Source organism: Eleutherodactylus coqui, chromosome 4 (assembly GCF_035609145.1).
Source record: "Eleutherodactylus coqui strain aEleCoq1 chromosome 4, aEleCoq1.hap1, whole genome shotgun sequence".
Lineage (NCBI taxonomy): Eukaryota > Metazoa > Chordata > Amphibia > Anura > Eleutherodactylidae > Eleutherodactylus > Eleutherodactylus coqui.
Window position 1 is genome coordinate 49,136,362 of NC_089840.1, and position 61,812 is coordinate 49,198,173.

Here is a 61,812-nt window from a genome sequence, read left to right on the forward strand (position 1 = left end):
CTCGCGCTATATGCCCTGGAGGTGCTTGCTTGTCCTGCGGCTAGTGTCTTGTCAGAGAGGGTGTTTAGTGCGGCTGGGGGTATCATCACGGATAAGCGTACCCGCCTGTTAACCGACAGTGCCAACAGGCTTACACTCATCAAGATGAACAAAGCCTAGATTTCACCGGACTTCTATTCTCCACCAGCGGACAGCAGCGATACCTAAACAATAGGTAGGCTGCACCCGCGGATGGAAGCATCGTTCTCTATCACCATCAAAAACGTGGACCTTTTAGCTTCATCAATCTGTGTATAATATTCATCCTCCTCCTCCTGCTCCTCCTCCTGAAACCTCACGTAATCACACCGAACGGGCAATTTTTCTTAGGCCCGCAAGGCTCAGTCATATAACTTTTGTAAACAATGTTTATACGTTTCAATGCTCATTAAAGCGTTGAAACTTGCACCTGAACCAATTTTTATTTTAACTGGGCTGCCTACAGGCCTAGTTACAAATTAAGCCACATTAACCAAAGCGATTAATGGGTTTCACCTGCCCTCTTGGTTGGGCATGGGCAATTTTTCTGAGGTACATTAGTACTGTTGGTACACCAATTTTTTGGGGCCCTCGCCTACAGTGTAATCCTAGTAATTTTTAGCCCACCTGCATTAAACCTGACATTACCTCAGCTGTGCTGGGCACTGCAATGGGATATATTTATGTACCGCTGGTGGCTTCCTGGGACCCACCCATGCTGTCGGTCCACACGGAATTGTAACTGCATGTGTCCACTTCTAAAGAACCCCAGTCTGACTGGGGCATGCAGTGTGGGCCGAAGCCCACCTGCATTTAATCTGACGTTAGCTCTGCTGTCCAGGGCACTGCAATGGGATACATTTATGTATAGCTGGTGGGTTCCAGGGAGCCACCCATGCTGTGGGTGCACACGGAATTCCCATTGCGGAGTTGTACCTGCCTGTGACTATTTATAAAAAACCGCGGTCTGACTGGGGCATGCAGACACCTTGACAGAATGAATAGTGTGTGGCACAATGGTTCCCCATTGCTATGCCCACGTGTGCAGCTCCTGATGGCGGTGGCACAGGATTATATTTCTCATTGCTTCTGTTCAGCATTGTGGGCTATCGCCCCGCCCCTTTTAAAGAGGGTCGCTGCCTAGCCGTGCCAACCCTCTGCAGTGTGTGCCTGTGGTTCCTCCTCATGAGGGTGGCGTGGCATGAGGGCAGCTGAAGGCTGCGCAGGGACACTTTGGTGTGCGCTGTGGACACTGGGTCGTGCGGGGGGGTTGGGCAGCATGTAACCCAGGAGAAGTGGCAGCGGAGTGTCATGCAGGCAGTGATTGTGCTTTGTTGGAGGTAGTGTGGTGCTTAGCTAAGGTATGCATTGCTAATGAGGGCTTTTCAGAAGTATAAACTGTTGGGAGGGGGGGGGCACTCTTGCCGCTATTGTGGCTTAATAGTGGGACCTGGGAACTTGAGATGCAGCCCAACATGTAGCCCCTCGCCTGCCCTATCCGTTGCTGTGTCGTTCCCATCACTTTCTTGAATTGCCCAGATTTTCACAAATGGAAACTTTAGCGAGCATCGGCGATATACAAAAATGCTCGGGTCGCCCATTGACTTCAATGGGGTTCGTTACTCGAAACGAACCCTCGAGCATCGCGAAAATTTCGTCTCGAGTAACGAACACCCGAGCATTTTGGTGCTTTCTCATCTCTATTTGTTACTGTTTTTGTCTTGTGTGTGTTGGGGAGGAAGATTTTGGACACTGTTGTTCTTCTTTCATATCCTCTTCACAATCCAGTAATGATTGCAACACCACTTTCTTTGCTTGTAATTTAATAATAGGTTCTACAGATACAAAGCACAAGATTCTCCATGGTAATGAAACTTAGTAATATGCCATACATTTCGGACTATAAGATGCACCTGACTATAAGGGATCATTCAAACGAGCGTGTTTATGTGTGTACAATCGTGTGCACATAACCACGCGTCTATTAGAACCATTGGTTCTCTATGGTGTGTTCACATGTCCGTGTTTTACAGACGTACAAAACGCACATACCTGCAAAACATAGGACATGCGTGCACCATAGGTCCGTGGTGCGCATCAATATTGCCTGCAGGGAGTCCCCTTGTCACTGAACACTGTAACAGCACTATCACAGTGTTCAGTGACAAGGGGACTCCCTGCAAGGAGTAAAGAATCCCCTGCCACAGTTGTCAGCTGTGGCAGAGGATCGCAAAGCTTTCCCATTGATTTCAATGAGGCCGCTGCTGCCAGCGTCCCCATTGAAAGCAATAGAATGCCGGAACCCCCGCAGTGATTTTCAAAGAAGAGCTTTAAATATAAGCCCTTCCCTGAAAATCATCCCTAGCTGTAGTAAATAACAAAAAAAATATTTACTCACCTGACCGCCGCTTTTTTTTTTTTTTTTACCATTTTGGGCTACATACGCCTTTTTCATGATCACTTTTATTGCGTGTTTTGTGAGGCAAAACGAACAAAATAAGCATTTTGCCTCCGTTTCTTTATGTGTTTTTTGCTGCGCAGGATCAATAGTGTGCTTAATTTATTCTACAGGTCATTATAGATAGGATGATACCAAATATGTGGGAATTTTAAATTTTTTTATATACATATAGGGGAAAATGTACAATAAAAGGGGTTTTTTTGTAATTTTTTTACACTATTTTTATTTTTTCTTTACATTTCTTATGTACCTATAAACTACTTGAACCACAACAGCTATGATCGCTATGATAATGCATTGCAGGACCTCTGTTCTGCAATGCCCTATTGCTAACAATAGCGATCATAGGCAATGGCAAGCCGGGACACCAGTATCTGGCATCCTGTTGCCATGACAACTTATCGTCCCTCTGTAAGTACATTGTGAGAGTGGGATGATGTCATGTGCTCCCTCTGTAAACCCTTTACATGCCGAGATCTACATGGATGGCGACATGTAGGGGGTTAACAGTGGGGATCGCTGTTATTATGTATCCCTGCTGTTACAAAGGGAGGCAGGCTTTTCCACCTTTGTTTCTGCGCTTTCAATTTTGTGTCATTCACTGTGCAGCATAATTAATATGCAGAAGATGGAACAATGCCACCACAGCACCACCTATTGGAAGGCATCATTCCTGCAAGTCAATGTCAGACCTTTTAAAAAGCCTTGTGAACAATGACTGGGAACACAAGCCGGAAGGAGAAGATAGCCGTGTCCAGACATTGTTACAAGGCCAGTTAAAAAGTCTCACATTGACTTGCCTGAGTCTTGCCTTCTAATAGGTGGCGCTGTAGAGGCATTTTTCCATCTTTCAATTTGCATAAATTTCCCAGAAGAGCATGGTCGGCCTTATAGGTCTCCCCACACTGACTAGGTGCTCTCCCTAAGCAGAAACTATACCCCTTCTGACCCACATAAATAATGTTACCTTTATTTTGTAGGTCAGTACAAATATCACAATGCATGATCTATTAGGCTGCACACATGCACATCTATATAGTGTATCCGTGGATGAGATTATATATATATATATATATATATATATATATATATATACAGATACAAGTACATAAGAGAACAATGGCTTCAAGACCGCACTGTAAGACAAGTTGCATTACGATGCTATATTTAATTGCTATTATAGTGTGAGACTTCAAACAGGAAGTGAAAGGCTGCGTGTTAAAATAGGAACCGTGACACGAATGTAGCTTCTCCAAGGCTGACAGATAATAGCACTGTCGACCCTGCAGTCAGAATATGCAGCTTGTACCATGAACATGTTTCTCTTACTGCTAGTATCCTGTGTTCTCAGTGATATGGCCGCCAGAGCAGGTAGGATACTATTATATTGGTTTATATACTAGATTGTATAGAGATATAGCAGGGCTGAGTGTTTTGGTGCATCATGATATCACACTTAATTACCAATATCTGTAAGTATGCAAAATTTACATACATGCGAATGTACTGACTTTAGGTCATCAATGTGGCAGAGAAAGTTGAACTTTTAGCAGTTTATGTGCGGTTGTATTTAGGGATTACAGGGGTTTTCCAGAATAAAAAAAAATATTCATTTGACCTCAAAATGGAAAAACAGCCAATTTGCAGCTTATTTTCTTAGTCCCCTTTGGTCCATTACCATTGATATCATGCATCGATGGTCACTCCATTTATCTCTCTGTGCGTGCTAATGTGGCCACCTATAGGGATAGCACAAAGACGTCAGGTGACCACAGTCACCACTTAGTGCCCGCACTTGTAACATAGCTATTGTGCTGACTACATTCATTTTTTCTTACTTTGTTGATAAGTCTGATAACTTTTTTATTTTTCCATGGATGGAGATCTCTGAAGGCTTGTTTTTTGCATGATGAGCTGTAGTTTTTATTGGTACCATTTTGGGGCACATGCGGCTTTTTTGATCACTATTTTTGTATTCTTTTGGGTGGCAAAATGAACAAAATAAGCATATTGCCTCCGTTTTTTCATTTTTTTTCACGTTTTGTGCAGTGCAGGATAAATAGTGTGTTCAATTTATAGTACAGGTTATTATGGATACAATGATACCAAATATGTAATACAGTAGAACCTCAACTAACGTCATTAATCCGTCCGAAAGCAATGGACTTTAGTAGAAATCAATGTTAGTTGAGGACCTTATTTCCATAGGAATTAATGTAAATCCAATTAATTGGTTCTAGACGTTCCAAAATACACACCAACCCCCATTTAAGAGAGAATAACTCTGGTCTTTAACCCCTTCCCGCTCCAGGATGTACCGGTACGTCCTGGCAGCCTGGTACTTCCCGCAACAGGGCGTACCGGTACGTCCTGGAGATAGCGCGGGATCACATAAGATCCAGCGCTATCCCGCAGCGGGAGCCGGCTGTCAGTCACAGCCGGCGTCCCGCTGCAACAGCGGGGGGGCATCGGAGATGCGCCGCCCGCTGTTAACCCCTTCCCTGCCGCGATCTAAGTAGATCGCGGCAGGGAAAGAGTTCACAGAGGGATCGCGCTCCCTCTGTGTCTCCGGCCAGAACTCGCGATGTCATCGCGAGAGCCTGGCTTGTCGCCATGGCAACAGGACGCCAGACACTGGCGTCCTGTATTGCCTGTGCCTATAATCGCTGTATAAGCGATAAGGCATGGCAGAGCAGTAGCTCTGCCATGCCTTATAACAGCGATCATAGGCACAGTGTTGTAAGTCCCTCAGAGGGACTCAAATAGTATAAAAAAAAGAAAAGAAAAGTAAAAAAAGAAAAATGTAAAAAAAAATGTAAAAAAACCCCTTTTTTATGCTTTTTCTAATATTAGCATAAAAAAAGGGAAAAAAAATTAAAACCCCACATATTTGGTATTGACGCGTTCGTAACAAAGTGTACAAAAAGGTGAACACACTTTTTATTTTGTACGATAAAAAGCGTAAAAAACAACGCTAAAAAAACAGAGGCAAAATCCTAATTTTTAGCATTTTGCCTCCCAAAAAATGCAATAAAAGTGATAAAAAAAGCCGTACATTCCCCAAAATGGTACCAATAAAAACTATAGCTTGCCTCGTAAAAAATAAGCCCTCATGGAGCTCCGTGAATAAAAAAGTTACAGGACTTTGAATGCAGCTATAGAGGAAAAAAAAATTTCCAAAAAAAAGGGGGTTTTATTGCAAAAAAGTGTAAAAACTAGAGATGAGCGAACGTACTCGGATAAGCACTACTCGTCCGAGTAATGTGCTTTATCCGAGTATCGCTGTGCTCGTCTTGAAAGATTCGGGGAGCGCCGCTGCTGACAGGTGAGTTGCGGCGGGGAGCAGGGGAGAGCGAGCGGGAGAGAAGGAGAGAAAGATCTCCCCTCCGTTCCTCCCCGCTCTCCCCTGCAGCTCCCCGCTCCGTGCCGGCACCCGAATCTTTCAAGACGAGCACAGCGATACTCGGATAAAGCACATTACTCGGACGAGTAGTGCTTATCCGAGTACGTTCGCTCATCTCTAGTAAAAACCTAAAAAAAAAACATAACAATTTTGGTATCGCTGTAACCGTACCGACCCGCAGAAAAAATTTAGTGTGTCATTTATGCTGCATGATTAACGCTGTAAAAAAAAGAAAAAGAAATCTATGGCAGAATTGATGCGTTTTCTCTCCCTGTTATAAAAAAAAAAAAAAAAAATTTACGATATTGTCTATGTACCCAAAAGTGGCACCGATAAAAACTACAGCTCGCCACGCAAAAAACAAGCCCTTATACGGCCGCGTCCACGGAAAAATAAAAAAGTTATGGCTTTTGAAAAATGGAGATGGAAAAATACCAAAAAATCGCTTGGTCCTCAACGCCAAAATAGGCCATGTCATTAAGGGGTTAATATCAAAAACAATAACAATACTGAATGAATATAAAACACAATTGTAAATAATAAATTAACATTTAACAGGTTTTTGGACATTTAGCATACAGTGCTTTGACATAGGACTACAGGGACATCATTATAGCAGTACGTATCACTGTGTTATCTGTGGTTTGACATAGGACTGCAGGGACATCATTATAGCAGTACGTATCACTGTGTTATCTGTGCTTTAACATAGGACTGCAGTATTTATTTGCAAACATTTCTTTACTGTACTGTACTTATCTGTACAGTACATATATTTTGCAGTACGGTGGGGATTCAGGAGGCAGGCAGCGTTCAGCCGGTACTTTGGGATTCAGCTGCTGTACTGTGTCAGGAGGCAGGCAGACACAGCAACGTTCAGCCGGCACTGTGCACTGTGGAGAGGAGAGTAGGCGTGCGCTAATGCAGGAGAAGCAGGAAGTGACCGGCATCAGTTGCGGGCCGGCTCACTGAGCGGCGCCCTTATCTGAGGAATGCAACTGTATTTGAGGGACCGCCGCTGCCATGACGCATCGACTTAAATTAAAAACAGCTTTACTTAAGAGCAATGCTACTCAAGGGTTTACTATATATATATATATATATATATATATATATATATATATATATATATATATATATACACATATATATATACACATATATATACACATATATATATATATATATATATATATATACACACACACATACATATATATATACACACACACATATACATACATACATACAAACACACACACACACATATATATATATATATACATACATATATGCATACACATGCTATTATGAGTGATGTGCTGCTATACATTATCATAGTGATCAGAGCTTTTCTGGTTCAACTCCCATACATGGGCCTGTCAGGCTGTTCACATCTCTATCCGTTTGAGACTAGCTAATCTTACTGCACAGTCTTATATCCATGACTGTTGCAGTATCGAGCTGATATATATATGCAATCTTTCCATCTGGATTGCTATTAGGTCTACCATCCCTAACATTAGCTAAGTTAGCTGTGCGGTCATATATCTATGATTGCACAGCATTTGGCAATCTTTGATGCAATTTCTCTATCATTGCTTGCATCAATTAACACCATCCTGATGATACAGCTTTATTACTGAGCTGTTGAAACGCGTAGATGGTTCCATGTTGATGCTAATTGAGATGGTCTCATTTGATTGAGAATCAGTAGTAAGTCTTTGTATAGACTATCTACTGTTAGCTCATCACTGTGCTACCGAGTGATTTAATAGACTTAGCATCGGGCAATCAATTGCGCCCTTGATGCTGGTTCTATTTGAGCTATCTAAACGGATCTTAATAAGATCAGGTGTTAGGCGATCAATGGACTACTTATAAGTCCTGCCTTTCATACCAGATCTTTCAGTACGGTATAACTTATGAACAGCTATATGGTTGTATCTTTCTGCTGTCATAGTTATAAGTACTTAGTGCTCATTCAATATAATTGTAATAAGAACGAGCACGTTCAAGCAGCCTGGTGTATTGCTGTTGACAGTATATCTGGTTAACAGTTATACGCCATATTTATTGATACTTGGGACAGTGGTTACATATCCTCTTACATATCCTTGTACCACCCAATGGGTTCAATATATACCATTTAATGGTGTAACTCTTGCATGTCATAACCATCATATGATTATGCATAATGTCATTACCACTCTAACATCAGGGGTGTAGCTCTTGTGTCTATATTAATATCACCTACTGTCATAGGTTGACAGTGACAGGAGTTTAATATCTGTAAAAACATCTCTGTTGTAGCGTATATATGACAATCTGTGGGTTTTTTGATCATCCAGCACTCGAATACCCCGTGATCATATCATTGATATCAGAGATATACTAGATCAACCTTTGATTATTGGATGAGACCCAACAGACTAGGGGATATATAGTGCATGTTGGTCAATACAACCTTGCATGATAACCACAACATCACATAGATCCTAGCTATCTAACGTATGGTACGGTGCCATTTGGTCGTGACAGGCACGATATATATCTTAGAATTATCACGCCCTTTTGTATAAAACATTTTAATTTTCTAAATAAAGGTTATATTTTATATTATATTATTTAGTGGTTCCCTCGGTGATCTACAAGTAGAGGACAAGTCTGGCAGATGGGCACAGAGTAATGTAGAAGGAGGAGGACAAGTCTAAAAGGTAGAGCAGAGAGAAATGTAGAAGGTGGAAGACATGTTTAGATGGAAGAGCCGAGAGCATTGTAGAAGGAAGATAACGGGTCTAAAAGGAGCACAGAGTTATGTAAAAGGAAGAGGACTGCCCTAGAGGAGGACAGGTTTAGGAAGAGGAGCACAGTGTAAAATAGAAGGAAGAGGAAATGTCTTGTAGATGGGCACAGAGTATTGTAGAAGGCAGAGGACCAGTTTAAAATGAGTAGCACAGAGTAAAGTAGAAGGAGGAGGACAGGTCTGGAAGGAGGAGCAGAGAGTATTATAAAAGGTGGAAGACAATTATAGAAAGAACGGCATGGTGTAATGTTGTGAGGTTTGCTATAAGTAGTTGAAGAGGACCAAATGTAGCATGTCTGTTTTTGGAAGTACTTGGATTCCCAGCAAATAACAATTCTGGAGCATCTTTTCTTTGAACTCTGCTTTATGCTGTTCCAGTTTTATTCCTAGAATTTTATGAATAAATAGCCAACTGGGTGTTACCATTTCGCTTTTCAAAGAGGTGTTCGCCCTACACAGTTTGCCACTGCCAAACTAATTGGTCAATGTGAGAGTATACAGGTAGATCTGCCAACTGGTAACACCCAGCTGTCAATTTATTCATAAATTTAAGTCTATGAGAAAATGCTCCAGAATTGTTCTAGTTTGGGGAATATAATTATTCACTGAATCTGACATGTTAGAAGAGTGAGCAACTAAATATAGAGTGTGTACCATACAGATGCAGCAAACTTTAACATTAGTTTTATCGTGCTATGAAAACTTTTTGTGCAACAGTTTGTTTACCCTTTCAGTTATTTTAGCCCCTTGACGACCGCCCATATGCCTTTTGACAGTAGCCTTTAAGAGGCTTTATTGTGATCTACCGTCTCTTAACACCGGCTGCATCAGAAGCCTGGTGCGACCGTGGCATATAAAATACTGACAGAGGGAGGGGGCTCGCCCTCTCACCCATAGGACCCCTACAATGGGATCCAGACAATTTCTTATGGCATCCGGAGGCTTGAATATGGCCTCCAGATCTGCCAGCTATGGCGACCTAGATGAGCTTCCTAGTCTTCGTAATACAATACTATACTGAAGGGATATTCAAGTGCCCTAGTGGGACAAAAATAAAAAGTTTAAAAAAGTTAAAAAAAAATAGTAAAAAAAAAAAAATAAATAACAAAAACGTCACCCCCCCCCCCCCCCACTTTACTATGTAAAAGAAAAAAAAACAAAAACACGTGGTATAACTGCGTCTGTAATGACGCTGAGAAAAATGTTATTAGATTATTTAACCCGCACGGCGCACATTATGAAAAAAAAAAATACAAAAAACATTTAGTAAATAGCTAAATTTTGTCTATCCTGCCTTACAAAAAAACGGAATAGAAAGGGATTAAAATGTCGCATATATCAACAAATGGTACCATTAAAAGGTACAATTCATCACACACAAAAGAACTCCTTTCACAGCACCGTTGACAAAAAGAGAAAAATTTTAGGGATCTTTGAATTCAGTGATAAAAAAAATACAAGTGTGAAAAAATATATATATCAATTTGGTATTGACGTAACCGTACTGGCCTAAGAAAATAATTTGACATATTATTTCTGCTGCATGGTGAACACCGTTAAAAATAAGGAAACATGCCAGAATTGCGGATTTTGTTAGTCTTGTGTCTAGAAAAAAATGGAATAAAAAGCAATCAAAATGTTATATGTTCCCAAAAATTAGATAAATGAAGACTAGAATTCAACCTGCAAAAAACAAGCCTTTATAGAGCTCCGTGTTGGAAAAATAACAATTCTTTGGCTCTTTGAATGCAGTGAAACAAAAGCAAATCTTAAGGAAAAAAAGTTTTTTTTCTATAAAAAAATAACAAAGCATACAAAACCTGTATGAACTTGGCATCACTGTAATCATACTGACCCAGAGAATAATGTTATCACATTCTTTATTTTGCACACTGAACGCTATAAAAAATGCAATCCAAAAAACAAAGTAATAAAAGTCATAAATACATTATATGCACCCAAAAATTATGCCATTAGAAAATACAACTTTTCCCGCAAAAAAACAAGCATATGGCTATGTAAACGGAAAAATAAATAAGTTGTGGCTCCTGAAAGGCAACCATGAAAAAAAACTGAAAATTTACTTTCCTTTAAGGGCGCCCACCCACTGGCGTTTTTTTACCTGCGTTTTGCGTTTTGCGTTTTTCCTGCACAGGCATAGAGATAACATGTGTTCCTGTCCACTGGCGTTTTTTTTGCGTTGCGTTTGCGTTTTTAACATAGGAACTGTCAGTTGCATATGTGTCCTTATTTTTCTCCTAATGCACCCATGAAAGTCAATGGAAATTAATGGAAAAGCCGCGAAAACGCCGCGAAAAACGCCGCGAAAAACGCGCGGAAAAATCGCGGGAAACGCGGCGAAAACGCTGCGTTTTTTCCCCGTGGAAAACGCAAACGCCAGTGGGTGGGCGCCCTTAGGCCCATTTAGACAATGATTATCGCTCAAAATTTGATCAAAAGTAGCGATGAGCGAACGTACTCGTCCGAGCTTGATATTCATGCGAATATTAGGGTGTTCGGGATGCTCGTTACTCGTAACGAGTACCACGCGGTGTTCTGGTTACTTTCAGTTTCCTCTCTGAGACGTTAGCGCGCTTTTCTGGCCAATTGAAAGACAAGGAAGGCATTACAACTTCCCCCTGTGACGTTCAAGCCCTATACCACCCCCCTGCTGTGAGTGGCTGGGAAGATCAGATGTCACCCGAGTATAAAAGTCGGCCCCTCCCGCGGCTCGCCACACATGCCTTGTGAGTTAGCTGAGGGAAACTGCTGTTCTATTGGAGTTGCTGTAGGGAGAGTGTTTGTAGTGTGTGTAGGCTTCAAGAACCCCAACGGTCCTTCTTAGGGCCACATCTACCTGTGTGCAGGCTGCTGTTAGCAGTGGAGAAATTTATTTTTTTTCTCAAAATCGGCAGTGCAGAGCATTGCACCCGGCATTAGGGACAGAAGTGGTGCTTAGGCAGGGAGAGTGTTAGGAGTGAGTGTAGCCTTCAAGAACCTCAACGGTCCTTTCTAGGGCCACATTTAACTGTGTGGAGTACTGTGCAGGCTGCTGTTAGCTGTGTTGCTTTTTTTTTTTTTTCTCAAAATTGGCAGTGCAGAGCATTGCACCCTGCATTGATACTACAGGCACAGAATTGTGTAGGCAAGGCCACAACACAGTTATTAGTCATTGAATAGGCACAGTGGGCCTTTCCTTTTAAACAAAAGGGAAAAAATTATATTTGCCCTGCCTCTGTCAGTCCTAAGGGCTCTGGGTACGTGTGTGCTGCATGGAGAACGTAGAAAAATCAGACGCAACCAGCTACGGTTGAGTGCAGCCTTGCGCCAATTTCTTTCCTGCCTGGGAAATACCTGCTCTGCCACAGTTAATAACTCTGCAACAGTAAAGTTCTGTGACACTTTTGCAGGGCCGCCACACAGTTATTAAACTTAGTAGTATTCATTGAATACACGCAGTGTGGCTTGTCCTTTGAAAAACAAGGGAAAAAATTGTATTTTGGCTGCAGGCTTGCGCCACTTTCTTTCCTGCCTGGGAAATCAAATCACTGGTAATACACCATGCTGAGGGGTAGGGGTAGGCCTATAGGACGTGGACACGGGCGAGGACGCGGAGGCCCAAGTCAGGGTGTGGGCACAGGCCGAGCCAGTGTGGTGGCCAGGGGTAGAGGCAGGGCCAGACCGAATAATCCACCAACTGTTTCCCAAAGCGCCCCCTCGCGCCATGCCACCCTGCACAGGTCAAGGTGCTCTACGGTGTGGCAGTTTTTCACAGAGACGCCTGACGACCGACGAACAGTGGTGTGCAACCTTTGTCGCGCCAAGATCAGCTGGGGAGGCACCACCAACAGCATGCGCAGGCATATGATGGCCAAGCACCCCACAAGGTGGGACGATGCCCGTTCACCGCCTCCGGTTTGCACCACTGCCTCTCCCCCTGTGCCCCAACCTGCCACTGAGATCCAACCCCCCTCTGAGGACACAGGCACTACCGTCTCCTGGCCTGCACCCACACCCTCACCTCCGCTGTCCTCGGCCCCATCCAGCAATGTCTCTCAGCGTAGCGTCCAGACGTCGCTAGCGCCACAGTTTGAGCGCAAGCGCAAGTACGACGCCACGCACCCGCACGCTCAAGCGTTAAACGTGCACATTGCAAAATTGATCAGCCTAGAGATGCTGCCGTATAGGCTTGTGGAAACGGAGGCTTTCAAAAGCATGATGGCGGCGGCGGCCCCGCGCTACTCAGTTCCCAGTCGCCACTACTTTTCCCGATGTGCCGTCCCAGGCCTGCACGACCACGTCTCCCGCAACATTGTACGCGCCCTCACCAACGCGGTTACTGCCAAGGTCCACTTAACAACGGACACATGGACAAGCACAGGCGGGCAGGGCCACTATATCTCCCTGACGGCACATTGGGTGAATTTAGTGGAGGCTGGGACAGAGTCAGAGCCTGGGACCGCTCACGTCCTACCCACCTGCGGCGGTGTATGCTTCCTCCACTAAAGCACCTTCCTCCTCCAACGCAACCTCTGTCTCGCAATCAAGATGTGTCAGCAGCAGCAGCACGTCGCCAGCAGTCGGTGTAACGCGGCGTGGCAGCACAGCGGTGGGCAAGCGTCAGCAGGCCGTGCTGAAACTACTCAGCTTAGGAGAGAAGAGGCACACGGCCCACGAACTGCTGCAGGGTCTGACAGAGCAGACCGACCGCTGGCTTGCGCCGCTGAGCCTCCAACCGGGCATGGTCGTGTGTGACAACGGCCGTAAGCTGGTGGCGGCTCTGCAGTTCGGCAGCCTCACGCACGTGCCATGCCTGGCCCATGTCTTTAATTTGGTGGTTCAGCGCTTTCTGAAAAGCTACCCCCACTTGTCATACCTGCTCGGAAAGGTGCGCCAGCTCTGCGCACATTTCCGCAAATCCCACACACACGCTGCCACCCTGCGGACACTGCAACATCGGTTTAATCTGCCAGTGCACCGACTGCTGTGCGACGTGCCCACACAGTGGAACTCTACGCTCCACATGTTGGCCAGACTCTCTGAGCAGCGTACAGCTATAGTGGAATACCAACTCCAACTTGCGCGGCGCAGTGTGAGTCAGCCTCCTCAATTATTTACAAAAGAGTAGCCCTGGTTGGCAGCCATCTGCCAGGTCCTTGGAAAATTTGAGGAGTCTACCCAGGTGGTGAGCGGCGATGTTGCAATCATTAGCGTCACCATTCCTCTGCTATGCATCTTGAGAAGTTCCCTGCAAAGCATAAAGGCAGACGCTTTGCGCTCGGAAACAGAGCCGGGGGAAGACAGTATGTCGCTGGATAGTCAGAGCACCCTCCTGTCTATATCTCAGCGCATTCAGGAGGAGGAGGAGGAGCATGAGGAGGATGAGGAGGAGGGGGAAGAGACAGCTTGGCCCACTGCTGACGGTACCCATGCTGCTTGCCTGTCATCCTTTCAGCGTGTATGGGCTGAGGAGGAGGAAAAGGAGGAGGAGGAGGATCCTGAAAGTGATCTTCCTAGTGAAGACAGCCATGTGTTGCGTACAGGTACCCTGGCACACATGGCTGACTTCATGTTAGGATGCCTTTCTCGTGACCCTCGCGTTACACGCATTCTGGCTACTACGGATTACTGGGTGTACACACTGCTCGACCCACGGTATAAGGAGAGCCTTTGCACTCTCATTCCCGAAGAGGAAAGGGGTTCGAGAATGATGCAATACCACAGGGCGCTGGTGGACAAACTGATGGTAAACTTCCCATCCGACAGCGCTAGTGGCAGAAGGCGCAGTTCCGAGGGCCAGGTAGCAGGGGAGGCGCAGAGATCATGCAGCATGTACAGCGCAGGCAGGGGAACATTCTCCAAGGCCTTTGCCAGCTTTATGGCTCCCCAGCAAGACTGTGTCACCGCTCCCCAGTCACGGCTGAGTCGGCGGGAGCACTGTAAAAGGATGGTGAGGGAGTACGTAGCCGATCGCACGACCGTCCTCCGTGACGCCTCTGCCCCCTACAACTACTGGGTGTCGAAGCTGGACACGTGGCCTGAACTCGCGCTGTATGCCCTGGAGGTGCTTGCTTGTCCTGCGGCTAGCGTCTTGTCAGAGAGTGTGTTTAGTGTGGCTGGGGGAATCATCATGGATAAGTGTACCCACCTGTCAACCGACAGTGCCGACAGGCTTACACTCATCAAGATGAACAAAGCCTGGATTTCCCCAGACTTCTCTTCTGCACCAGCAGACAGCAGCGATACCTAAGCAATACGTATTATGCACCCGCGGATGGAAGCATCGTTCTCTCTCACCATCCAAAACGGGGACATTTCTGCTTCATCAATCTGTGTATTATATTCCTCCTCCTCCTCCTGCTCCTCCTCCTGAAACCTCACGTAATCACGCCGAACGGGCAATTTTTCTTAGGGCCACAAGGCTCACTCATATAATTTTTCTAAACAATTTTTATACGTTTCAATGCTCTTAAAAGCGTTGAAACTTTAACTTGAACCAATTTTTCGTTTAACTGGGCTGCCTCCAGGCCTAGTTACCACTTAAGCCACATTAACCAAAGCGATTAATAGGTTTCACCTGCCCTCTTGGTTGGGCATGGGCAATTTTTCTGAGGTACATTAGTACTGTTGGTACACCAATTTTTGTGGGCCCTCGCCTACAGTGTAATCCAATTAATTTTTTGCCCACCTGCATTACAGCTGACGTTACATCAGCTGTGTTGGGCACTGCAATGGGATATATTTATGTACCGCCGGTGGGTTCCAGGGAGCCACCCATGCCGTGGGTCCACACGGAGTTGTAACTACATGTGTCCACTTCTAAAGAGCCCCAGTCAGACTGGGGCATGCAGTGTGGGCCGAAGCCCACTTGCATTAAACATGACATTACCTCAGCTGTGATGGGCAATGCAATGGGATATATTTATGTACCGCCGGTGGCTTTCTGGCACCCACCCATGCTGTGGGTCCACATGAAGTTGTAACTGCATGTGTCCACTTGTAAAGAACCCCAGTCTGACTGGGGCATGCAGTGTGGGCCGAAGCCCACCTGCATTAAGCACGACATTACTACCTCAGCTGTGTTGGGCAATGCAATGGGATATTTCTATGTACCGCCGGTGGCTTCCTGGCACCCACCCATGCTGTGGGTCCACAGGGAATTATAAATGCATCTGTTTCCACTTGTAAAGAACCCCAGTCTGACTGGGGCATGCAGTGTGGGCCGAAGCCCACCTGCATTAAGCACGACATTACTACCTCAGCTGTGTTGGGCAATGCAATGGGATATTTTTGTGTATCGCCGGTGGGTTCCAGGGAGCCACCCATGCTGTCGGTCGACAGGGACTTCACAATAGGGAGTTGTACCTGCCTGTGTCTATGAATTAAAAAGCCCGGTCTGACTGGGGCATGCAGAGACACGTTGACCGAATGAATAGTGTGTGGCACATAGGTTCCCCATTGCTATGCCCACGTGTGCAGCTCCTGATGGCGGTGGCACAGGATTCTATTTCTCATTGCTTCTGTACAGCATTGTGGGCTATCGCCCCGCCCCTTTTAAAGAGGGTCGCTGCCTAGCCGTGCCAACCCTCTGCAGTGTGTGCCTGCGGTTCCTCCTCATGGCAGACGCACTTCTAAATAGACATGAGGGCGGTGTGGCATGAGGGCAGCTGAAGGCTGCGCAGGGACACTTTGGTGTGCGCTGTGGGGGGGAGCGGGGGCGGTTGGGCAGCATGTAACCCAGGAGAAGTGGCAGTGGAGTGTCATGCAGGCAGTGATTGTGCTTTGTTGGAGGTAGTGTGGTGCTTAGCTAAGGTATGCCATGCTAATGAGGGCTTTTCAGAAGTAAAAGTTGTTGGGAGGGGGGGGGGGCCCACTCTTGCCGCTATTGTGGCTTAATAGTGGGACCTGTGAACTTGAGATGCAGCCCAACATGTAGCCCCTCGCCTGCCCTATCCGTTGCTGTGTCGTTCCCATCACTTTCTTGAATTGCTCAGATTTTCACACAAGGAAACCTTAGCGAGCATCGGCGAAATACAAAAATGCTCGGGTCGCCCATTGACTTCAATGGGGTTCGTTACTCGAAACGAACCCTCGAGCATCGCGAAAAGTTCGTCCCGAGTAACGAGCACCCGAGCATTTTGGTGCTCGCTCATCTCTAATCAAAAGCCATCTTTTGAGCGATAATCGCTGCATCTAAATGTGTGCCCATCTTGCACATTTCATGCACTATTCATTCATTGCTGACTTCAAGCCAGCTTAAAGTCAGCGATGTGTCTTATCAGACCGCACACTGAGTTCTCAGCGGGATATCGCTGATAGTATTCTTTCAGCTGCAGTCCCGCTTGAGAACAAAGGGGCTGAATGCAGATAAGAGACCTCCAGCTGTTATCTGCATTCAGCGAAAGGCTATATTTGCACACTAATAAACTCTTAAGAAGCTGAGTAACTACTTAAGAGTTTATACAAAATGATCGATCAAAACTGTCACGCAAACTGACGTTTGAGGGAATTTTGAGCAATCATTGTTGCGTCTCAATGCGCCTTTAGGGGTTAAATAAGTTGTGTTGGATAAGAGAACAATTGCTTTTCAATGGTTTAAGGCAAGTTAACTCATCGTAGAAAGTTATTACAGACAAGTTAAATCGGTATAGTAAAGGGGAAGGTGGTGGAGGCCTCAGATTAGCAGAGACCCAGAGCTCCGCTACAGTTATAGTACTACACACATAGAAGCTGGAGGGCGTAAATGTCACCTCTTTGGCGGAGGTTTATCCCACTGCATAATTCCACTATATAAAAGTGATAATGATGCAAACAATATCACAGCTCAATCATACAGAAAGCTCAATATTCCCATAACTGCAGCGATTACATGGCAAGTAAATGCACACAGCCTGTGAAGAGCGTGTCACATATATGTGCACCGCAACCATCCTGTACTATGAAAAGCTGCAATTCTTGTAAACCGTAGGTTCAGCCTGAACCTGCGTTGGTGGGAGGTTACCAGCCTGGATATCAAAAAGGATTTCTCTAGTATCTAGTTGACTCTATAGCAAAACTATACTTTGCCAATTCATCTAAAGTTCATGTGTGGGCATGTGTAACCCAACCACAGAGGAGAAGAATCAAGTGCAGGTCTAGTTTGGGGAGTTTCCCTTACCACAGTTTTCTATGTTGATGCATCCTTAGTGGAAAAAGCTTCAGTCTTATTCACATAGTGCAGGTGAGATGTGGTTTTTAACTTTTTATTCCAAAATGGGATTAAATTCATCAACTCTGGAATTACAATTCGTATTTAGGATGCATTGTGTGAGCAAATATTTAATGGAAACTCTAAGCACAATGGATAACTGTGTTCTGCATTGTGCAGGGTCTTAAAGACGCAGTGCATGATTTAAGAGTGTTTCTCTCTTGTTCTTTCACTAATCAACATATATAATGGCAAAGAGCACAAGTTGTACAAACATGTACTGCTCAAACCATACTGCCATATACTCTACACAGAATGGTCACTTTATTAGAGACACCAGCCCTTTCACGATTGGAGCTTCGCTATATACAATCAGGCATGTGATCCCGGAGTACAGCAGAAAATGACACGCTTTCTGTAAATCAGTTTCAGTGTAAATCCACATTAGATCGGAAAAATCGAGTGATCTGGACGACTTCCAACAAGGCGTGGTCATCAGTGCTAGACTATCCAGGGGCCGGGATTTCATACACTGACAACCTTGTTGGGTTATCTCATGAAACTGTATTGAGAGTATTCTGAGAATTGTGTGATTGAGGAAGAACATTCAGCAAAAAATTACCTTGTGGAAACAAACAACTCGTCAACAAAAGGCATCAGCTGAAAAGGGCTCTTGCATAGTGATGGGGCCCTCAGAAAAGACCAAGCCTAGAGAGTACGTCTTACTTTGAGTCCTGGGATAGCATTGACAGGTACTACTAAGGGTGGTGTTGGATTCCTCTCGACCCAAGGGGTCGTCATTAGCGGTGCAGGGCAGTCATTAACCTCCAATCAGTAGCAGACGAAGGGTTAGTCACATGGCTGGAAGATGGCAGCCATGGGCTTTCAGCAATAAGATGGTAAAGATTTAACCATGGTGCTTGACAACTTTTAACAGCAAATAACAGAATTGCATAACCGTGCAGAGAGGCCTCAATGTTTAGCAGTCTCTGCAAGTATATTACAGTGAATTATAGGCCAGCCAAATATTGACAACTTGGGTGCTTTCGGTGGAAGGACGCTTTGACAATTCTCAGGAAGCCTTAGGACCACATGAAAGCCAGGGCTGCCTACTACATGTTCAGCAACAGCGTCATCTAGTTTGTCTCGTGACGTAATCGCGATACAGGAGCAGCACTGCTCTCTTGTCTCATGCAGATCCAGTCCTGAAAACCGAGAGTTGAAGCAGGCCAGTGAGCAGTGAAGTTGGTACATTGAACCTCCTGTAGCTCTCAGCAGGCGGGCTCACTCTGACACTTAAGGGTGCTTTTACATGGAACGATTATCATGTTGCCCCATGCTGATGGGAGGGTCAGAACTTGACACAAGCAGCATGAATCGATGACCCCTTCCTGTCATGTATCAACAGTTCAGGCTGGCGGAGGTGGAGTAATGGTGTGGGAAATGTTTTCTTGGTATACCCTGCATACTCTGATACCTGAGGATTGACGCTGTGATGAGCTGCTGTGGTTCTAAGGTCATAGAAGTTCCAATGTGCTACCAGATGGGTGTCTACTAGAGATGAGCGAACGTGCTCGGCCCCGCCCCTTTTTCGCCCGAGTACCGCGATTTTCGAGTACTTCCGTACTCGGGCGAAAAAATTCGGGGGGCGCCGTGGTGGCGCGGGGGGTTGCAGCGGGGAGTGGGGGAGAGAGGGAGAGAGAGAGGGCTCCCCCCTGTTCCCCGCTGCTACCCCCCGCACCGCCGCGCCTCTCCCCGCCCCCCGGCGCCCCCCGAATCTTTACACGCGAGTACTGAAGTACTCGAAAATGGCGGTACTCGGGTGCGTAAGTACTCATTACGAGTACGTTCGCTCATCTCTAGTGTCTACTATAGTGCCCATTCAGTGTAGGTCTCAAATTATACTGACATAGAATGATTACATACAGCAAAACTAAAATAATTTCAGAAATCATACCATGCAAATAATATAAAGGAAGTGTCCTATACTGCTTAGAAAGGTAACACACAGACAATACGTAGATAGTATTCAGATAACTAGTGCACACACTGCCCAGATGGTGCCATCCAGTGTAGACGTAGCATCATACAATGCACACTGAGAGCTGTTGTACAAGTAACAATTAGCTTAGTTCTGTCGGAAACTGAATAATGTATACTATTTTGTTTGCTTATCGTTAGAGATGAGCAAGCATACTCGCTAAGGGCAATTACTCGATGAGCATTGCCCTTAGCGAGTACCTGCCCACTCGGAAGAAAAGGTTCGGCTGCCGGCATGGGTGAGAGGTGAGTTGCAGCAGTGAGCAGGGGGGAGCAGGGGGGAAAGACGGAGAGAGAGATCTCCCCTCTGTTCCTCCCCGCTCTCCCCCGCCACTCCCCGCCCGCCACCGGCAGCCGAACCTTTTCTTCCGAGCGGGCAGCTACTCGCTAAGGGCAATGCTCGATCGAGTAATTGCCCTTAGCGAGTATGCTCGCTCATCTCTACTTATGCCATTGCGTTAATGCCATATGCCATTGCGTTAATGAATTTTGAGTAATAATCGTTACATTTAAATAGGCCTTTAGCTTCAAAGTTATCAAAGTTACATCCATGAGGTACACTAAAATGCCACACCTCAGCACAGATGCACGTAATAAACTAATAAACTGCAACACTCATACAGCATTTGCAAGGACCAATTACACCTCTCCAGGTAAGATGGAAGGACACCTGTCCCTTGCTAATCTAGGAAAGTGGGGAACCCCTGCCTAAAAGCGGGGTGATTGTCCCGATAAAGACAGCCTGTCTTCATCTGAGACCTGGCTATCCCAGGAACCTGGAGATATCTACAAAACACAGGACACAATACTGTTCACGCATACTGAACTCAGAACACAACTGTTCACACCTTATATCTGGCCACTTGCACAGACGTACCATATGAAACAAGTGGCTGTTCACACCAACACACAAGGTCATGCATACCACACAGAACAGGACTGCACATACACCACATGTCTGGCCACTTGCACAGACATACAAGACAAGTCACTGTTCCCACTTACACACACTGTAATGCAGACCACATAGAACAGGAACCCCACCCAGAACTCACATAAATACAGATAGTAAACCATAGCTAGTCCAAGTGTCCTCACACAAAGGGGATAGAGAGTCAGCCACCATGCTGACATACAGGGAACAGTGTCAGGCATCACCCATCTGACACACATAGAAGACATCAGATGTCTGGAGGCCGCACCTCCCAAGGGATAAAGCAAAACCTGCAGGTGCATGCACCTGCACGGTCACCATACCACACACTACTTGATGCACGAACCCCAGAATGCAAGAAGGGGAGGGACAACAGATTTCTAGACCATCCTCAGGGAAGGTGAGGGAGACACTTCAGACAAGCATACATAACACCAGCTCGGTATTACTGTATCTTGATGCCACCGGAAGCTAGGAGTTTGACAGGAGGAATGCCCCTCTCACACCCCTAGCTCCCGATAGGGTCAAGGCTGTATGGTCCTAGCCACACAGTGTGCATTGATGTGTGGCAGCGGTGCAGCCTTAGGCTGAGGGTTTGTGGTCTTCTTAGGCGTACATTGTGAGCTTTAAATGCTGCCATGTTACCGCTGTAACATGGCATCATTAACATCTAATAATGTACGCTTAAGAAGACCACAAACCCTCAGCCCAAGGCTGCACCGATGCCACACATCAATGCACACGCTGCAGCGATTTGTGTTATCGGAGGAGTCGGCCTCAGCAGCCGTCTGTCAACGTTGTGCGGCCCGCTGCAACTCCCTGACGCGTACTCCCCCGCTTACCAATTGCAATGCTGCTGTAGGCAGCACTTGTGCTGTGGCAGCTGGAAGAGCCTGCCGGCCACCGCTTGAGTCCTGTCTCCCAGCACCCGCCTAACAGCTCCGTGCCGGCCGACCCTGCCGCCTCTCTGCTCCCCCAGCAGTGCTCCCTCGCTCACCGCTGCCTGTGTGCTCCCATGCTCACCGCTGCCCGTCCGCTCCGCCGCTCACCGCTCCCAATGCGATCCCACGCTCATAGCTGTCAGCTGGGATTCGGTAGTGGTCTTGCAGGACCTACAGGGCTAACAGATGTGCAGCCAATGAGGGACAGGGGGCGTCACCCCCCTGTCAATCTTGACTCCACCAGGAGTTCCTGGTGGCGTTGATACAATAATACTCACCAGATCTGAGTGGGATTAACACAGAGTGCATCAACAGAGTAAAATGGGTAAAATGACCAGCATCTTCTACCAAGAGATGCTGGTATTTACGTGTAGCAAACCAGAGGGGATTGGCTGCCTCAATTAACCCTCATCTGTAAAGCTGTGCTCATGGAAACGTATAGAACCACAGGTCCCAGACGCACAACCTAACAATCAATATCTGGACATACACATCTGGGGCAGAATCAGGATGGTTAGAAGTCTGTAACCTTTAAGTAGAGGATGCTCACAGTGTAGTTTTCCAGGGGTTCTCTGTCTTTGGCAGCTGCTTCTCTAGCTGATGGTAAATTGGACAGAAGATGACCAAAGACTCCAAAGGTGATGAGACTCTGTCCAGCATCAGTGTTCATTCAGCTGAACAGATGTAGTTTATGTGCTGTAAGTATATTCATGTGTAATATGAATGAGTTCATGTATCTTCCTTGGTGGTATCAGTATTTAACCTTTGCTGAAGCAATATTATAAAAGTATGCAATATCACCTGTTTCATGTAAATTAGTTTAAGTATCACCAATTTTTTAGAATAAATTGTGTTGTATGAACCCACTTGTCCTTCTTTAAAGCTGTATCCAAACTTATTACCTTTCAACTTAGCAATACAAGTATTAACAAAGTTGCTTTGTATGTTAATTATTCAATAAAGAGACTTTGTAGACATAAATTTTTCCAAGGTCACACAATGTCATGTGGTTTTATTTAGTGAATTGAGGGAGTGAGAAAAATTGTAGTTGGGCTTGGTAAGCCCAAGACATCAACAATCCCCTAGTTGTGCATTATATAATGAACAGCACTCTGCATTGCTATCTCTATTAGAGATGAGCGAACGTGTTCTTAACGAACACTTACGCACCCGGACACCGGCTTTGCCGAGGACTTCAGTGTCCGCGCGTAAAGCTTCGGCGGGCGCCGGGGGGCGGGGAGAGGCGCGGCGGCGCGGGCGGCAGCAGCGGGGGAACAGGGGGGAGCCCTCTCTCTCTCCCTCTCCCCCCCACTCCCTGCCGCACCCCCCCCCCCCCCCGCGCTGCCACGGCGACCCCCGAACTTTTTTCGCCCGAGCACGGAATTGCTCGCAAAGTTCGGTGTTCGGGCGAAAAGGGGCGGAGCCGAACACGTTCGCTCATCTCTAATCTCTATGCTACTGCTTATATATTGAAGTCAAGAACAATCTCATTAAAATGTTATTAGTAATCACCTTCTTCTTTTACTTTCAGATGTGGTGACGGTGAGAAGAGGCTGGCCTGTTGTACTACTTTGTGCGGCTGATCCTGGAAACACATTACTAGGAGTTACATGGAAGCTTCGTCTGTATAATTCATGCTGTTTAGTATCATATAAAATAGATGCAGACAATAATAAGATATCATACAGCAACTGCAGTACGAGGGTGAGAAGCGACAATTTATCACTGAGTATCAGCGATACGGCGATATCTGATGAAGGGACGTACACTTGTGAGGTTGTATATGATGCAGGCACGGTATTCAGATACATTGTACTACAAGTATTAGGTGAGTTTTAATGTTTATCTTTTATACTGCCTCATCTATTTCCTGCATAATATACTTGGTTTAATTAGGTCATGGGAATATTCACAGCAGCAGGGGAGGTATACTTCCCAACTTTTGGACAATGAAGTACACTGTGACAATTTTTTAATTTTTACATTAAGCCATGCCCCTTTTTTAGTTAAGCCACACCCTTTATAACCCCTCTGTAATAGTGCTAATTAGTGACACCTCCCTCACAGTAATAGTTAACCTAAGTGACTCCCTCACTGTACTGATGCCATTGATGCCTCCCATGTGTGGTGCCTCACTGAACTCCACACCTACCTTCCTAGCCAGGCTGAACAGTAGAGGACAAAGTTGAGGCTCAGCACATTTTTGTCCTCCTTCCTGTATCATGCCCAACTTGATCTCCTGTGATCACATGTGACATCTTTTCTGATTTGAGTCATCTGTTTTTCTTCTTTATCTAGGTCCAGACTGCCACAATGAGTTTTTACATCCATAACTCATCTCTGCACACTCTACATCCTTCTGATACCTCTAATACCCTTCTCAACTTCCCTCCTATAGTACTAATGTGCCCAATGTGATCCCACGAAGTAATAATGCACCTTCTATGGCCTCACTTAAGAGCAGTGCCCGCTCTGTGGTCCCATTTATTTTTTTATAAAAAACTTTTTTATTGTAATACAAAGAACAGATGCAATACGAATCATCTCACAATACATATGCTTATATATAACATCCTGTAAATACAATGCAAGTGTGAGAGAACAAAACTTCTTATTTATCCAAAGGTGGGGGGAATAAGTAAGAGATTGGAGGGGATAAGCTAGAAGAAAAGGAAGAGGGAGGGGGAAATTGGGGAAGGGAGAGCAAAGTTTTTGAGTGAAAAGTTGTTTCGGAATTCTAGCTCTAGAAGAGAAGAGAGAAGGTCACATTCGGGGTGTGTACACCTGCAAAAGAGCAGCATACAGCAGATATAAAAGTATACAGAAATTAGTAATCTCTACAATCTTGCTGTTTCATATATGACACCATATCCAGTATTAAGAAAATCATGACATCAACTTCCAGGGCTTCCAAAAAACTCTAAATTTATCATGAGATCTGGTGGCCCAACTTGTTAACTCCTCAAACCTGCGGATTTCATTTACCTTAGTGACCCAAAAGTGGGTGCTGTAGGTTGGAGTCACAGGAGCTTGATAAAAGATTTGTAGTCATGATAAGAGGCATAATGAGGTTAGACTTAGAAGACTTATATTCGGTGGTGGGCTTGGACAAAATGACTTCCTCAGGAGAGAATTTAAAGGTTCTGACAGTTATATCACATATTGTTTTTTCCACCTGTTTCCAATAGAAGTCTAAAACCGGGCATGGCCACCATAAATGAGTCAAGGAGCCCACATAATCATTATATTACCAGTAAAGATTGGAATTGGTTAGTTTATAGGCAAATGGGCATTCTGGAGAGTTATACCATCTTGTTAGCAGTTCATAAAGGTTTTCCTGTAGGCTTATGCATTTAGAATGGTCATATGAGCTTCCTAAGATACATTTCACCTCGCTATCTGACAGTTTTATATTGAGTTCCTTTTCCCAAGATGTAATAAATGTTGGTCTGAAGTCAGCTTGTGCGGTGATAAATTTCCTTTTAAGGAGAGATATTTTCCTACTGGAGCAGCATTGTGCCGAAGAGATATGCTCTAATTCGGTAAGGGGTAAATAGGATGGGAAATTTTTGTTGAATGTATCCAAAGTTTTGGAAAGGTGAATCATCTGTAAGGGATTGATAGGAGGGTTTGTTTCGTGTGAACATCTTGTTTTAATCCTCTGTGGTCCCATTTATAATACCCCTTCAGTTGCCTCACTTATAGTGCCTCTTCTGTGATCTGTGCACATCTGTGATTTTATCTCATGCAGCGGTTGAAAAGTGTTGTACTATATCGATAGTTTTCATATCCTCCATAGACTTTAATGAAGAATACCTGAGAATGCTTTAAGGCCCTTTTACATGAAAAGATAATCACTCAAACTGCCAAAAGATTGAAAGATTTAGCGATGGTTTTGCATACAATTAGAGGCACAGAAATCACTCCATTAGCTAATTAATCATCTGTGTTTTCCTCCAGGAGCTGTTTGTTTAGTTGGGCATGCATTTTGGGAATTGTTATTGCATAAACACTTTGTCCAGCTGAGCAAACATCTGGTGGACACATTCCAAGGTTTTCCTCCCTGAGTAAACATTGCACTAATTGTATATACAAAGCAAAACAAAACCATCACTGGCTCCTGGAAACACTGAAAGTACTGCATTCAAACTGAAAGAATTTTTAGCGATCAAACAATGGATTTTATGTCAGCCTAAAATCCTTGACTTATGATATCTGAACGAATAGTGCAGGACTGTCCGCGCTTATATGTAACAATTATTGCTCATTTTGTCTATTTGAACGAATATTAAGTGATAACCGTTGCATGTAAAAGGGCCTTTATTTGAAAGTGACTTCCAGTAACAGGAACCGAGAACCACTATACTTGGAATCTTTGAGGGTCCCAATTATCAAATCCTGATCACTGGATGTTCCTTTAAATAGGTTATCCAGTCCAAAAAATTTTAGAAATAGTGACAAAAAGTTTAAAAAATGCCATACTAACCTCACCCGATTCCCCACCACTCCCATTCTACTGATGTACAGTCCTCTGCTGCCCTCCACTTTTTGCTGCAGTGATAACATCACCAACACTATGAACATGTGACCTCTGTAGCCAATCACCAATCAACATTGACCAGTGATTAACTGCAGTACTTAAATGTCCCTATGGTGGAATATCATCGCTGCTATGGTGGAAAGTGGAGAGCAGAGGGGCATTGGTAGAATAGGAGCAGGGGGAAATTGGTTGAGGTGAGTATGACTTTTTTCAATGTTTTGCCACAATTCTGAGGTGATTTCTAGAAAAAAAAATATTGGCCTGGATATCATGATGCTTCTGATATGATAGAGTATAAAAACTCTAAACATTGTACTAACAACCAAACATGATTCTCCTTCCCAGCTCAGCCGTCTACATTCCTTAAATTAAACAGTGATGGAACTCCAGAATGTGGCGCCATTGGTGGGAATCCACCTGCAAATATCTCCTGGATCCCACATTCAGATGATATAAACACTACAATAGTGGAAGAGCCGGACCAGACGTGGTCAGTGATCAGCACATTGAGTAGAGAGAGAATGAACGGGAATTTAGTGACCTGTGTTGTTTCTCATCCAACACTCATAAATCCATGGAAAGAAGTTATCGAATTAAACGGTAAGTGCTCATATCATTTTATGCACATTTGTATATTCTACCTATAATCAGCCACCACAAGGGGGACCTCACTGCACAAGGATGCATACATCTAGTACTGAACTCAGCGGTGAGATGTAGAAAGCAGTATGTAATGCACAAGAAGGCCAAATGGAGAATTTTCTCATGAATGTATTAACTAAAATTTCTGGTCAATTACAAAAATATACATTCTTTCAACTATAAAGAAGTGTCTTTAGTTTTGTTCAATATTCTGCATCAGAAAAATCCAACGCTATCTTCAATGAAAATCTGAGTCAGAAATCTGCAAAGATATCACAGATTTTTGACATAGATAGAAGATGTGCCTGATCTGCATGCGGATCAGTTCCTGCAATATTTCAAAATTGAAATAATCTAGCCCTTCACTAGATTGTAACTAACAAGGGGGCACCCTCTACATCCAGAGGAAAGAAGGTTTCTTCACCCACATGGAGGGGGTTCTTTACTGTAAGAGCAGTGAGACTAAGGCCTTATGCACACGGCTGTGACGGGCTCCGCAAGCAGAATACCGCAGCGGAGTCCGTAACGCCCCCCCTCAAAGACCCCATATTTACCTCCGGATCTGCTGTGCGAAGTCCTGCATGACATTCCGGCACGCATGCGCAGTACAACGCATGACGCGCCAGCAGTGTAATATGACGCGCCGGAGGCGCCATATGACGTGGCTGGCGGTGGGCGGTGCATGTATTTACGCTATACTTCCGCAGTGCTACAGCGGAAGTATAGCATGACGGGCGGCTTCCATTGACTACAATGGAAACCGTCCGTGCGTACCCCCGCGATAAATAGGACATGCCGTGTGTAATTTCATGCTGCGGAATTCCACGGTAGAATGCCGCAGCATGTACATTAAGCTATTAGGTTCAATGGAACCTAATAGCTGCAGTAAAACGTCGCGGATATCACCCGTGTTTTATGCGGTGGAAATCCGTGCGTATACATAAGGCCTAAGGAGCTCTCTGCCTGAGGATGTGGGGATGGCTAACTTACTAAGAGAGTATAACAGGGGCCTGGACGCGTTTCTTGAGCGTTACAATATATAATTGCCAGGCTGGAGTTGGGAAGGAATTTTTTTCCTTAAAATTAGAAAAATTGGCTTCTACCTCATTTTTTTTCCTTCCTCTGGATCAACATTGGGGGATAATAGGCTGAAAGAGATGGGCATATGTCTTTTTTTCAGCTGTGCTATAGTATCAGGTCTTGGGCAATTCAAGGCATTTTATTGACCTTACAATCATGAGCATCCAGATGGTCACAAGGGTTCCATGAAATGTTCAAAATGATTAACCCCTTCCACATATTGAAGTAATAGAATGTCAAGGGCATGGGATAGCTTGGGCACCTTGACAAAATATTATGTCAAGGGGACCAAATGGACCTTGTCACTGTCTTCATGCAGTCCTTGGTAGAAGTGCAACAGTAATACACAGTCACACTACTGCTGAAATTGCTAGGATCAGAAAAACTATACCAATAGTTCAGCGCATCAATGTTGTGATCAAACCTGACTATGGAGACAATCAGAGATTGGTTAAATATTACGTAAAGAACATTTTTTAAAAAATACATACTCATTGTCAAAAAAAAACAAGTGCTTAAAAGGAGTTGATCTTTTGCTGCTTGCAGATACATCTTGGACAGATATGTAAATGCTTAGAGTTGTGGTGTGATTAGATGCACGGTCTTGTCACCTGAGGCCCTAAAAGTGATTCCCCTCTTGGCCTATAAGAGGCTCTTAGAGGCTCCTTGTGTGTAGTGACCTCTTCTCCTGCTTGTGTAGAGCTTGATGACCACTAGAATCCTCTACGGCACAAAGAAGAGATTTCACCTTGTTACCAGAGTTTGAGAGGGGCGCATTATTGGGATGTGAGAAGCTGGATGGTTCTATCAATGAATTGTCCTCCACCAGGCCGTTCTGACCAGACTGTTAGGGGGTGTTGGGACCAATGGATGTATGAGGGCACACAAGGCAACCCGGCTCAGGACGCACTCGACACATCACCAGTAGAGAGGATCGTCTAATTGTTCGACAAGCACAATCAGCTCCTTCCTCTGCTGTGAAGCGGCACACTGCCCCCTGCTGGTGTGATGGGGGGGGGGGGGGGTGGCATCGCAAACAACCGTCGGTCCCCCCTAGTAGTGGTACGAGGGACAATGACGGCTCAGCGATATATTCAGGACATTCTGGAGCCACATGTGTTCCTCTGATGGCGGCTTCCAAGAAGCATTTTCCAGCAGGATAATGCTCGGCTGCACACACAAGGGGGTCACAGAAGCCCCCACAACATTGACACACTTCCGTGGCTGCTCAGTCACCAGATTTATCACCAACAGAACATGTATAGGACCATGTGGGACTATAACTGCGACAGCGTCCAGGTTTGCATAATCTAGAGGCCCAGTAACAGAAAATGTGGACCAATATTCCGATGGATAACATATGGAACCTGTATGACTTCATGCCCCCCATATCACATCTTGTATCCAACCTAGAGATGGTACAGCAGGGTCCTAGAGCCTCCATGCCCTCCCATATCACATCTTGTATCCAAGGTAGAGGTGGTACAACAGGGTACTAGAGCCTCCATGCCTGCCCGTATCACATCTTGTATCCAAGCTAGAGGCGGCCCAACAGGGTACTAGAGCCTCCCTTCAAGAGGTCAATTTTTCGCAATAAATTCTCCTTTTACTTTGATATTGTAATTACTTATAACAACGTTACAATCACACAGAGAAACTTGTATTAGATTCTTACAACTCCTCCTAGGTGCTTGACAATGAGTGTATATTATTTAATAACATTTGTATAATATATCACCCAGATATCTATGATTCCCATAACTGTAACATCATGGGCTTTAAATATTTGCACTTATTTAGGGCAAATAAACGATTTTAAAGGTGCGTTTCTATCTTCTAAAGTGATAATAGATCGTTAGGATATGCCATCACTTTATTTTCAGTGGGGGCTGACATCCAGGACCTCCACAAATACTAAGAATGAAGGGGCTGCAGGGCTGTTGTAATGCTGCATCCCCTTCTAAGTTTTCCCTGGAGGGAACAAGCAGACAGACATAATGGAGGGGAAGATTGTCCCACTAATAGCAAAGTGCAGCAGTAGTTATCAGAAGCTCTACAGTGAACGCTGCATGTAGCAGATTGCATTGTGCGATTTGTTGATAACAGAGCTCTGCAATGAACAGATTGGTAGAAGTTGCTGACAGCCAGTTACAAGTATCATTACTGTGCAATTACACTTCGCAGTCAAATCACAGTTTTGGCTGCAATTAAAACTGTGATTCGACCACAAAGTGCACAGTAATGATACTTGTAACTGGCTGTCAACCAATCTGCAGTTCTCTGTTATCAGCAGGGGCACAATAAAATCTGTTCATACATGCATAGTTACTAGAGATGAGCGAACGCGTTCGTCCGAGCTTGATATTCGTGCGAATATTAGGGTGTTCGGGATGTTCGTTATTCGTGACGAACACCATGCGGTGTTCTGGTTACTTTCACTTCCTTCCCTGAGACGTTAGCGCGCTTTTCTGGCCAATTGAAAGACAGGGAAGGCATTACAACTTCCCCCTGCAACGTTTAAGCCCTATACCACCCCCCTGCTGTGAGTGGCTGGCGAGATCAGGTGTTCGCCTAATATAAAAGTCGGCCCCTCCCGCGGCTCGCCTCAGATGCCTGGTGAGTTAGATGAGGGACAGTGCTGTTTATACCGGAGCTGCTGTAGGGAAAGAATTGGTAGTTAGTGTCGGCTTCAAGACCCCCCAAAGGTCCTTATTAGGGCCACTGATAGCTGTGTGTTGGCTGCTGTTAGCAGTGGCATTTTTTTTTCTCAAAATCGGCTCTGCAGAGCGTTGCACCCGGCATTAGGGACAGAAGTGCTGCATAGGCAGGGAGAGTGTTAGGAGTGAGTGTAGCCTTCAAGAACCTCAACGGTCCTTTCTAGGGCCATATTTATCCGTGTGCAGTACTGTCCAGGCTGCTGTTAGCTGTGCTGCATTTTTTTTGGGCTTCTCAAAATCGCCTCTGCAGAGCATTCCACCCTCCATTGATACTGCAGGGAAAGAATTGTATAGGCAGGGCCACAACACAGTTATTATTCATAGAATATACGCAGTGCTGCCTTTTGGTGGAAAAACAAGTGGAAACAAATCTATTTGTCCAGCCTGTGTCCGTCCTTACGGGCGGTGGACACGTGTGAGCTGCGTGAAAAACATTGCTAAATCATACGCACCCAGCTACGCTTTACTGCTGGCTTCGCCATTTGCTTTCCTTAATTGGGAAAAAAAATACCTGCTCTGCCAGAGTTATAATAACTCTGCTACCCTCACGTTCTCAGCCGGGGAGCCAACACCAACAGCCTCACCACCACCACCATGCGCAGACATATGATGGCCAAGCACCCCGCAAGGTGGGACAAAGGCCGTTCACCGCCTCCGGTTTGCACCCCTGCCTCTCCCCCTGTGCCCCAACCTGCCACTGAGATGCAACCCCCCTCTCAGGACACGGGCACTACCGCCTCATGGCCTGCACCCACACCCTCATCTCCGCTGTCCTCGGCCCCATCCAGCAGTGTAGTTCAGCGCACCGTTCAGCCGTCGCTTGCGCAAGTGTTCGAGCGCAAGCGCAAGTACGCCGCCACGCACCCGCACGCTCAAACGTTAACCGTCCGCATCGCAAAATTCATCAGCCTTGAGATGCTGCCGTATAGGGTTGTGGAAACGGAGTCCTTCAAAAGTATCATGGAGGCGGCGGCCCCGCGCTACTCAGTTCCCAGTCGCCACTACTTTTCCCGATGTGCCGTCCCAGCCCTGCACGACCACGTCTCCCGCAACATTGTGCGCGCCCTCACCAACGCGGTTACTGCCACGGTCCACTTAACTACGGACACGTGGACAAGCACAGGCGGGCAGGGCCACTACATCTCCCTGACGGCACATTGGGTGAATTTAGTGGAGGCTGGGACAGAGTCAGAGCCCGGGACCGCTCACGTCCTACCCACCCCCAGAATTGCGGGCCCCAGCTCGGTGGTGGTATCTGCGGAGGTGTATGCTTCCTCCACTAAAGCACCCTCCTCCTCCTCCTCCTCCTCCTCCTCTGTCTCGCAATCAAGATGTGTTAGCAGCAGCATGTCGCCAGCAGTCGGTGTCGCGCGGTGTGGCAGCACAGCGGTGGGCAAGCGTCAGCAGGCCGTGCTGAAACTACTCAGCTTAGGCGATAAGAGGCACACGGCCCACGAACTGCTGCAGGGTCTGACACAGCAGACCGACCGCTGGCTTGCGCCGCTGAGCCTCCAACCGGGCATGGTCGTGTGTGACAACGGCCGTAACCTGGTGGCGGCTCTGCAGCTCGGCAGCCTCACGCACGTGCCATGCCTGGCCCACGTCTTTAATTTGGTGGTTCAGCGCTTTCTGAAAAGCTACCCACGCTTGTCAGACCTGCTCGTAAAGGCGCGCCGGCTCTGCGCACATTTCCGCAAGTCCCACACGGACGCTGCCACCCTGCGCACCCTGCAACATCACTTTAAGCTGCCAGTGCACCGACTGCTGTGCGACGTGCCCACACGGTGGAACTCTACGCTCCACATGTTGGCCAGGCTCTATGAACAACGTAGAGCTATAGTCGAATACCAACTCCAACATGGGCGGCGCAGTGGGAGTCAGCCTCCTCAATTCCTTTCAGAAGAGTGGGCCTGGTTGGCAGACATCTGCCATGTCCTTGGTAATTTTGAGGAGTCTACCCAGGTGGTGAGCGGCGATGCTACAATCATTAGCGTCACCATTCCTCTGCTATGCATCTTGAGAAATTCCCTGCAAACCATAAAGGCAGCTGCTTTGCGCTCGGAAACGGGGGCGGGGGAAGACAGTATGCCGCTGGATAGTCAGGGCACCCTCCTGTCTATTTCTCAGCGCGTACAGGAGGAGGAGGAGGAGCATGAGGAGGATGAGGAGGAGGGGGAAGAGACAGCTTGGGCCGCTGCTGACGGTACACCGGCTGATTGCCTGTCATCCTTTCAGCGTGTATGGCCTGAGGAGGAGGAGGAGGAGGATCCTGAAAGTGATCTTCCTAGTGAAGACAGCCATGTGTTGCGTACAGGTACCCTGGCACACATGGCTGACTTCATGTTAGGATGCCTTTCTCGTGACCCTCGCGTTGCACGCATTCTGGCCACTACGGATTACTGGGTGTACACACTGCTCGATCCACGGTATAAGGAGAACCTGCCCACTCTGATTCCCGAAGAGGAAAGGGGTTCGAGAGTGTTGCTATACCACAGGACCCTTGCGGACAAGCTGATGGTAAAATTCCCAGCCGACAGCGCTAGTGGCAGAAGGCGCAGTACCGAGGGCAAGGTAGCAGGGGATGTGCGTAGATCGAGCAGCATGTACATCCCAGGCAGTGCAACAGTCTTTAAGGGCCTGGACAGCTTTATGGCTCCCCACCAAGACTGTGTCACCGCTCCCCAGTCACGGCTGAGTCGGCGGGAGCACTGTAAAAGGATGGTGAGGGAGTACGTAGTGGATCGCACGACCATCCTTGGTGACGCCTCTGCCCCCTACAACTACTGGGTGTCGAAGCTGGACATGTGGCCTGAACTAGCGCTGTATGCCCTGGAGGTGCTTGCTTGTCCTGCGGCTAGCGTCTTGTCGGAGAGGGTGTTTAGTGCGGCTGGGGGAATCATCACAGATAAGCGTAGCCGCTTGTCAACCGACAGTGCCGACAGGCTAACACTCATCAAGATGAACAAAGGCTGGATTTCCCCAGACTTCTGTTCTCCACCAGCGGACAGCAGCGATACGTAAGCAATACGTAGGCTGCACCCGCGGATGGAAGCTACGTTCTCTCTCACCATCCAAAACGGGGACATTTCAGCTTCATCAATCTGTGTCTAATATTCCTCCTCCTCCTCCTCCTGCTCCTCCTCCTGAAACCTCACGTAATCACGCTGAACGGGCAATTTTTCTTAGGGCCACAAGGCTCACTCAAATAATTTTTCAGAACAATTTTTATAAGTTTCAATGCGCTTAAAAGCGTTGGAACTTTAACTTGAACCAATTTTTCGTTACACTGGGCTGCCTCCAGGCCTAGTTACCACTTAAGTCACATTAACCAAAGCGATTAATGGGTTTCACCTGCCCTCTTGGCTGGCCATGGCCAATTTTTGGGATGTACATTAGTACTGTTGATACAGCAATTTTTGTGGGCCCTCGCCTACAGTGTAATCAAATTAATTTTTAGGCCACCTGCATTACAGCTGACGTTACCTCAGCTGTGTTGGGCAATGCAATGGGATATTTTTGTGTACCGCCGGTGGGTTCCAGGGAGCCACCCATGCTGTAGGTGCACACTGAGTTTTTAATACATCTGTACACTTCTAAAGAACCCGTCTGACTGGGGCATGCAGTGTGGGCCGAAGCCCACCTGTATTACGCACGACATTACTACCTCAGCTGTGTTGGGCAATGCAATGGGATATTTCTATGTACCGCCGGTGGCTTCCTGGCACCCACCCAGGCAGTGGGTCCACAGGGAGTTTAACCTACATGTGTCCACTTGTAAAGAACCCCAGTCTGACTGGGGCATGCAGTGTGGGCCGAAGCCCACCTGCATTAAGCACGACATTACTACCTCAGCTGTGTTGGGCAATGCAATGGGATATTTTTGTGTACCGCCGGTGGGTTCCAGGGAGCCACCCATGCTGTAGGTGCACACTGAGTTTTTAATACATCTGTACACTTCTAAAGAACCCGTCTGACTGGGGCATGCAGTGTGGGCCGAAGCCCACCTGTATTACGCACGACATTACTACCTCAGCTGTGTTGGGCAATGCAATGGGATATTTCTATGTACCGCCGGTGGCTTCCTGGCACCCACCCAGGCAGTGGGTCCACAGGGAGTTTAACCTACATGTGTCCACTTGTAAAGAACCCCAGTCTGACTGGGGCATGCAGTGTGGGCCGAAGCCCACCTGCATTAAGCACGACATTACTACCTCAGCTGTGTTGGGCAATGCAATGGGATATTTTTGTGTACCGCCGGTGGGTTCCAGGGAGCCACCCATGCTGTAGGTGCACACTGAGTTTTTAATACATCTGTACACTTCTAAAGAACCCGTCTGACTGGGGCATGCAGTGTGGGCCGAAGCCCACCTGTATTACGCACGACATTACTACCTCAGCTGTGTTGGGCAATGCAATGGGATATTTCTATGTACCGCCGGTGGCTTCCTGGCACCCACCCAGGCAGTGGGTCCACAGGGAGTTTAACCTACATGTGTCCACTTGTAAAGAACCCCAGTCTGACTGGGGCATGCAGTGTGGGCCGAAACCCACCTGCATTAACCCTTTCCAGTCCACTGTGTGACCTGTGAAGACATTAGGGTTTAAGGCTGTACAGCTCCGTTGTTGGTAGACGTCCGTCGGGGTTCTCTTACTGTATATTGCCAGCCTCTCTGCTGTCGGAGCCTATCCTACGTGTCAGCTCATGCAGTACTGGCTTTAGCCAGCATATAGCGCCGTTGTATAACAGCAGAAAAAGAGTAAGCCCCCTAGGAAAACCATATACAAATTGGATTGGAAAGGGTTAAGCACAACATTACTACCTCAGCTGTGTTGGGCAATGCAATGGGATATTTCTATGTACCGCCGGTGGCTTCCTGGCACCCACCCATGCTGTAGGTGCACACGGAGTTTTTACTACATCTGTACACTTATAAAGAACCCCAGTCAGACTGGGGCATGCAGTGTGGGCCGAAGCCCACCTGCATTAAGCACGACATTACTACCTCAGCTGTGTTGGGCAATGCAATGGGATATTTCTGTGTACCGCCGGTGGGTTCCAGGGAGCCACCCATGCTGTGGGTCGACAGGGACTTCACAATAGGGAGTTGTACCTGCCTGTGTCTATGAATTAAAAAGCCCGGTCTGACTGGGGCATGCAGACACCTTGACAGAATGAATAGTGTGTGGCACATAGGTTCCCCATTGCTATGCCCACGTGTGCAGCTCCTGATGGCGGTGGCACAGGATTCTATTTCTCATTGCTTCTGTACAGCATTGTGGGCTATCGCTCCGCCCCTTTTAAAGAGGGTCGCTGCCTAGCCGTGCCAACCTCTGCAGTGTGTGCCTGCGGTCCCTCGTCATGGCAGACGCAATTCTAAATAGACATGAGCGTGGTGTGGCATGAGGGCAGCTGAAGGCTGCCCAGGGACACTTTGGTGTGCGCTGTGGGGGGGGGAGGGGGGGGGCGGTTGGGCAGCATGTAACCCAGGAGAAGTGTCAGTGGAGTGTCATGCAGGCAGTGATTGTGCTTTGTTGGAGGTAGTGTGGTGCTTAGCAAAGGTATGCCATGCTAATGAGGGCTTTTCAGAAGTAAAAGTTGTTGGGAGGGGGGGGGGGCACTCTTGCCGGTATTGTGGCTTAATAGTGGGACCTGTGAACTTGAGATGCAGCCCAACACATAGCCCCTCGCCTGCCCTATCCGTCACTGTGTCATTCCCATCACTTTCCTGATTTGCCCAGATTTTCACACATGAAAACCTTAGCGAGCATCGGCGAAATACAAAAATGTTCTGGTCGCCCATTGACTTCAATGGGGTTCGTTGTTCGAAACGAACCCTCGAGCATCACGGGAAGTTCGTTCCGAATAACGAACACCCGAACATTTTGGTGTTCGCTCATCTCTAATAGTTACAGAATTAGCACAAGTATTCCCCAGCTGTAAGGGCTCCTGCCCACGGGCGAATTTTCACTGCGTTCCCCGCGGCGATAATCCGCAGGGAACGCAGTGAACGCTTTCCATAGAGTTACTATGGAAAGCTCAACCTCCTGTCTATGAGAGGAGAATCATAGCGATTCTCAGCTCGTGGCCGGCAAATCGCAGCATGCTGTGAATTGCTACGATTCTCCGCGGTGAGCCTATCTGTCAGATAGTCTCACCGTGGAGATTCAGCAGCTGGCTCCTGCTCCTCGGCGGCGGAAGGTTCTCTGTCGCGGGATATTGCAACGCCCATGGACAGGCAGCCTTAGACAAAGCAGGCTTGTAGAGCAGCAAGGGAGGGTTTTTACAGGGTGAATAATGTCTACTTACTGGTCAGTGCTGACAGCAGTAGAGGAGAGAACTCACAAGGCATGTTGTGTAGCAGCTCAGGATAGCAGGATGTACAGGCTGCCACACTTCATATGTTCTGTCTTGTTATTCTTGTTACTAGAGACAGGCATCGCTTGACAACAGGCAGTGGCCAGAACATTGGAGTGATTTTTCAGGCAGAAAACATCAATTTTAGTAAACTTGAATTGCAATTTTGATGTGGATCATATTGGCTATCACATAAACATACGTTTATTAAAACGAAAGTGACCATTTAAACATGGCAAAATATAAGGTGACCAGATATTCCCAGGTTCAAAGCAGGACAGAGGGGTGTGGTCATGGGGCGGGGCTTATCATAACATATTTTAACTCCGTCGTTATAAAATGTACAGGGCTGTTTCCAAAAAGAACAGGAGGAAATTCTGCAACATTTCTGCATCCAAAAAACAGTCCAAATCCGTACCATTGCAGTGGATTTTGACTGGAAATCCACATATTTGCAGCTGATTTCATATTATGTGGCACTCCCCTTCACCTCCTTTGAAAGTTCCTATTGTTAGCGCTCTTTGGCTTCCAGTTTCCAGCGGCCTGCAGTGGCCTCACTTGACCAATATCACCTGACCAACGCCGCTGCACCTGACCAGGGAGCTGGGAATCAGAAGCTGGGGAGCACTGACAGCGAGAAGCCTTCAGAAGACGGGAGCACAGTATAAAATCAGCTGTGGATACGCAAATAATTTCCAGCCAAAATTTGTACCAATGATGTAGATTTTGACTGTTTACTGGATGTGTAAATGCTACGTTATTTGCCACAAAAATTTCTAGTGCGACGTTCCGCAGCATTTTCGACACATGTAAACATACCCTAAGTGTCCCCTAAATTGGGCCCAGTAGTAATAGTAACCCCACAGTGGCCTCAGTACTAATAGTGACTCCCACAGTGGCCTCAGTACTAATAGTGACTCCCACAGTGGCCTCAGTAGTAATAGTGGCCCCCACAGTGGCCTCAGTAGTAATACTATTACTACTGGGGCTGATATAGTAGTGACCCCACAGTAGCCCCAGTAGTTATTGAGGCCCCCTGAAACTGATATACTTACTTCCTCCTGATCTTCAGAGCACCCCTGTTCCTTTTCTCTGAGCTGCTGTGTGTGCTTGCAGCAACGCCCCCCCCCCCCCCCCTCTCCAAAGTGGGAATGTCCCGCCTGAATTGGGATGTCTGGTCACCTTACAGAATAGTTGCTTTTTTGCTTGCCCCATATTTTTAAATGCATGAAGTTGAATAAATACTATATATGTGCCAAAATGGTACTAATAGAAAGTAGCAGGAACAACACTTCATACAACTGTATCAATGCAAGACCAAAACATAGTTATTAATTCGGGAATTTAAAGATTTGCCTGGTCCAATCTAAAATTTGATGTCTTTCCCTACAACAGAAAAGTCACTTTGGATTCCCTATGTGGTACTGGGATCTGTGGTCAGTTTTCTCCTAATCTTAATATGCCTTGTCATCTGGAAACTGCCGTATCTCAGGTAATACTTTGATATCAATGGGAGATTTGGGGTGGGGAAGGAGGGAGGGGTGGCATTGAGTGTTCAACATGACAATGATGACACCTAGCCAAGTAACTTGTCTACTTTGCACTTAGACATGACACATCTATAATGACACTGATTTTCATCACAGCATCATTGTACAACCTACTCATTGCTCTTTTGCTGGTTCAACACCAACCAGTATTCAAAATTCATGTGGAAAGCTCTTCTAGAAGATTGGAGATAATTCCAGTGACAGGTGGGCCTGCTCAGTATCAAGGATTAGAAAACATGTACACTTTCTTCCGTAAACAGCACCCCACCTTTCCCCTGGTCGTGTGTGGTATTGCAGCTCAATATGTTATGACCAGCAGGAGAAAGCCTCTTGCATCATTATCTCTCATTTTCTAAAATGTTGTTGAGGCAGTTGCTATGGCCAGTTAGAGGGGATCAGCTAACCACACCGCTTAGTCTTGTTGCTGGTCTGTCCAATCAGTGTAGTCTTTCCCAAACTCCAGTCCTCATGACCCACAGTAGATGAGGTTTTCAGGATTTCCATAATATTGCACAGATGATATAATTATTGTCAGTGCCTCAGACATTACCACAGGTGTTCTCTCTATAGGATAGCCATAAATAATGACCTGTTGGGGAGGTCGTGAGGACTGGAGTGTGTCTTCCTCCTTGGTTTTCTAGTCCAATTAGTTTTTTTCTAGTTTGGGATTTGTCTAATTTTTCCTTGTTTCTTTCTGTCTGCTTTGGGTCATTTCAGGATTCCTTTTTTAGCCTCTTTGCTGAATCCTTGTACTCTCCTCTTTCAGGGATAGTATTTTAGACAGAGTCATTCATAGGGATAGCTCTGCGCTGTTTATGGGCAATGAGCTTTGGTGTGAAAGGACAGTGTCACGGAGAGATTAATGAGAGATGTAGGAAAATAGTATTAGGATTATCATTTCTCTGACTGTTATTTAAAGGGGTTTTGACATGAAAAAAAAAATTTGCTCACCTTGCCTGGCCAGGACTGATCGCCAGGCATGTCCCCTCCATCCGGCTTCTTCATCTGTAGCTTGTAGAAGCAGAGCTTCCTGCTCTGCCCCGTCCATCAGCAACTTCCGAGGTGAACGGACGGGCCGCCCACAGTTAACATGTCACAAGCAGTGCTTGCTGTGGACGGCCCATCCGTCCTGGCTGAACTGCACCTCTCCATTGTGCATGCGCACAATCCTGGAGCGGGGCGGCTCGTCGGAGAAAGAAGAGGAAGAAGAGAGCCTGCTGGGAGATGACCCCCCTGATGACAACAACAACAGAACACAAGGCAAGTATTATGTTTTTATGCTTTAACAGCCATTAATCGTGGGTTCCCTGTGTCCATTAGGCAGACCAGGGAACAATAGCTGTTAAAGCATAAAAACATTATTTGTGTCAGAACCCCTTTAAGTTTCATACCAGCTGTTCTAGTCTCCTCTGTCAGTTCCATTGTATTCATCATCATCCAGTTACCATCACCCCCTGCCTTGTCATCAAATGGCGACTCCCTAGTTGCACTTGAGTTTTCACTGTGGTAATGTGTGCTTCGTATCTATATTTCTTGTGATGTCTGGTTATAACACTATTTGGCTCTCCAGTACATCCTGGGAATATCCGAGTGCCGAAAGAAATAATAACCAGGAAAGGCAACTGCTAAATGTGAAGCCAAGTTCCACCATTCAACCGGCATTATTAAACACTTCTATTCACTTTAGCGGAGCTGAACTGCAGTACCAGACACAATACATTGATGTGTGTTTGTTTTTTAAATTCTGGACAATCCCCTTGCTCTTGTAGTTGGAAATTCTATTGATTGTATTTTTTTTGTTTAGAAGTTCTGTAGATAATGCAAGGGAGCCTCCTAGTGAATGTGTGTCACTGTGCTCCCCTTATGATTTACTAAATGCATTATATAACAATTGGTGGTGCTTATGTTGTGAATGATGTGCCACCTCCACCCTCATAAGGGAAGTGGTACAAGCCCTCTGCCATAATATTCACTTTAACCAATTCCATGTAATACTACCCTAAATGTGAGGTCATCCGCAGCTGTTGTTACATTTAGTTGTTGTTCTGGGAACACATCTTTTACATTTTCATGATCTAGGGTGTTTTGGTAATTTTGGAATTATGCATTTCAAAAAACATTTTCTTTTAACCCAAATGTATGTCTCTTTCTTTTCGTTTTCTTTTTTTTCTCTCTCTCTCTTTTTTTTCAAATCACATAGGGCATCTTTATTTGAAATTGGGGCTAATATGCTTTAATTTTGTAGTTCTTTATTTTAGTAAAATTGTCAAACGCAGGAAGGAAAAGAATAAATATTAATAACGCAGTTTGTCCAATCAATAATATTTACCCCAAGAATGAATCCTCTAATTCTACATGTACATTGGATAATGTGTAATATTATTACACTGGTTAAATCCAAGACCCAATTTTAGTTTTACATGTATCTCCCTCGCTAGGCTTAGATCGAGGCTCTGTATATTCATCCAGGTACAATTTTTTTAAAGGTGTAAAAGTAGATATAGCTGGGGAAGAACACATGCAAAAACTGATGGCCGGGTATAATAGTTGTCTTTCCGGGGTCACATGTAGTAAATTATTTGTGACAGGAACGTAGAAAGTCTAATACTAATGCACATGAGTTTGGTGATGTGTGTCCTTTTTAGTGAGGTTTTTTTTTCATCTTTATTTTTTTCATTTTTTTACATTACTGTTATATGTATTTACCTTTTAACCCTTTCCAATCCAATTTCTATCCTGGTTTTCCCAGGGGGCTTACTCTTTTTCTGCCCTTATACAACAGCGCTATCTGCTGGCTAAAGCCAGTACTGCATGAGGTGACACGTTGGATAGGCTCCGACAGCAGAGAGGCTGGCAATATACAGTAAGAGAACCATGACGGATGTCTTCCAACATCGAAGCTGTACAGCCTTAAATCATAATGTCTTCAGAGGTCAGACAGTGGATTGGAAAGGGTTAATGCATGTATGTTATACTATTTGATTTCAATTGGCATATATACATATATATGCAGACTCTTCCTCTTTCCCTGCCTATAGACTGTAAAAGTGGGGAGGGGTAGGAGGGAGATGCAGCTGCATCTTTTTTCCTTTTTGTATATCTGTGAAAACACATGATTTGGGAGAGGAGGGAGGTTAATGGGAAGAGACATCTGTTAACTCACTTCTCAAACTTTATAGTTTTCTGTAGACTGAACTGCATTCTTGTTGTCTTCTCTTCTAACTGCATTTTCAGGTATTTTTAGTATTTACTAGCACCTCCAGCTTCTTCCTCACTCCATGGTGTTTACAGTTTTACTTAAATTAGTTGGTTTAACTTTTTAAAATTATTTTAATATTTATCTGTTTTTACACTGCAGGACTCGCTTCAAAACCTTGGTGATCAATGACCCTGAAGAGGTAAAATAATTAAATTGCTAATTATAACAAAACCACAATATATAAAATTGTTTTTATGTGCAAAAGCACAATGGCCAAAACCCACTTTATAACAACGTCTGCTTAATATTTATAGGGTATACAAGCCGCACTTTTAAATTAATGCCCACTGTTTAGCAAAGAGCAGTCGTGAATGGGGCTGACCTGCCATGCCAGACACGGACCAATAGTGGTGCTGTTTTGGGGGGGGGGGGGGGAGGCACTGTTTTTTTTTCTAATTTCATTCAATCCATTTTTTATTTATAGAATTGTTTTACTTGCTGATTTTTATGGCTAAATTCACATCTGCGCGGGTTGGTCATAGGGGTTCTGTTTTCTTGCTTAATTATGGGAGTATGAAAACAGAATCCCATGAACGGACCTTATTGACTATAATGGGGTCCATTCGGTTCCTGCACTTATCCGTCATTTTTACCCGATGAAAAAGTCCTGCATGCACAATGCATTTGTCTGGCATCGCATGCTTCATTTCTGAGCAGCTCAAGCCTCTTCACTTGAAGCCATGTGACGTCACAGGTCTGAGAAGAAGAAGCCACACGAGAGCTGCTGCCTGTGCAATCAGTAGATTGTTGGGTTGCCAAGCGGCGGATGCCAACTAAATTGATATTGATGACTTATCCTGAGAATAGGTCACCAATATTAAAGTCCCAGAAAACCGCATTAACAGTTAGTTTTGTGGCTTGCTATGGCTATAGGGTACCTCAGTGTTATTTTTATGCTTTCTGACATGAATTTGTCCCTTTTTTAAACTAATTTATACCAAAACAATTTTTTTTTCTAAATTTTTTTATTTTCGGACTACTTTTTTATTCTGTTTTCCTTACATAATTATGGGGACAGCGATCTTGTTTGATTTGCTGCAACAGCAGTTCGTTTTATGCTAGACATAGTCAGAACAACTTTTGTCTACTATTGGAGAGTATATTATACAGTACAGGCCACATCTGATGTATTTTAGAATGAGTACAAATGCATGCCCTGCCGTTCCCGACATCACCATAGGCTTCTCACTAACCTACCCGAATCAGTCTGTCTGCGCATTGATTTGTCAGAAAGCTGCCTTCTAATAGGTGGCGCTGTAGAGTCATTGTAGCATCTCCCATTTCCATACTAAGTTCTTAAATGATACAGAACCCCATGCACACATGTAACCTCACAGTAGGTGGCGCTACATCCAAACAATGCAGCACTACCTGATGTATGAAATCAGCTTAGAGAGTTAACTGTGAAGCTAAACTATAAAAATGACTGGGGATGAAGAATAAATACAGGACATATAAAGTATTAATACGTAGAATTAAAGACAAATCAAACGGGGCCTAATATAAAGTTAACCTGTTAATGTAGGTGAACAATATAAAATGGCACAAATGCAGAAATGCTTTTTATACTCCTTCTGCACCAAAAATAAATCTAAATGAAGTACTAACGTATGTTACCATGTACCCCAGAATAGTAAAAGAAATGACCTATAATGAATAACTCACACAGCTGTCAAAGAAAAAGTCAAAAACATTTGTGACCATAAGAATGCTGGAAAACAGAAGCTCAGAACGTTTTGTGTTTTTAAAGATTTAAAGATTGGTAACAAGTCTCTTATTAAGGGGGTCTGGCTATGGGGGTCTCAATTGGTCATGGGAACTGGAGTCCTGTGTTCCCCTGTATAAATTGAACGGAGGCTGAGCATGCATGCTAGCACTCTGGGCACCATTAGGGAGGCAAAACTGGGCAAGGTCCCCATCTCCAAGTGGCCCCCAGGCAATTTGAGTAACTGACTGGACTTGCCGATATGCAAGTGTACAGACAAGTTGCCGCACCCTCCCTTAGCAGTGGTGTAGGGGTACCAATTGGCAATTGTGGGGCCCAAGGGCTCCACTCATCACTAACATGAATTTACAAATGACAGACAATGTGCTGCCTTCTTCCTGTCACTGAAGGCCCCCTGAGGTGTTGGAAATCCATCAGTAGGCTAAGTGTCTAATATGCCTCCCTTACAACGCTGATATGTCTATACCTGCTACAGGGTTCAGTGTGTAATGTGCCCTCCTAAAGCACTGCTATATGTGCTATACGTACTACAGGGTTCAGTGGTTATTGTGCCCCCTCCCCTCATAGCCCAGGTATATGTGCTATATCTGCTACAGGATTCAGTGTGAAACGCGCCTTCCCTGTCACAACCCAACTATATGTGCCATACTGACTACAGGGCTCAATGTGCAATGTGCCCCCTCACAGCCCTGGTATATGTGCTATACCTACTACATGGCTCAGTGTATAATGTGCCCACCTCACAGCCCAGCTATATGTGCCATACCTACTACAGGCCTCAGTGTGCAATGTGCCCACCTCACAGCCCAGCTATATGCGCTATACCTACTGCAGGGCTCAGTGTATAATGTGCCCACCTCACAGCCCAGGTATATGTGCTATACCTACTACATGGCTCAGTGTATAATGCGCCCACCTCACAGCCCAGCTATATGTGCTATACCTACTACAGGCCTCAGTGTGTAATGTGCCTACCTCACAGCCCAGCTATATGTGCTATTCCTACTACATGGCTCAGTGTATAATGTGCCCACCTCACAGCCCAGCTATATGTGCTATACCTACTACATGGCTCAGTGTATAATGTGCCCACCTCACAGCCCAGCTATATGTGCTATACCTACTACATGGCTCAGTGTATAATGTGCCCACCTCACAGCCCAGCTATATGTGCTATACCTACTACAGGCCTCAGTGTGTAATGTGCCCACCTCACAGCCCAGCTATATGTGCTATACCTACTACATGGCTCAGTGTATAATGTGCCCACCTCACAGCCCAGCTATATGTGCCATACCTACTACAGGGCTTAGTGCGCAATGTGCCCCCCCACAACTCAGCTAAATGTACTATCCCTACTACAGGGCTCAGTGTGTAATTTCCACACACTGCGCTCAGCCAATCAGATACAGCCCTTTCAGCAGGCGTGAATTTTAAATCCCCACCTGCTAAAAGAACTGCTGAAAGACTGTAATTAGCGTCATTTTAAAGCTCACAGTAAATGCTCGTAACGGGTTCATATCAGTTTCTGATCTACAAGCATGTAACATTTATAATCTTATCATTCATTGTGGTTTTCTGATGTGTCCGCAAAAGATGTTGGCTGTCCGTGATTTTTTTAATCAGTAATAAGTTGTCCAGTAAAAAGAAAAATTCAGGTTGGCAACCCTGGTACAAAGCTGTGACTACTTTGGCCTCATTCAGACGAGCATGTTTATGCGCATACATAGGTGCACACAAAACCGTGCCTCCACGTATGTGCCAAAATACACGTGAATGAAGCTCCGTGCACCATTGCTTTCAATGGGGCTTCCGCTGCTGCCAGTGGCCCCATTGAAAGCAATGAGCTGCGGGCAACCCCTGCAGTGATTTTCAGGGAAGGACTTTAAATATAAAGTCATCCCTGAAAATCATCCCTAGATTGTGTAAAAAAAAACAAAAAAAAAACACCTCTCCGGAGTTGTCGGGGCTCAGGCGCGTCTAGCCGCTTGTCTCCCTGCACTGCTCTGAAGTTCTTTCAGCAGGCGGAGATTTTAAATCCCCACCTGCTGAAAGAGCTGTGTCTGATTGGCTGAGTGCTCAGCCAATTACAGGCAGCGCTCGGCCATTCATTGAATTCAATGTGACATCTGCGGCAGAGGATCCTTTACTCCCCGTGGGGAGTCCCCTTGTCACTGAAGACTGTAACAGTGCTGTCACAGTGTTCAATGATGAGGGGACTCCCTGCAGGGAATATTTACACGCACCATTGACCTATGTGGCGCACGAATGTCCTATCTTTTGTAGGTGTAAAACACGGACATGTGAACACATCATAGGAAACCAATGGTTTTAAATGGACATGCGGTTTTGTGCGCAAGTAAACACGGCCATCTGAACGAGGCTTTACTCCCCCTCCTTACAAAATGACCTCCGCATAGGTCTCAGAGCATGCCTAGAATGGTCTCCCGTTACTCTACAAGTCGATGGGTCAGCTCCTGTCCATTGTGTGAGTCCCCACTGACGCTGCTGTAAAGCATATCTCTAAATGCTGTTAAATGCAACTCAGGCAAGATGGCCGCCCCGATAGTCATATACAGACAATAGAATAAAAAATCTACAATCACAAAATAAAAATGGACTACAAAAATGGAAAATGTTTTTACTATCTGGTTTTATTTGGTGAAAAAATATAGGTGATATATTCCCTTTAAGGGCGCCCACCCACTGGCGTTTGCGTTTTCGCAGCGTTTCCCGCGATTTTTCCGCACGTTTTTCGCGGCGTTTTCGCGGCTTTTCATGGGTGCATTAGGAGAAAAATAAGGACACATATGCAACTGACAGTTCCTATGTTAAAAACGCAAACGCAACGCAAAAAAAACGCCAGTGGACAGGAACACATGTTATCTCTATGCCTGTGCAGGAAAAACGCAAAACGCAAAACGCAGGTAAAAAAACGCCAGTGGGTGGGCGCCCTAAAAGATGAAAAGTTGGAGGAATAATGATGTTTTTTTGATGAATACTCAAATTTTGTTTCTTTTTTTTCTTCACAGGACCAACCAGAATGTGAACCCTATGCTACCTACACCCAAAATGATAATGTTATTTATTGTGTAGCAACAAAATTTGTTAATCCAGGTGAAACTGCAAGCTTAGGACTCTTGCCCATTGGCGAGAACGATATCGGGCCATGATTTATGACCCGATATCGCTCTCACAAACCTTCTAAAAACTCCTGGATATGAGGGGTGAAAACAGCCTCTTATCACTGTGGGGGTTCTCTTCATCCCATTGCTTTCAATGGAGAGGCAGCAGCTCCAGCCCCATTGAAATCAATGGGAGAACATTGTGATCCTCTGCCATAGCTGCCTTCATCCTAGTGGGAGTCTTCTTATCACTGAACACCCTGCTGCTGCTGTCACAGTGTTCAGTGATGAGGGAACTCCCCATGGGGTTGCAGGTATTCCCTGTCGCTGCCGTCACAATGTTCAGTGACGAGCTGACTCTCCGCGGGGATGAAGGAATCCCCTGTCACTGCTGTCACAGCAGTGGCAGGAGATCGCGATGTTCTCCCTATGCTTTTAATGGGGCCATCAACCCCATTGAGAACAAGGTGAAACCCCTAGATGTGACAGACTCACATTCCTGCAGAACTGAAGGATTGACAACTGCAGCAGGGGAGCACAATCTTCTCCTATTGCTTTCAATGGGGCTGGCGCTGCTGCTGGACGCATTGGTAGTAATTGGCGATATCACAAAAAGAATGGACATGCTGCGATTTTTTTTCATGCAGCATCACTGGAATGTAAACACCACAAATGAGAATGACACCATTAAAACTCATTGGTTTCATAATCATGCGTTTTCACTCGCCTGATTTTCTGGCCATTGTGAAGGCGCCCTTGGAAACATAAAACAAGACATGTACAGAAAATATAAGCGCAGGATTTTAAATATAGACTTTCTTTCCTACGCTGTAAATCTACATCTGACCGTGTCTGTATGGTTTAGTCCACGATGTCTAGTTTTTTCTTTACTTTTTCAAATCTTCACTTGCCCCATCAGGATGGAGCCAATCTTGACCTTGAGGATGGAGGGAATATTTTAATTTTTGCCTAAAAAAATTATTCGGAGTGGACAAACATTTTCAATTTTAATACTATGTAGTATTTGTTGTAAAGTCCTTGTAGTATGTGAGACGTTCTAGATTTTTTGCGCTACTGTTTTGGGGTACATATAAGTTAATGTTCAATTTTTTCAAACACTATGAAGACAATAGCTGTATGGGATGGTTTGAGTGTGTGGATAGTAAATACTGTATATATGTGTTTTTTTTACTTTTCATTTTCTTATTTAATAAAAATGATTTATTTTAAAGTGTTTATTGTACTTTTTTAACTTGTGACAATAATTATTGAACCATTTTTTTATTTTTTTATATTTAATTACATCTTACCCTTTTTTTAAACCAGTCTGTACTGGGAAGACAGTTCCAGTCTGCTCTCTCACTAGAGAATGTCGAATACATTAATACTGTAAATGATCTTACAGTTGATGTTAGGAATCGTTCTGACGAACAGGCGGTGCATAGTTACGCAAATTGCACCTGAATACAATGCTGTTGCTTCAACCAATATGTAAAAACGTTTAACTGGTGGGATGGGCTATAAGACCAGTTCCTATGACATAGATGTCTAACAGAAACAAAAAGACAAGACACCAGAGGGCAGAAGAGCGCAAAAATTGGATCACCGAGAAGTTGAAAAACACTGAACAGATGAATCCAGATTTCTGTTGCATCGGGCTAATGGGAGGTCAGAATTTGGCGCAAGCAGCATGAATCGATAAACCCTTCCTGTCAGCTGTTCAAAGTATGTCAGTGTCTTCATCTAATTTACAGCAAGTGCTAGACGCTAACCTGGTCCGGTATCCCTACAGAACAATTTAAACTTTCGTGGAATGTATGTCACAATGAATTGTTGTGGCCTTAAAGGCCAAAGGAGTTCTAGCAAACTACTACATGGGTGTGTCTAATAAAATGGCTATTCAGCATAAAGGCCCATTTACACGTAATGGTTATTGCTCAAATTTTGTTCAAACGACCAAAAATGAGCGATAATCATTACATGTAAACGCAGACATCATACAGTTTTCGCTTAAATGATGATTTTAAGGTGAACTTAAACTCCATCTTTTAGCTAGTGAGAGATAAAGTATCTCTCAATAGACCGCAGGCTGTTATCTCCACGGGAGTCGGCAGATAACATTGTAATCTGCAGGCAGCCGTGAAGAGAACAATGCAGCTGTATGCACAGCTGGTCCTGTGATAAGTCAAATGCTGGGCCCTGCAAACAGCTCCTGGAGGTTCTTTTACACGCAAAGTTCCGAGAATTAGCACCGCCCCATCCCGCCCCTCCCCATTGCAAATAGTGCAGAAGGGCGGAGAGGAGGCAGAGAGGGGGCTGGAGCTCAGTTCCTGCTCCTGGCTCTTCCACCCCCCCCCCCTGCACACGAGGACGACGTATATTGGCTAGGCGTGAAAACCGAGCCGATATACGTACGTGGGAATGCAGCCTTAGTGTGTATATGCACAACTACGCACATGATACTAATTGATGACGGCTAGTCACATTTCATTGCTACCACCATTTGCCCCTTTATTTTAAATATCATTTAATGTTGACTTTGTCTTTTTTGAATAATAAAGTATTTAGATTATATTTTAGGGGATATATTACCTAGGGGCCTTTGGTTTATATAACCCAGAGTATTCATAGGGCAATTTCATAATATATTCCTGAACCTTGGCTACATTGTTTTTGTTATCAATGGGATCCTAGTGACATGCCATCACTTGCTATTACTGTAAGACCTGTTTAGTGTTTCACCATACAGTATTTGAACACCTATAAAAAGGTATTATAAAAATTTAAAATAGTTTATTGAAATTTTAAGCAAACCAACTAAAATTTAAATAAAGCAAACTATTGTTATAGCGTAAGTAGTAAAGATCATTACATGGGTATTCCATCTGAGACTATGATAGCATATTTACAGGATATGCCATGAAAGTCTGATAGGCGCAGAAGTGGGGCCTGAATCTCTAGTTCTCATCCCTATTATGCCCAATCTGGCTGAAGACAGTGGCTGGGGGTGGTTGAGGCTTATGGAAACAGACAAGCTTGTTCACTATGCCGTTTTCGTAACTCCTATAGAATGTAATGGGGGTTATGAAAACAATGTAGTAAAGCAACCTACTGATAAAGAATCTCGTGTTAACGCGCTACTGAGTAATAGTCGCCCGGCTTTGCTATTTGTGAAGGCCGCCAAAACATTCAAAGTGAATGGCAACAGTCAACTACGACGTTTCGACCAGCAATTGGTCTTTGCCAAGCTAATACTGCCCCTGTACAATACACTCTCTGTACGCAACATATACCCGTAAAAGCCAATCAGTGCACTAATTTCACAATTACTTACATTTGGGATGGTATGATGTAGTAAACCCTGAACTCCGCTACCCAGTCATATGTTATCGGCATCTGCTGTCATCTAGTGCACATGTGGGCAGAGGCTGTGCATGTCCAATGGGTGCCCACAATTCATTGCCCACACAGGCTTCAATCACCGCTACCCCGCATGCATGAATCGCTGCGATATTACGGGGGGAAAACCTCCCAACCTCATGTCAGCTGATCTGTGTCACATGATTGAGGAACAGCAGTCCCCACATCCTAATGACCTCGCGCTACAAAAACGCCATCTAGAGGCTTTAATAGTTATTGCTCTCCTTTTCTCTTCTTTATTTACCCATTACCTTATTATTATTGCCCCTCAATTCATAGCAACACCCTAGCTTTGTGCCCAAAGCACAATAGCATTATTTCACAATGTCCATTGACCTCATGTGGATGTGGAATATTTTATTCAATAAGTAGTGTTCCATTAAAAGTATATTAATTTCCGAGTTAATCGGGTCCGTAAAATCCTATTTTTATACCATAAAAATTAAAAGATTTTTTCTAAATGCATTAAGAACAGGGAAATTTTCTTCTATGTCCAGAATTTAAATTAATCCCCCCAAATTACACATCAAAGTCAATATTAAATGCTGATAAATCATTTCATTCATTAATTCTTGTTGATTAAAACACCAACGAAAACTGATAGAGTTATATCACAACTGAAGACTTTATGCATATTAACTAGAAATGAGCGAACCTACTCGGCCACGCCCCCTTTTCGCCTGAGCACCGCGATCTTCAAGTACTTCCGTACTCGGGCGAAAAGATTCGGGGGGCGCCGTGGGTGAGTGGGGGGTTGCAGCTGGGAGTGGGGGTTTGAGGGAGAGAGAGAGGGCTCCCCCCTGTTCCCCGCTGCTACCCCCCGCTCCGCCACGCCTCCCCCGCCCCCCGAATCTTTTCACCCGAGTACGGAAGTACTCGAAAATCGCGGTGCTCGATCGAGTAATTACTTGAAACGAGTAGGTTCGCTCATCTCTAATATTAACTGAATCTTTTAGTTTGTTCATACAGAAATATTTATGAAATCAGTATAATTTCAAAAAGGGGGGATTTTTCAATCTGCAATTTCCACATGACGGGTGTATTTATGTAGACGGACCAAGACTGGACATTGGCAGCTTCAAAGTGGACCACATCATCCGATTATTACATATCAAAAATAAAAATACAAAAAAGATAAATGTTAAAACACCATCAAATCCTTCAGAAAAGCATCAACAATATGCAAATTACCTATGTCAAACCAGTTGGTTTACATTATATTCAAGGTTCAGTCCATTGGGTACTAGCAAGTTAAGTCGAAATATCCATTGCATCTCTTTCTTTTTTAATAAAGCTTCCCTGTTTCCTCCCCTTACATTTTTTGGTGCGTGATCAATCACGCGAAATTTAAGCCGGCTGATGGTGTGCCCTTTCGCATGAAAATGTTGAGGGACTGGTAAATCAGTTTTAGAGGTCCGTATCGTGTTTTTATGATTGATTTGTGACTTTACTTCAAGTGCCGTCTCACACACATAATATAGATCGCATGGGCAGGAAATCAAATAAACCACAAAGGAAGACCGACATGAATATAGGTGACGTATGTGGTATACCTTCCCTGTGTGGATGCTGAAATGTGTTACCTCGGACTAGATTACTACAGCATGTACAATTTAGACATTGATAATTTACACCTTTATTATGTCTCACCTACGCTGTTGGTTGATGGTATGCATGTACCAAGTTATCCGTAATATTTAAGCCTCTCTTATATGCCATCATCGGAGGGACAGAAAACGCCAGGATTTGTGGGCAACCTTTACCCAAAATTGGCTGATATCTTCTAATGATGTTGGCAATACCTTTACTGTACATGCCATATGCTGAGATGAAAGGCAGGCGTGTCTCTTCTTTTGCTCTAATTTTTGGTGTCAACAGATCGACCTGTGTAGTGTTAGCTGCTCTGTCTGCTGCTATTGTAACCACCTTTGGGTGGTAGCCCCTATTCAGGAATTTCCTGCACATTTCATCAAGAGAGAACTGGAGCATACTAGTTGGATGACAACTTTCAAAGTGCAACAAGTTGTTCTTATCTGTGGCCTTAAAGTGTAAATCTGTTCCCAGAGTATCGCCCCTTTTCAAAATGAGCACATCAAGAAACTGAATCTCTTTATCTGAATAATTCAGCGTGAACTTCAGTTCAGAAGACATGTTATTCAGAGCCCGATGGAATACCAACAAATCCACCACTGAGCCATTCCACAACAAGAGGATATTGTCTATATAACGCCACCACTGTAGCACATAGTGCCACCATGGTGAGGTATATACAAAATTGCACTCAACATCATCCCTAAAAATATTGGCGTACGTTGGGGCCATATTAGACCCCATGGTGGTTCCCTGTTTCTGCTGGTAGTATGTTTGCTCAAACAGGAAGTAATTGTGGCTCAATATGAACTCCAGTAGGTCTATCTCTAATCATATACACCCCTTTGACCACAGAGATTCCATTAATTTCTCATTTACAGCATTTAGACCTTTATCATGGGGGATATTCGTATACAAAGATTACATCCAAAGTCACTAAACATGTGTCGCCCGAAATCGGGGTCTCTCTCAATATTAAGAGTAGATTACGCGTATCTCTAATGTATGATCTCGCCGCAGTTGCAAATTCTCTCAATAATTGGTCTGCCTGGTGGATTGTTCATATCCTTATGGATGCATGGAGTTATTTGGAGTTTGTTGGGTATATGTTGTGTATAAAGAGTATTGTACAGAGGCAGTATTAGCTTGACAAAGACCAATTGCGGGTAGAAACGTCGCAGCTAACTGCCATTTTTCTTGCTGAAGTGGAATAAAGTTGTTCTGTTCAGGAACTGGAAATTACACCTTTGCTGTGCTGCCAAAACTAAAGATTGGTGTAGGTCCCAAAGACAGGACTTGGCATCTACCAGATTTTCATGGCATATCGCGACGATTTGCAGTGAAAGTCTCAGATGGGAATATCCGGTAAGTATATATCTGCATTATACTTGTTCATATTTCCATATTCAATGAAATTCTAAGACATAACCAGGAATGTTATATTTTTCTCCAGTTCATTACACCCTCGATGCAAATACTGTATATATTATGTAAAATATATCTCAAAAAGCTGCATATAAAGGTACAAAAATACAAATTGACCTGAAATCAATGCAAAAAATATAATAAAAAGTCCTCTGAAGTAACAAGTGCTGCAGGTGAATAATTTCCATAGTCCCAATCAATATAGTCAAAGTAAGTTGGTTAAAGGTAAAAGAAAATCAACAAGAGCTGTAATGTGGGCTCACAAAGGAAATACGTGAGTGACAACAATCAAAATGAAAAAGATTTAAACTAATGCTCCAGTATTAACATGTAACTGTATAACAATACTGTGAAAATGAGCACATAGAATAAAGAATTGGACTTTCCAGTAAATATAATTCTACAGTATTAAAAACAGACCAAAGAACTATATTAATTTTAAGCTAAAAATCTACAGTAAGTAGATAAAAGTATATAAAACTGAAAAAATGATTGACCTCAATACTTTTAACCACATAACACCTACAGTACATCCGTTATAGCTTTTGACACAAAAGAATATGAATTGTGTGAACTAAGAATCAATAGGACCATATACTACACCGTATAGAATAAAAAAGAGCTCTCAGGATTTACAATCAGAAATACCTGCTGTGTGGATCCTTCTCTTGCACTTAGCATCATGGTGACTCAGTGGTTACCACTGCTATCTCGCTATGCTGGGTCACGCGTTGGAATATGACCGAGATGAAAATCAGCATGAAATTTGTATGTTCTCTCTATGTTTCCATGGATGTTCTCTAGGTACCACAGTGTCCTCCCACACTCCAAAAACATAAGGCTAGGTTAATTTGAAATTTAGGTTCTAAGTCCCCATGGGGACAATGAGTGCTGACAATCTCTGTACAGCTCTATAGAATGTGTCTGCATTACATAAGTGTGTAAAATAAACTATATCTCTCATTGGGTACTAGTGGATGACTCCTTTGTTACAACTGTATGTTTGTATGCATTTTGGATTAACTTCTTGGGCTATAATTTTTCCAGTGATAACTTCGCGTAAAATTACTTCAGACTCTGAAGAACTGACCTTTTGAACAGTGATGGCTTTCCCATCTCAAGAAATTGTGACAAATGATTTTTTTTCCTATATCTTAGTGTCTATAGTAACATTAAATGTCTTTGATGGCTTTCAGAATCCCATTTTCTCACTGCCACACAATGAGAATGTCATCTATGTAACGCCCGTAAAAAATAATCCTAGTGGTTTTTGTACTTGTGTGGATAATAATGGCTGCTCCTAGTTCTCTTTTTTATTATTAGTTATTACATCAGTAATGATAATACACTACCATCTAATTATCACACAAAATTGTTCTAAGATCCAGTTAAAGAATCAAAATAATTAACAAAATAGTACAAATTCATACAATTAAAGAAAACAAGGAGAACCTAGGTTGCCCCTAGATCTGAAGAAGCAATCAACAGCCTTCATCCCACATTCATGTAGAAAGCTGTATAGTATATTACTGTCTAAGTTTGCAAGTTGAAATGGTTGGTAACGTGAAGTGCACAATGTTCAAATGTGTATTAAACTTTTAAAAAAAGTTTAGGAAACATTTGTCTTAGATGTTCTTCCTCTGTTTTCCTTCTCTATGGAGCCACACATCTTGTTTCATGTCCTTCTGCCCCTCTGCCAGTGCACTGCTCTGTCCATACTATGGCCTCACATGGAGGAACACGTAGAAGGATATCATCATCATATGCTATCACTTGTGGTCGAGCATGATTGCTTTCTAAGTATAGGGGCTTTGCAGTAGGTCTGTAGATGACTATAGAGAACTATTCTTGATCTGCAGGTTCTTTTGCTGTGGGGACATCGGTTTCCAAGTGGAAGATGCTCCTGACAAGGGTTGGCTCGATGTGCATTCCTCCTGTTACGTTTCTCCCTTTTGTCCTCTATTCGTGCCTCTTCGAATGTGACAGGATACATCCTATAATGAAAGATACTACACATGCGCTAGTTTCCGGATTGTACAAGTTCAGAGGAAACTAGCGCATGCGCAGAGGCTTTCTTTGGAAGTTCAAGGCCAATGTCTTTGGCTCCTGTCACGTGTTCCACTATCTTCAGCTATAGTAAGGCAGAGCTGCTTGCTGGAAGGGAGTATAAAGAGAGCAGGAGGCGTGACTTCACAGAAAAGGAAAATTGGAGAGAACATTTAGAACATGTATTAGTAAGTTTACTATTCTGAAGTTTAATACACATTTGAACGTTGTGTACTTAGAGTGGTCAACCCCTTTAAGTCTCCTGGTTCAGTTCGTACGGCCATTGTGTCTCAGCTATAAGACAGAAGTTTGTTTGTGAAACCCCTCATCATCGACTATGTAAAGTTTTTTGTAGTTTTCACTGATAGAAACTACATAGTAGCTGCATGCACAAAATGGAAGATGTTTAAACAAAGCTATTAAAAAGCAGATTCATGTTCTAGTAATTCTAAATGCTTTAAGGGCTCATTTACACAGGTGAGAAAATTGAACTATTTCTGTATCTTTACTAGAGATGAGCGAGCGTACTCGTCCGAGCTTGATGCTCATTCGAGTATTAGGGTACTCGGGATGCTCGTTACTCGAGACGAGCACCACGCGATGTTCGAGTCACTTTCATTTCCTTCCCTGAGAAGTGTGCGCGCTTTTCTGGCCAATAGAAAGACAGGGAAGGCATAACAACTTCCTCCTGTGACATTCCAGCCCTATACCACCCCCCTGCAGTGAGTGGCTGGGGAGATCAGATGACACCCGAGTATTAAAATCTGCCCCGCCCGCGGCTCGCCACAGATGCATTCTGACAGAAATCAGGGAAAGTGCTGTCTTGCTGTAGCTGCTATAGGGAGAGTGTTAGGTGTTATATTCGTCTTCAAGAACACCAACGGTCCTTCTTAGGGCCACATCTGACCGTGTGCAGTACTGTTGAGGCTGCTTTTAGCAGTGTTGCACAAATTTTTTTTTTGTATATCGGGCGTGCAGACCATAGCGTCCTCAGTCTGCAGTCATTTTACAGAGTATAGGGGCAGTACTGGTGAGGCAGGGAAAGAGGTATACAGGCTATATAGGCAGTGGGCTTTTTCACAAAAATTGGTAAAAAAATACTATATTTGGGCTGCCTGTGACCGTCTTCAGTTTACTAAGTGTCTGCTGGGGGTATTAGTCGCTACTCGCTAACTATTACCCAGCTAGGTGTTACTGCAGCCTTGCGCATAATTTTTTCTGGCTGCACTGTGCTTTAAATAACCACAGTCATCCTCCAACAGGGAAATCCTTATACAGGCTATATCACAGGCAGTGTGCTTTTTCACAAAAATTGGTAAAAAAATACTATATTTGGGCTGCCTGTGACCGTCTTCAGTTTACTAAGTGTCTGTGGGGGGTAGTAGTCGCTCATTATTACCCAGCTAAGCGTTACAGCAGGCTTAGCTGCTCTTACGGTAGACCTTTATTAGAAACTGAGCAGTGTGAGCAGGTCCTGTCGTGGATGGCAGAAAGTGCATCCAGCAATCTATCGACCACCCAGAGTTCTACGCCGTCCACTGCTGCAACTCTGAATCCTCTGGCTGCTGCTCCTCCTTCCTTCCAGCCTCCTCACTCCATGCAAATGACACATTCTGAAGAGCAGGCAGACTCCCAGGAACTGTTCTCGGGCCCCTGCCCAGAATGGGCAGCAATGGTTCCTCTCCCATCAGAGGAGTTTGTCGTGACCGATGCCCAACCTTTGGAAAGTTCCCGGGGTCCGGGGGATGAGGCTGGGGACTTCCGGCAACTGTCTCAAGAGCTTTCAGTGGGTGAGGAGGACGATGACGATGAGACACAGTTGTCTTGCAGTGAGGTAGTAGTAAGGGCAGTAAGTCCGAGGGAGGAGCGCACAGAGGATTCAGAGGAAGAGCAGCTGGACGATGAGTTGACTGACCTCACCTGGTTTGCTAAGCCTACTGAGGACAGGTCTTCAGAGGGGGAGGCAAGTGCAGCAGCAGGGCAGGTTGGAAAAGGCAGTGCGGTGGCCAGGGGTAGAGGCAGGGCCAGAGCGAATAATCCACCAACTGTTTCCCAAAGCGCCCCCTCGCGCCATGCCACCCTGCAGAGGCCAAGGTGCTCAAAGGTGTGGCAGTTTTTCACTGAGAGTGCAGACAACCAACGAACTGTGGTGTGCAAGGTTTGTCGTGCCAAGATCAGCCGGGGAGCCACCACCACCAGCCTCACCACCACCAGCATGCGCAGGCATATGATGGCCAAGCACCCCACAAGGTGGGACGAAGGCCGTTCACCGCCTCCGGTTTGCACCACTGCCTCTCCCCCTGTGCCCCAACGTGCCACTGAGATCCAACCCCCCTCTCAGGACACAGGCACGACCGTCTCCCGGCCTGCACCCACACGCTCACCTCCGCTGTCCTCGGCCCCATCCAGCAATGTCTCTCAGCGCAGTGTCCAGCCGTCGCTAGCGCAACTGTTTGAGCGCAAGTACGCCGCCACGCACCCGCACGCTCAAGCGTTAAACGTGCACATAGCCAAGTTGATCAGCCTGGAGATGCTGCCCTATAGGCTTGTGGAAACGGAGGCTTTCAAAAACATGATGGCGGCGGCGGCCCCGCGCTACTCGGTTCCGAGTCACCACTACTTTTCCCAATGTGCCGTCCCAGCCCTGCACGACCGCGTCTCCCGCAACATTGTACACGCCCTCACCAACGCGGTTACTGCCAAGGTCCACTTAACAACGGACACGTGGACAAGCACAGGCGGGCAGGGCCACTATATCTCCCTGACGGCACATTGGGTGAATTTAGTGGAGGCTGGGACCGAGTCAGAACCTGGGACCGCTCACGTCCTACCCACCCCCAGAATTGCAGGCCCCAGCTCGGTGCTGGTATCTGCGGCGGTGTATGCTTCCTCCACTAAACCACCCTCCTCCTCCTCCGCAACGTCTGTCTCGCAATCAAGATGTGTCAGCAGCAGCACATCGCCAGCAGTCGGTGTCGCGCGGCGTGGCAGCACAGCGGTGGCCAAGCGTCAGCAGGCCGTGCTGAAACTACTCAGCTTAGGAGAGAAGATGTACACGGCCCACGAACTGCTGCAGGGTCTGACAGAGCAGACCGACCGCTGACTTTCGCCCCCGAGCCTCCAACCGGGCATGGTCGTGTGTGACAACGGCCGTAACCTGGTGGCGGCTCTGCAGCTTGGCAGCCTCACGCACGTGCCATGCCTGGCCCACGTCTTTAATTGTCGGTCCACACGGAGTTGTAACTGCATGTGTCTACTTATAAAGAACCCCAGTCTGACTGGGGCATGCAATGTGGGCCGAAGCCCACCTGTATTTAATATGACGTTAGTTCAACTATACGGGGCACTGCATTGGGACAAACTACAGGAGCAATACAGCACTAATGAGACGTGCACAGCTACGCTAGCATTGGAGTCCGCTGTAGGCCCATGATTGCTGAGGGTTTGTGCATAGGCCTATGTCCTGGGTGCAGTGAAAGTCCGCTTCCAGCCTAGGATTGCTGAAGCTGTGGGCCGAGGCCTATGTCGTGGGCGCGTTGCAAGTCTGCCATGTTTGGCCGCTCAGATCAATTTTTTGTTCATGTCTTGGGTTTCCTAGGACCCACCAATGCTGTTGGTGCAAACTTAGTTCCCATTTCGGTGTTTGACCTGTCTGGCACAAAGGCACTGACTGACTTGGGTAGGGGGCAGAGCGCTGACGGCTTTCCCCTTGCAGTGTGGATTGAGCTATGCGACACCTTGACAGAATGAATACTGTGTGGCACATGGATTTCCCATTGCTATGCCCACGTGTGCAGCTCCTGATGGCGGTGGCACAGGATTCTATTTCTCATTGCTTCTGTACAGCATTGTGGGCTATCGCCCCACCCCTTTTAAAGAGGGTTGCTGCCTGGTCCTGCCAACCCTCTGCAGTGTGTGCCTCCGGTTCCTCCTCATGGCAGACGCACTTATAAATAGACATGCGGGTGGTGTGGCATGAGGGCAGCTGAAGGCTGCGCAGGGACACTTTGGTGTGCGCTGTGGGGGGGAGGGGGGGCGGTTGGTCAGCATGTAACCCAGGAGAAGTGGCAGCGGAGTGTCATGCAGGCAGTGATTGTGCTTTGTTGGAGGTAGTGTGGTGCTTAGCTAAGGTATGCCATGCTAATGAGGGCTTTTCAGAAGTAAAAATTGTTGGGAGGGGGGGGCACTCTTGACGCTATTGTGGCTTAATAGTGGGACCTGGAAACTTGAGATGCAGCCCAACATGTAGCCCCTCGCCTGCCCTATCTGTTTCTGTGTCGTTCCCATCACTTTCTTGAATTGCCCAGATTTTCACAAATGAAAACCTTAGCGAGCATCGGCGATATACAAAAATGCTCGGGTCGCCCATTGACTTCAATGGGGTTCGTTACTCGAAACGAACCCTCGAGCATCGCGGAAAGTTCGACTCGAGTAACGAGCAACCGAGCATTTTGGTGCTCGCTCATCTCTAATCTTTATGCAATGCACAGAACTCGAGCGATTTATTAACCCTTTGTACCCAATGTGTTAATTTCCTTAAAGGGAAATTGTCCCGCGCCGAAACGTTTTTTTTTTTTCAATAGCCCCCCCCGTTCGGCGCGAGACAAACCCGATGCAGGGGTTTCAAAAAAAAAAAACGATAGTACTTACCCGAATCCCCGCGCTCCGGTGACTTCTTACTTACCTTGCGAAGATGGCCGCCGGGATCTTCACCCACGGTGGACCGCAGGTCTTCTCCCATGGTGCACCGTGGGCTCTGTGCATTCCATTGCCGATTCCAGCCTCCTGATTGGCTGGAATCGGCACACGTGACGGGGCGGAGCTACGAGCAGCAGCTCTCCGGCACGAGCGGCCCCATTCAGAAGGGAGAAGACCGGACTGCACAAGCGCGTCTAATCGGGCGATTAGATGCTGAAATTAGACGGCACCATGGAGACGAGGACGCTAGCAACGGAACAAGTAAGTGAATAACTTCTGTATGGCTCATAATTAATGCACGATGTACATTACAAAGTGCATTAATATGGCCATACAGAAGTGTATAACCCCACTTGCTTTCGCGGGACAACCCCTTTAAGTATTTTACCTTCACAGTGATGCTAAGAAACAGAAAAACTGAATCAGGTTTCATTTTTGGGTTTATGAAAGTGCAATGCAATTTTTAATTTTTTCCTATTGATCCCCATGCAATTTTCACGTGTGTGAAAACCTCTTGTATGCAATGCAATTTTCTTGTAAAAATGCATTGCACTCACATAGAAATTGCAGGTTTAAGAGTGCAATATTCATAATCTACTGAAACTTTAAAAAAAGGTTTTTATAATATTAACTAGCAATACAGGTTATGACTAATGATCTTCCCAATTCGAAACACCAATAACAAACGTTTAATGACCCTCGGATACATAAATTTGACATCAATGGAAACAACATCAAAAATGTTTTCCACATCTTATGTGATGAACGTGAGCCCTCTTAGTCATTGGACACACATCGAGTCTGTAGTGAAGTTCCTGCCATATATGTTGTAGTATATCACGACTGACTGATGCTTCTGTGATGTGTCTTCGTGGATCATGCATGGCGGAGTGGCATGTGGACTCTATCTTTAACACTGCTCCAGAGAAAAACTCACAAGCGTAAGTCCGGGGGACATGGAGGCCAAGGAAGTAGTTCACTATCATCACGAACTGCACAGCCAGTAAATCTGTTTGGTAGTCGCCTATTGAGCTCCTTTCTGACTTCATTGTGAAACTGAAGAAGGGGGTTGTCCTGTCCCGTTGGAAGATGAAACCTAGTATTTCCTGTTCCCACTGCGGCAGAAGCCATATCTGTAGCGTCCAGGTATGAAATCCTTGTGATTGTTTCCTCAAGGAAAATTAATAAGCTATAAACTTTCCTACAAGTTCTAGCGCAAAACTCGTTCACCTTGGAGGAGTCATGTATATGCTGAAATTACATTTGTTAACTGTGTCCGAAAGTAGAAGGTGGCTTCATCACTAAAAGCTAAAGATTCCATGAAACCATTGCTTTCCATTAGAGTTTGCATACTCTTGTAGAAAGAACGTCGCCGCACTTTGTCATCTGGTTTGAAGGCCGGTAACAAGTGCAATTGGTAGAGATAACACCACAAACATTTGCGGAGAATCTTCCACACAGTCGGAGGTAGGACATCCAATTCTCTATTTGCTCTGACAGTGGATTACAAAAAACGTGGTGTGAAACTTGCATGGACGCGCTCCACTGTTTCCATGCTTACCGGTGGACGGCCAGATAATTCTTGCTGATAGATGCAGGCTTTTTCCTTAAAATTAGAGTATTACTTACGAATTGTGCGCCCGCTGGGTGGATCTTCACTAAACTTTCTTCCGAAAGGACGTTGCACTCTAACAGACTTGGTAGACGTGAAAGTCAAGGACACAAAAGGTTCTCCTGTTTTCGTAGGCCGCTACTTTGTCTCATATCCCCCTAGTGATAACTACGGCAGAATAGAACTTTTTGGGTCTCATTTAGCAAAACCGTCTAACTGTTAGACAGTTTAGCCAAA

At 45.3% G+C, this 61,812-nt stretch overlaps 1 protein-coding gene across 1 annotated transcript; it reads left to right on the forward strand.

Moving 5' to 3' along the window:
* Window positions 1–3,732: 3,732 nt before the first annotated feature.
* On the forward strand, window positions 3,733–47,939 carry LOC136624598 (cell surface glycoprotein CD200 receptor 1-like). Its single transcript, XM_066598557.1, has 6 exons — window positions 3,733–3,850; window positions 23,322–23,618; window positions 26,676–26,930; window positions 38,520–38,616; window positions 42,033–42,072; window positions 46,692–47,939. The coding sequence occupies exons 1-6, from the start codon at window positions 3,790–3,792 to the stop codon at window positions 46,830–46,832; spliced, it is 891 nt and encodes a 296-aa protein (XP_066454654.1). The 5' UTR covers window positions 3,733–3,789; the 3' UTR covers window positions 46,833–47,939.
* Window positions 47,940–61,812: the final 13,873 nt, after the last annotated feature.

Coding starts and splice junctions, on each gene's coding strand:
- LOC136624598 (XM_066598557.1), top strand. CDS start 3,790: ATGAACATGTTTCTCTTACTGCTAGTATCCTGTGTTCTCAGTGATATG. Junction 3,851..23,321: donor TGATATGGCCGCCAGAGCAG/GTAGGATACTAT, acceptor TTTTACTTTCAG/ATGTGGTGACGGTGAGAAGA. Junction 38,617..42,032: donor TGGAAACTGCCGTATCTCAG/GTAATACTTTGA, acceptor TTTACACTGCAG/GACTCGCTTCAAAACCTTGG.